The sequence below is a fragment of the Urtica dioica genome, chromosome 5, assembly GCF_054948205.1.
Source record: "Urtica dioica subsp. dioica isolate 48M chromosome 5, U.dioica_male_clone48M_v1_H2, whole genome shotgun sequence".
Taxonomy (NCBI): Eukaryota; Viridiplantae; Streptophyta; class Magnoliopsida; order Rosales; family Urticaceae; genus Urtica; species Urtica dioica.
In genome coordinates this window covers 4,075,895-4,147,983 of record NC_142760.1, presented here as the reverse complement: position 1 = coordinate 4,147,983, position 72,089 = coordinate 4,075,895, and the positions used below count along the sequence as shown (strand labels likewise).

Here is a 72,089-nt window from a genome sequence, read left to right as displayed (position 1 = left end):
ATTTGGGATGAATTATTTTCCACATATAATTTATACACTCTTTTTTTCTTTTTCATATCAACCCACTTAAGCGTTCGAGTAGCGCGCGGCAACTTTATTTATTTATTTATTCACTGGATTATTGAGGTTCTGTATTGCAGGTTAGGTACGTGAAGGAATTGGATCAATTGTTTGTTTTATGTTGGCATGGATTTCGTATTACATGTCGTTTTTTATGCAACTATATGGTGCACTCAATAATGAGTTACTTCAGTTTTTATATACAGGACGGAGCTGAAACAAAAATTAGGGGAGCTAATAAAAAAAAAAAAAAAAAAAAAAAAAAAAAAAAAAAAAAAAAAAACACTAGAGAAGATTAATTTATAAATTTTTTGGGTAAAAATTATAAAGACCTGACAAAAAAAAAAAATTGGTTGATAAAGAACGAGAATGAAGAACAATATAATTCATAACTGTATAAAACCTAAACCTAAATCCTAAAATTAAGTTGGTATGCTATTTAAATAGCGTGATATATAATCTGATATACTTATAATTTATGGAAGAGGCAACACTGCAGCAAAACGAGAGTTCAAAGTCAATTTTGTAAAATAAAAAAAAAATAAAAAATTAAAGGTGTAGCTCGATCTAGAGTTCAGAAGGGATTCATGTAATTTCTCCAATAATTTATTTTGATTCTGTTGCTTAATCTTCTTTATTCAATTATGACAATCAGATAATGTTTTTGGTTGAAATAAAAAAGAATTCAGAAGGAAATACATGACAACACAAATAAAGTTCTATATATCGACCGTTTCTTAAGTCAGGAGAAAACCACATACTTACGGCCAGCAGGACAAGAATAGTGCCTCGGTGCGATCCCAGACGAGCATATTATCATAGCTTGTTAGGAATATTGTCCACTAAAGATAGTTACTGAATTTAATAGAAAGTTGACTTTATTAGCATCATTGATAAGTGTATTGACATCTAGTTAGAATCAGTAACAACTATTATTCATAGCATTCGTATTAAACTTAGGCCATGGAAAAAATGGCCCAACTTTCGGCAGCCCCTCCCCTTGTGTTGTAGACGTTTTTCCTCTCTCCCGGAGTTGAAAAATTTGTTCATACCACCGAGGAGAAAATAGTGGGCCCACACCCTTGTGTCCGATACCTCGACCCATATTTTCCAACGATTGGTATCAGAGCGATTGTTTGTATTTGATACCAATTTGTATTTCGCCAATAGTCATATGTATAATGTAGGTTTTAAAATGGATCTAAACATGAATTTAAAAATAATTAAAAGGTTATCAAATTGCAATAATCTAATAGCCAAATTTTTATGGTACTAGGTCTTTGGAGTATTATTCTAATATTTAATAAAAAAACTTAAAAGTTGTTGAGCTGTGGAGCCCGATCGATCGGTTTGATGACTAAAGACCTTGCGATGATTCACATATCAACTTGCGTTCAGGTCAACATGAGATTTAGAAAGGGGTGGTAAACCCTCATACTCGGGGTAGTAGGGGACAGGGTAAATATTATATTTTAATTAGGGATAATAACTTTACTCTCATACCCACGTACTCGTAAGACCTTACCCATCATGGGTAAGTTTTTACTAGAATAAATGAGTAATTGGTAGGATACATGTAATACCTATTAAAATTTATACTCCAGTTCCTACTCATACCCTATATGTTTAAAATTATAAATGAGTAGGGTGATTTTTAAGCACCTTATTTTAAATTATGATTATATATATGAATTCTAAAGAAATTTGGTGTATGCTTTTGTTGAATTTTTTTTAAAAGATTTGTTCATTTTTTTTTCTTCTTAAAAATACAATACTAAATGGGGAAAAGCTACTAGTGGGTTACCATGAGCCCAATAAGATTTTACTCAGACCCATTAAAAATAAATTAAAATGGGTATGGTACGGTTTTTTTTCGTGGGTAAAGTCTGGTTTTTTACAAGATCTTATCCATTGACATCCCTAATTGTAAATGTTTTTAGTCGACAGTATTTTGAAAGTTTTAGGTCTGTCCCTAGCGTTTTCCTTTAAATATTTTGTGCACCGATTTTGATTGGAGAGCGCATAAGTGTTGTAAAGACATTTTTCTCCCAGTTTTGACTATTAGTGAGATACCAGAATTTCAGGCATGTGTATTAGCCCTAGCGTTTCCCTTTTAAATACTCAATGCGTCAACTTTGATTGTGGAGCGCAAAAGAGTTCTAAACATTTTTTTCTCCCAATTTTAGCTATTAGTGAGAATCTGTAGCAACAAAATAGACGTAGTTTTTTTGTATTGAAATTAGTGAATCACTATAAATTTGTGTGTGCGTTATTGTTTTTCATATTTTGCGTGATTCGTTTTCTTGTTTTAGCTTAAATTTAGAGCTTAAATCCTAACATAAGTAGGCTTTATTAAATACCTTCCCAACTTAACATTTTATTGATCTTTTAACAATATCCACTGTTCCGTTTAACATTATTATTATTAGAAGATAAATATTCATAAACAGTAAGATAACGCCCATAATCTACTTAAGCCCACAAAATAAATTTCAAAGCAAATAAACATTGGCATATCAAAACATATCAGCAAGCATAAAACGCAACTAATAGTTTGTTTTAATTTCGGTCTTCTTTGGTGGAATCTGATTATAGAAGAGAAAGAATATATTTTAAACAACCAAAAATATATGATATATATAAACATGGCCTAAAGGTAGCGGGACGGGACGGAATCCCCGCTACCGTTAGGAACAATAACGGGAGTGAGACTCCCGTCCCCGCTCCCGTTACTACTATTGGGACGGGACGGGAGTCCCGTTAATGGGACTAACGGGATACGGTGATCACGTTAGTCCCGGACGTTAAATTTTTTTTTTTAATTAAAAAAATAGCCGTTGAAAATTGTTACCGTTGTATTATAGCTGTTGCAATTTTCGGCCTTTTTGTTTTTTACCCATTAATTTCTAAAATCTATGAATACCCCCACCCCCTCATTTCATTCATTTTCTTCACACCTTTCTCTCAAACTCTCTCAAACTCTCTCAAATTCTCTCAATCTCAAATACTCTAAAACTCTCTCGATTTTAATCTCTAATACTCTTTACCGCTTTCAATTTTCCATGGCATCCTCATCCCACAACCGAGGAGGTAAAAGGGGAATAGCTTCCCGAGGTGAACGAATGCACCGTTTTGAAGAAAATTGGTTGCACTTGTCTCAAAACGCCCCCGACCTAAACACCCAATACTCTTTCGATCCAAATTATGTTGCTCCTACTTTCGGCCATTCAGAATTCACCGAAATTCCTAACACCCAAGTGCCATACTACCCTTAAATGGATCCCGAGCAAGACTATCAAGCTCAAATTCCGCCATCCGAAGTGGCTTTTGAAGCATTTCAAGAATTCGAGCAACATTATCGTGAATCCCAAAATCCAAATGAAGAAGAAGATGACGATGAAACCCAAAATCCAAATGAAGAAGAGGAGGATGAGGAAGAAGAAGACCTAGCACCACCACCACCTCAACGTCGAAGTCAAGTTCCACGACCTTGACAACGTGAACAACAAGAGGAGACACAACAACGACGACAACGACGAGCACAACAACAACAACAACATGAAGGTGCTCAACAACAACAACAACCACCTCAACAACAACAACCACCACGACGTCGTGCTAGGTCCGTTGTGTGGACTTTCTTTGAAGAGGTGATTGCGAACGGCGAAAAAGCCGGAAAATGTCACAGTTGTGGCAAAATCTTCAGCGCTCACAACACAAGAGTCGAGACATCACTATTGTGGAGTCATCACAGGCACTGCCAGGGGAATCAGTCTGGAGCCTCGTCAAGCCAGGTAAGTCACATCGATCCTGTAAGCTTTAGACGTGATTTAGTAGAATATTTTGTTTTCACCTATCAATCTTGTAGTCATATCGAATCTCAAGGCTTCCTTAGATTCATGAGTTCTATAATTCCAAACGTTCAAATAATGTATAGGAAAGCCTTGAGATCCGATATCCTAAAATAGTTTTTAGGAGAAAAGGAACAAATGAAACACACAATATCATCTGGTAGGTATAGCGTAGCCTTAACCTCGGATATCTGGACTGGTCAATCAAAGATGGATTTCATGTGTGTTGTAGTGCATAATACAGACGACGATTGGAACCTCAACAAACGTATCATAGCCTTTAGAAGGATAGAAGGTTCTCACACTGGTGAAAACATCTTAGACATCATAGTTAGTGTTATAGCTGAGTGGGGTTTGACTGATAGGATTATATCTGTTACATTAGATAATGCCACAAGCAACAACGCCATGATTAGAGAGTTAAAAGAGAAACTTCATTGTGACGATACCCTTTTGCATCAACGATGTGCTACCCATATCATAAACCTCATAGTTCAAGCTGGAGCCGCTAGTTATGACCATTCGATCAACAAGATTAGGAATTACATGAGTTGGATAAATAGTTCAACCTCTAGAGTATATGAGCTTAAGAGACGCCTTAGACTAAACGGTCTCCAAGAGCGCACCTTTCACCTAGATAACAAAATTAGGTGGAATTCTACCTTTCTCATGTTGACCAACTTTTTATCTGAGCATTATGTCAATGTTATTGTTTCTTACATTAACAGCGAATCATTTGTTTCTTTTCTCGATATTTTTTACAAAGAAACTTGTTATCACTCTGCTGTTTACACTCATACTTCTTTTCTCGGTCTTCATACTATTGACCGCAATTGCTGTGCATCTTGATAAATATAAAAAACCAAACAATTTTTGAAGATTGTATTCAAGCAATGACAGCAAAGTTTTTTAAATATTGGGGGCTGGAAAGGTTCCATTATTATACGGTTTTGAAGCCATTCTAGACTGCCAATGTAAAATTGGTGGTTTAAAAAAATTTCTTAAGTACATTAGAAACCATTTCGAGGACCAAGATTACATTGCACTTGATCTCGCGAGGATCGTGCAAGTTTTTTATGATCTTTTCAAGGTATACGAGGCGAAACTCCTACCGCAATATCAAGCACACGCATCTCAATCACAGACGCAGTATCCAAGAAGACACTAATACACGAATGTCTTCGTCAACGCGCCCGCTTACAGCCCATCACCTCAACAACAAGAAGCTGGGACAAGTCAGACGAGGTCGAGCCCAGCCGACGCACGGTCCCATCCGGAGATCCAAGAGTACGATTGGAACGAGTGGGTCAAACCGGATGACGAAGCCATCGACCTATTGGTTTGGTGGAGACAGAATGCGAGGAGGTTTCCGGTCTTGTCATCTATGGCACAAGACATCCTCACCATCCATGTTTCAACCGTGTCATCTGAGGCGGCTTTTAGTAGTGCGGACCGCATCATCGACGATAAAAGATGTACCTTGAAACCGGAGATGGTCGAAGCATTGACGTGTGGTAAAGATTGGATTCAACATAGAAATCGAGCACAAGAAACATTCATGTGCTTCGATATTCTTGACGATTTTGAAGTTGATTTCGCAAATGTAAACATAAATGGTTAGACTAACTTGTATAACTAAGGGATATACCGACCCTTGTCCGGGATAAATTTTCAAATAATTAACGAGGAAAGGGGTGCTCTTTTTTCTCTCCGTCGCACTTTTTTAGGGGTCGGTGGGGTTTTTTAGGAGGCCCATTTTTAAATTTACATTCTTCTTTATTCTATTTTTCTACCCACTTAGTTTAAAATCGTTTCAATTACATTCTTCTAAATAATTATTTATAATCTTTTTAAACATTTTTTTTATTTTTTTTTATTTTTTTTAATGCCTAACGGGGTCCGAATCCCGTTAGGCGGGGTTCCCGCTCCCGTCCCGTTACTTAACAGGACGGGACTCCCATTTGACCAAATAAAAGGAGTCCGTTGTTGGCGGGAGCGGGAGGGACGGGATATACCGCCAAGCCACGTTTAGATATATGTATGTCATCAACGAATCCAAATTATGTAAATATAATTCAAATACTACATATACATATTCATGACAAGAATATCCAAAAGTATATCGATTTTCATATAAAATGATAATATATATATATATATATATATATATATATATATATATATATATATATATATATATATAACATGAAAAATATATCTAGGTTTTAAAAAGTCCAAACTCCACATCACAAATAAAAAACAAGGAATTTATATAAATATATTTTTAGTAGTAAAATAATAAATAAATAAATCATTAATAAGAAGAAGTAGAGAAGAATCAACAAAGGAAAACAGCTAAAAAGAAATTTATTTATAATATTTGTTTGCATTATAAAACCCATTTTTTTAATTATAATATATGAATAAAATTAAATTTAATAATATTTAATTGCTAGTGTAGAATAGATATAATTGCGTGTGGTTTATTAAAATTGTACGGATAGTGATGTTGCATTGTTGTTTTTGTATTATTATATATATATATATATATATATATATATATATATATATATATATATATTATGAAAATGCACTATTGCTTATTTGCATGGATATTGGTGTATTAAGAGTTAAGAGTATTAAATTGCATTAAAAAAAATGCTGCTTAAAAGTAATAGTGTGGTGTTGGGAAAAGATTGTCCCACATCGTTTATGAAAAAAAAAACATTTAATAAAGAAAACTCTATATAAACCTAAAAAAACATAATTTATGCTTAAAGCTACTGCTCCACTTGTGAAATCCCAAATTTTTAAGTTTAATTAAAAGTCTAAAATATTTTTGTTCGAGTGACGTTAGTATTTTTTAGTAATGTAGTAGTGAATGATTTATTTATATGGTAGTTTTTGAAGTTTTAGTTTTAATGTGTGCTTTAGTATGTTTTTGAATTTTAATATACTCTTTAAAATACAAATTATAGATACATATATATATATTGTATATAAGTTATATATTATAACTAAGTTATATATATATATACTTAATGTTAATTTGTTAAGTTATTATATGTATTATGTACGTATTTATATATAATTATGTTATATATTATATAATATAATATTATACTATACATAGTAGTCAATTATTAAGTAGCATAAGTGTTAGGAATACATATACGCATATATTTATATAATAATAATAATAATAATAATTTATATATTAAGAATAAAAGTAAGATTAGATTTAAGTTTTTAGGGTTTGGGCTTTTAGGGTTTAATCAAGCCATATATATATATATATATGTATATATATATATATATATATATATATGTCCAATCTTTTTTTTTTATGTTTTCTCTCACCTATCTCTCTTCCGTTTCTCTTTTTCTCTGAAAATTCGTAGCTCTAATTAGGCAACTCAATCATTGAAAAAAAGGGTATGTATTTCTTCTATCTTATTCGGATTCAATAAAAATCGTTTCTTAAAACGCTTGCTGTGACGACCCGACTTTTCAGACCGTCTTACTTATCTTACTTTTTAAACTTTAGAAAATTATTTAGAAGACTTTGAGGAATTTTTTTTTTTTTTAAAACACATCGAATTAAGGCGAACTAAAATTTTGAAGATCTTAAAAAGAAACAAAAGCATTTAAGAAAAATATGAAGATTGCATATTGAACACTTCATGAGAAGTACTTAACCGAAATTGAAAATACGAATTTAAAACAAAACATAACAGCAAACATACTAAAACATAATCCATAATCTAAATCTCAACCAAAATATAAAACTTTTTGAAACTTCGAAGTAAATGAAAATAAAAACCTTTAAAAATTATTTCTTAAAAACACGTAGTGGAAGACTTATTTCTTAATAACGAAAACAAAACTTTAAACTTTATTTCTTAATAACTTGTAGCCGAAGACTTATTTCGTGAATGGAAACCATGACCCAACCCTCTCGCTATTGACGCCGCTAGTCCGCCCTGCTCAGTTCCTTGTAATATGTTTACCTATAACACAGACGTATATTTTTTTTCCGAAGAGATGAGCTTACGCTCAGCGAGAATAATATAAAGCTCACAAAATAAAAAGAGTAATGCAATGCATGAACCGGTTATTAGTATTTTATAACTAAACGGTGACTTGATCTTTCTTTTCTTGATTCTATCAACTTTTAATTCGGGGTGCCCTTAGGGTAGTCGTACTTATTTCAGTGCACACTTTAGAGACGAAGATATGGGGTTGCAATGTCCCACACTTCGCTCTATCTTATAAACTTATTAGGGCCTCGGCCCGAGAAACACTAGTACAAGAAAGACCTTTGGGTGCGAATTTTTTCGCACCCAAAAGTCAATTTTCGCATCTAAAGATATATTTAGGTGCGACTTTTCCGCACCCGAAAGTCCGCACCTAAAAGTCTTGGGTACGAAAAGTCGCACCCAAAAGTCTTGACTTTCGGGTGCGACATTTAGGTGCGACTTTCCGAACCTAAAGTCGCACCTAAAATGTGACGACCCGACTTTTCGGACCGTCTTACTTATCGTACTTTTTAAAACTTAAGAAAATTTGAGGTAAATTTTTTTTAAACATAACTTAAAATATAAGTTTGGAAACTCATAACCTAAAAATAAATTTTCATTTAAAACTTGATGAATGAAAACAACTAAAAATGTCGAAGTTGCATAATCGGAAATTAAAACCCAAAAAAATACCATTGTGAAATAAATACCATAAATAAAGTCGTAACCTTTAACGAAATTGAAAAACATAACTTTAACCATGAACAATAAAACCTTGGGTTTGGATTATTGAAAAACTGAAAGCAAAGCGGAAGTCTTTTATTTTCGAAAACGACAACCATAACCCAACCCTCTCGCTATCGCCGTCGCTGATCCACCCTCGTCACTTGTTCATATGTTGTTTACCTACAACACGGACGTATATACATAGAGTGAGCTAACGCTCAGCGAGAAATAACTATAACTCACAAAACATAAGTGATAATATAAAAATGCATGAATCGGTTATTAGTACTTTAAATTTTAACCGTGACATGAGATACCCTATTAAAAGTCTATCGTATTTTAGTTCGGGGGTCCCCTAGAGTAGCCGTACCGATTTCAGTGTACACTTTGGTAACGAACCATGGGGCTGCGACCTCCCATAGTACGCCCCGTCACATACATAAACATATGAGGAACTCTCTATGTGAGCCCGTAGTTCGGCTCGAGAAATTCCTCTAGGTACCTCCGTAATTCGAGGCGGTACGACTCTCTTGCTTACTTAACTTATTAATCGTGTTTATTACGTTAAAAGCATGAGCGACATAAGATAAAAACATACATGATAACATAGCTAGAAACATAAGACGTGTTATAGATATTCTAACACACAGCATAAGATAATAACATAAACTCACATATCGTCATATCATATCATAACAAGCACATTCCGAACAAACACGCACACACAATAATTCACACAATACATAAATACTTCATATCACATAATACGTATTATATATTTTTTTTAACTAATCCGTGTTGCAGTGAGATTATTCTCACCTGGATATCGGAATTACGATCGAAGACCGTCGAAGGAAAATGATGCTCTTAATGACTCGGAACCTAAACGGAAAAGGTTGAATATTACTTATCAGGTAAGAAAAGGATTTAATACATGACTTAGTTTTTGGAAATTTTCAGAAACGAGATCCGACGTGAAATTACTAAAATACCATTGGCTATTAGGGTTTCGGAGAAAACTGAAAGTCTGGAAAAACTTTTGTAAAAAATCAAGTAAGTATAAAATATAATTTTGAGCACTTTTTGTAAAGGCATCACGGCCAAAATAATATTTTAACTATTTATTAAAAATAAAAGAAGTGCTAAGATCTAACTTTAAAGTTTTTGTCAAAAACTGTCTGCGCACCGTTTTGAAAATAATCAGAAAATATTCAGTATTTGATAAAAAAAAAATTTCGATTAAAGGTTTAGATAGAAGACATTTAAACCTAAAGTTTCCAAAAAGAATCAACGCAAAACCAAATTTTTTGAATCCAAAGTAAGCGTTTAAAGTCTGAAAATCGGCAATAGGTCTCAGGTCTGTGCGCTGATTTAAAAATAATCGAAACATATTGTGTATTTTATAAAAATATTTTTCGATTGCAGCTTTAGATAGAAGACACTTAAAACTAACTTTTCCAAAAAGAATCAACGCAAAAACAATTGTTTTGAAACCAGCACAAGCGTTTTAAGAAACCGTTTTCAGGGAATCCGAACCACAGAGAAAAGAAAGCATACCTAATTGGAGCTACGAATTTTTCAAACCAAGAGAGGGATGGGGGAGAGAGAGCAGAGAAGAAGCATTAAAAGAAGAGGAGGGGATGTTTAAATAAGGTTTAAATAATCCCTAAAAGCCCAAACCCTAATCCTACTTTTAATATTAATATATTAATTATTATTATTATTATTATTATTATTATTATTATTAAAACCTACACTATGCACACGCTGATTTAAGTAAGAACTTATATTTATATATAAACATATATATATATATATATATATATATATAAACATTAATTGATATTGTGTTATATAATATAAAATAATATATATATATATATATATATATATATATATACTATTACGTTAACTTTAATTTCATATAATATATATATATATAAATTATGTATAATAATTTATTTATAATATATAACTTATAAATATTATATAACTTATATATTATATCCATATTTTGTAATCTAAAAAAGTATATTAAATTCAAAGACACTCTAAAGAACACATAAAAATAAAACTTCAAAAACTACCACATAAATAAATCATTTACTACTACTTTATTAAAAAAAAACTAACGTAACTTGAACACAAAAATTTTAGCTTTTTAATTCAGCTAAAAAAAATTGGGATTTCACAATCTCCCCTACTTATTAGAATTTTCGTCCCGAAAATTAACAAAAGTCGAGAAGACATAAGAATTCTTACTTGGCATACTAAAAATCTCTGAAGAGATCGAGATATCGTGTTTTCATGTCTTCTTCCCGTTCCCAAGTAGCTTCTTCTATCTTATGATTCCGCCATAGCACTTTTACCAAAGGAATCACCTTGCTCCTCAAAACTTTCTCTTCGCGATCGAGAATCTGGACAGGTTTCTCTTCATACGTCAAGTCTTCGTGAACTTCGATGGGCTCTTGGATTAAGTCGTGCGTTGGGTCAGGTAGGTACTTCTTGAGCATCGAGACATGAAACACATTGTGCACTAATGCTAACTCGGGATTCAGGGCTAGACGGTAGGCTACCTTTCCGATTCTTTCTATAATCTCGAAAGGACCAATGTACCGCGGGTTCAACTTTCCCTTCTTGCCGAACCTCATCACACCCTTGAGAGGTGCTACCTTCAAGAACACCAAATCTCCTACTTGAAATTCCAGTGGTCGCCTTCTTTTATCGGCGTAACTTTTCTGTCGGCTTTGGGCAGTTCCCATTCGATCACGAATTTTCTTGATAGCCTCTGTTGTGTCTCGGATAAAATTTGTTTTCTCGAGATTATTTTCTCCCGCTTCAAACCAGTGAATTGGAGATCGACACTTTCTCCCATAGAGAGCTTCATACGGTGCAACGTTGATTGAGGCTTGGTAGCTGTTGTTGTATGAGAATTCAATAAGTGGCAACCTCTTACTCCAACTTCCACCAAAATCCATGACACATGACCTTAGCATATCCTCTAGGGTCTGAATCGTCCTCTCGGATTGGCCATCCGTTTGGGGGTGAAAAGCGGTGCTAAACTTCAGTTGCGATCCCAGCGACTTTTGCACGCACCTCCAGAAGTTAGAAGTGAAACGACCATCGCGATCTGAGATGATGGATAGAGGAACGCCATGCAGTCTCACCACGTTATTCACGTATAGCTCAGCCAACTTCTCCACGGAGTACGTGACCTTCATCGGAATAAACCTAGCAGACTTGGTCAAACGGTCCACCACTACCCAGATAGCATCATAACCCTCAACCGTCTTAGGTAATCCAACCACAAAATCCATTGTGATTTGTTCCCACTTCCATTTAGGAACTTCGATTGGCTGTAATTCTCCAGCTGGTCGTTGATGTTCGGCTTTCACTTTCTGGGAGGTAAGACATTTACTGACAAACTTTGCAACGTCACCCTTCATTCCGTTCCACCAAAAGTGTTCTCGGAGGTCTTGATACATCTTCGTGGAACCTGGGTGGACTGAATACGGTGTCTCATGTGCTTCGGTAAGAATTTGTCTTCGTAACTCATCTTCGTTGGGTACACAAATCCTTCCATCGACAAAGAGTCATCATTCTCCGAAATGGAAAATTTTGACTCTTGGCTTTCCAACGCATCGTCTTTCAACTTTGCCATCTCCGGATCACGCATTTGCGCTTCCTTGATCCTCTCAAAAAGATCTGACTGTAAGGTCATATTGGCTAATCCTTGTGTGACAATTTCAACTCCCAAATTGTTGATTTCATCAGTGAGTTGAGGTGATAATGCTCGCATCATCGATAGCCTAGCCTCATTCTTCCTACTTAAGGCATCTGCTACCACGTTTGCCTTTCCAGGGTGGTAATGGATACCACAGTTGTAGTCCTTAACCAATTCTAGCCACCTTCTTTGCCTCATGTTCAACTCCTTTTGAGTGAAAATATACTTTAAGCTCTTATGATCGGTAAATATCTCACACCGAACACCATACAGGTAGTGTCTCCAAATCTTAAGGGCAAAAACCACTGCGGCTAACTCTAAATCATGAGTAGGATAATTCCTCTCGTGATTTTTGAGTTGTCGTGACGCATAAGCCACTACTTTGCCGTTTTGCATTAACACAGCACCAAGACCTGTCTTTGGCACATCGCTGTAAATAGACAAAGGTTCTCCACTTTCAGGAACTATTAGGATTGGCGCGGTGGTGAGTCTTCTCTTTAACTCGCGAAAACTCTCTTCACATTTCGCGGTCCACTCATACTTCTTATCTTTCTTCGTGAGGGCGGTGAGTGGAGCGGCTAATGTAGAAAACCCTTCAACAAATCTTCTATAGTAGCCCGCTAAACCGAGAAAACTCCTGATCTCTGTCACACTTCGAGGCGGTTTCCAATCATTGACGGATTCTATCTTGGAAGGATCGACGGAGATCTCATCCTTAGAAACCACGTGACCAAGGAAATGCACCTTATCCAGCCAAAATTCGCACGTCGAGAATTTGGCATATAGTTGATGTTGTCTCAACGTCTGTAGTGCAACTCGCAGGTGCTCTTCGTGATCTTCGGCACTCTTAGAGTAAATCAGAATGTCATCAATGAAGACAATTACAAATTTATCCAAGACGTTGCTAAAGATCCTATTCATCATGTCCATGAATGCCGCAGGTGCATTAGTAAGTCCAAACGACATGACCGTGAATTCGTAATGACCATAGCGGGTGCGAAAAGCAGTCTTTGGAATGTCATCCTCTTTGACTCGTAGTTGATGATAGCCGGATCGCAAGTCAATCTTTGAGAATACCTTCGCTCTTTTGAGTTGGTCAAACAAGTCATCAATCCTAGGAAGCGGATACTTGTTCTTGACGGTGACCTTGTTAAGCTCTCTGTAGTCGATGCACATACAGAAAGATCCATCATTCTTCTTCACGAATAAAACTGGTGCTCCACATGGTGAATGACTTGGGCGGATGAATCCTTTATCCAACAACTCTTGAAGTTGTGTTTGTAGCTCCTTGAGTTCAGCTGGCGCCATGGAGATAGGTCCCGTACCAGGTAGTAATTCAATCCCAAAAGAAATCTCACGCTCTGGAGCTAAGCCTAGTAATTCTTCGGGAAAAACATCTACATAATCCCTCACTACCGGCACGTCGTTAGGAATTGCTTCTACATCCTTCGTCTTGTCCACTACTGACGCTAGGAATCCATAACACCCTTTACTCATCAATCTTCTAGCTTGTAATGCTGACACCAACATCTTTGATTTCTTGAGTGGCCTTCCTTCAAAGGTAAACCCTCTTCCTGTTACCGGCTTGAAGATTACTCTTTTACGGCGACAATCGATCATTGCATTATTCTCGCCTAAGAAGTCCATACCCAATATGGCATCAAAGTCTTTCATTTCTAAGACAATGAAATCACTCTTTAATTCTTGTCCACCTATAGTTATCGATACTCCTTCCAGACAGTACTCCGATAACAACTCATCACCAGACGGTAATGCTGTCCTGAAAACCTTCCTAGTTTTCACTACACTATCGCCTAATTTCCTAGCCAGTTCTAACGAAATAAAACAATGTGTAGCACCAGAGTCAAACAATACCAATGCGTCAAAATGAGCTATAGGAAGCTGACCTGCTACCACATTCGAAGAGCTGGCTAGAGCATCAGCGTTGGTGTAGGCGTAGATGCGGGCTTCTTGTGGTGGTGGAACTTGGGTGGTTGGAGGTGCTTCTAAACGACCTTGGGAAAACTGTGGCCCTTCGATGGCAGCTTGCATGAAGTTAAGTCGTCCATTTGGGTTGTGCTGCGGATATTGTCCATTCTGAGAGGAATTTGATTTCGGACAATCCTTGAGAAAGTGACCAGGCTGACCACACTTGAAACAGGTCATGGTTCCCTTCCGGCACTCTCCACGATGCATCTTCCCACAAGTCTTGCATACTGGAAAGGTCGTTCCCTCTACCTTGACCTTGTTGTTGGCGTTGCCACCGTTTCCAGGATGACTTCTCTTCTTTCCATTCCCATTCCATTGGGGTTGTGCCTTGAAACCTTGATGGTTATGGTTAGGCTGGGGATTTCCTGATTGGTTTGGTTTCCTGTTGTCAGGTCCTCGGTTTTGGCCTTTCTCCTCTTTTCGAGCCTTGTAAAACTGGGCTCGTTCCTCCTTTACTTGGATCAAGTGATACTCGGCTCACATGGCACGTTCGAGGTAGTCGGCTACTGTGGTATGTGGCTGACTTCCACTATCAATGGCTAAGGCTAATTCCGGTCGGAAAATTCCCATCATCCGTCGAACTCTTTCTGTCTCTGTCGGAACCAAATGAGGGCACAGTCTGGCCAATTGATTGAACTTACTAACAGCTTCAGTCACAGTCATCGTCCCTTGCTTCAGCTCCGTAAATTCCTTCTGCTGAGTATTCATCGCTCGCATGTTGAAATACTTACTGTTGAACTCCTCGATGAAGTCTTCCCAAGACATAGCGCGTGTGTCTCTTCTAGCAGCAACTGTCTCCCACCAGTATCGTGCATCCTTCTTCAGAACAACATATGACTTTCTCAATTTCCGAGATATTCATGAAGTTGAAGATCTTCTTCATCTCTGACATCCACTCATCAGCCACTAAAGGATCAGTCGATCCTTCAAAATCCGGAGCTTTCATCCTCCTGAACCTTTCGAACAGATCATCAGCCACAACAACTTAGCCCATCTGAGGTACATTCTGGGGAGGTGCTGGTGTTGCTTGTTGATCCTCTTCCACATTTCCATTCACTTGGGGGATGTGGTTCCTCAACTCTTGTATCTCCACTTCTTGGGCTTCGATACGTTGTAGCAATGCAGTAACGAGTACCGCAAGCTCTGGCTGGACCGCTGGCTGAGGTGCGGGGGCTAGACCGTCGGGATTCACTGCTGCTCCTTGTTGTGCGGGAAACGGAGCGGCATGACGATTATCTTGCATTGGGACATCAGCGGCAATTCTGCCTCTTCCCCTACCTCGACCTCGTGGCCTTCCTCTACCTCGTCCACGAGCAGCTTGAACGTTTTCCATCTAAGAAAAAAAAATTACGACTAAGATATAAACAAAAAAAAGTACTAACTTACTTGAGTAAGGGGAAGCCGTGCGATCGATAGCGAAGGGGGGTCGTAGGTTCGTTGCTCTGATACCAACTGTGACGACCCGACTTTTCGGACCGTCTTACTTATCGTACTTTTTAAAACTTAAGAAAATTTGAGGTAAATTTTTTTTTAAACATAACTTAAAATATAAGTTTGGAAACTCATAACCTAAAAATAAATTTTCATTTAAAACTTGATGAACGAAAACAACCAAAAATTTCGAAGTTGCATAATCGGAAATTAAAACCCAAAAAAATACCATTGTGAAATAAATACCATAAATAAAGTCGTAACCTTTAACGAAATTGAAAAACATAACTTTAACCATGAACAATAAAACCTTGGGTTTGGATTATTGAAAAACTGAAAGCAAAGCGGAAGTCTTTTATTTTCGAAAACGGCAACCATAACCCAACCATCTCGCTATCGCCGCCGCTGATCCACCCTCCTCACTTGTTCATATGTTGTTTACCTACAACACAGACGTATATACATAGAGTGAGCTAACGCTCAGCGAGAAATAACTATAACTCACAAAACATAAGTGATAATATAAAAATGCATGACTCGGTTATTAGTACTTTAAATTTTAACCGTGACATGAGATACCCTATTAAAAGTCTATCGTATTTTAGTTCGGGGGTCCCCTAGAGTAGCCGTACCGATTTCAGTGTACACTTTGGTAACGAACCATGGGGCTGCGACCTCCCATAGTACGCCCCGTCACATACATAAACATATGAGGAACTCTCTATGTGAGCCCGTAGTTCGGCTCGAGAAATTCCTCTAGGTACCTCCGTAATTCGAGGCGGTACGACTCTCTTGCTTACTTAACTTATTAATCGTGTTTATTACGTTAAAAGCATGAGCGACATAAGATAAAAACATACATGATAACATAGCTAGAAACATAAGACGTGTTATAGATATTCTAACACACAGCATAAGATAATAACATAAACTCACATATCGTCATATCATATCATTACAAGCACATTCCGAACAAACACGCACACACAAAACTTCACACAATACATAAATACTTCATATCACATAATACGTATTATATATTTTTTTTAACTAATCCGTGTTGCAGTGAGATTATTCTCACCTGGATATCGGAATTACGATCGAAGACCGTCGAAGGAAAAAGATGCTCTTAATGACTCGGAACCTAAACGGAAAAGGTTGACTATTACTTATCAGGTAAGAAAAGGATTTAATACATGACTTAGTTTCTGGAAATTTTCAGAAACGAGATCCGACATGAAATTACTAAAATACCCTTGGCTATTAGGGTTTCGGAGAAAACTGAAACTCTGGAAAAACTTTTGTAAAAAATCAAGTACGTATAAAATATAATTTTGAGCACTTTTTGTAAAGGCATCACGGCCAAAATAATATTTTAACTATTTATTAAAAATAAAAGAAGTGCTAAGATCTAACTTTAAAGTTTTTGTCAAAAACTGTCTGCGCACCGTTTTGAAAATAATCTGAAAATATTCAGTATTTGATAAAAAAAAAATTCGATTAAAGGTTTAGATAGAAGACATTTAAACCTAAAGTTTCCAAAAAGAATCAACGCAAAACGAAATTTGTTGAATCCAAAGTAAGCGTTTAAAGTCTGAAAATCGGGAATAGGTCTCAGGTCTGTGCGCTGATTTGAAAATAATTGAAAAATATTTTGTATTTTATAAAAATATTTTTCGATTGCAGCTTTAGATATAAGACACTTAAAACTAACTTTTCCAAAAAGAATCAACATAAAAACAATTTTTTTGAAACCAGCACAAGCGCTTTAAGAAATCGTTTTCAGGGAATCCGAACCAGAGAGAAAAGAAAGCATACCTAATTGGAGTTACGATTTTTTCAAACCAAGAGATGGATGGGGGAGAGAGAGCAGAGAAGAAGCGTTAAAAGAAGATGAGGGGATGTTTAAATAGGGTTTAAATAAACCCTAAAAGCCCAAACCCTAATCCTACTTTTAATATTAATATATTAATTATTATTATTATTATTATTATTATTAAAACCTACACTATGCACACGCTGATTTAAGTAAGAACTTATATTTATATATAAACATATATATATATATATATATATATATATATTATTTTATATTATATATCAATTAATTAACACAATATCAATTAATGTTTATATATATATATATATACTATTATGTTAACTTTAATTTCATATAATATATATATATATAAATTATGTATAATAATTTATTTATAATATATAACTTATAAATATTATATAACTTATATATTATATCCATATTTTGTAATCTAAAAAAAGTATATTAAATTCAAAGACACTCTAAAGAACACATAAAAATAAAACTTCAAAAACTACCACATAAATAAATCATTTACTACTACTTTATTAAAAAAAAACTAACGTAACTTGAACACACAAATTTTAGCTTTTTAATTCAGTTAAAAAAAATTGGGATTTCACAAAAGTCGCACCTAAAAACTCACAAAAAAAAATGGCGACCAAATCCCTCGGCCAAATACACTACAACAAATACTGGCAACAGCCACAAATTTTTTTCTCGGTAATAGCCGCGACAAGTCGTGGCTATTTAGCCACGACATTTGAGGCTACAGCCGCGACTAGTCGCGGCTGTTTGTGGCTGTTTAAATTTTTTGCTAAAAAAAAAAAGCGGTCTTTCCTTGGCTCAAATTTTCGGCAAAAAAAAGAGCGTTCGCTGTGAAGTTATTTTTCGCGAAATGAGGTATATGTTAAGTCTTTTTCTCATTAGCCCTCTCTCTCTCTCTCTCTCTCCAAATTTCTTCGCCCAACCGCCGCAGCGACCCCCCTCTCTCCCTCGGCCCTTGGCCCCGTCGACAGCCCACTTTTCCGCCAGCCACCATGTCTCACCTCCTCTGCTCTTCCCTCGGATCCATCGCCGAGCAAGGTAAACTTCTAATTTATCTTCTTTGGGTCGGATTTCAAGAAACAAGTTAGGGTTTTTTTAATTGAGTTATGAAATTGAGGGTTATTCGATCATAGTTTGTGTTTATTGTTGGATGTCCAAGTCAAATTCATTTCTGTATGTGTGTGTATGTGTATGTACGTGTGAGTCCATGAGTGAGTGAGTGAGTGTTTGTGTTTGTGTGTGTGCTTGAAGGAATTCATTTTCGAAACCGTTGCGATTTCAATACTCTATATGAAATGAATGAATGGATTATGTATTGATTTGGAAAAAGGTTAAGCCATTGATTCAGTTTGTTGCAAATATGATTTGGGTATGTATCCTTTTTTTCTTCTTGCTGTAAGTAATCCCTGAACTGACCCATTTTTTTATTTTATTTTAATTTTATTTTTATTTTTTATCTCTGGGTAGAAGAGGTTTTACTGTGAAATTCATTTATACTGTGTATTGGACTGGAAAGTATTTGGAAATTGAGACTTTATTTGGTCTTGTGGTTCAAATGGAGGGGCAATCTTGATGATGGTTATTACGCTGCAATAATGGAATCATAGTTCTAATTATTCTCTCAGGTCCAGAAAACATTTCTTCAAGCTGGCCAAGTTTTCATCATCGTTTCTTTGAAGGTGAAAGGACATTTTATTTCTATTTTCCTTTTTCTGAGTATTATTACTACTATTGATTTTACTATAGTGATATGGTCCCTGTCTCACCGTGTCCTTTTTATTCATTGCTGTGATCTCTTCTCAACTGAAGTAGAAGGAAAAAAGCCGTCGAGATTGAGATCTTCATGCCCGGTGTTGCTTCCGAGGCACCGAGATGATTGTGTTTGTCTTAATTCTGATCGATCGAGTATGCCATGTGGCAGAAGCTGGAGCGCTGAACACAGAGAATGACATCGCTGCCCTCGTGAGTGTTTTTGTATCCACGCTGATATAGTTAATTAGCTTACGAATAATGTCACATTAAGCTTACATTTTTCTCTTCTCTTTAATTCTATACACTCTTATATATCAGTGACATCATTTGGTTAGAGCCAAAAAAAGTGCATCAGAACGGAACTTACGCTGTCGAGACTCAAGTTCACATCTAAAAAAGATTTGGTCTTGTCTTGAGAATTGAATCTCTGATCAACGAGCCTATCCAAGCAGCCGCGAAGCCACCTCCGAACGCCCACCTCATGTAAGTCTATCGTGTGATGTGTTTGTATTATGTGATGTGTGTGTGTGTTCTCATCTCAGCCTTATGTATTGTGTGGTATATTTGAGTGTGTATGTGTTATGTGGTGTGATCTGTGGTGTAAGTATTATGTGCGTGTGTATATTTTTGTTTGTGTGTGCTGTGTGTGAGAGAGTATTATGTGTGTGTTATGTGTGTGTGATGTGTGTGAGAGAGTATTATATGTGTGTGTTCTGTGTGTATGTGTGCTTATGTGTGGTGTGTGAGTTTGTGTGTGTTTTTGTTTATGTGTGGTGTGGTGTGTGTTTTTTGTTTATATGTATTTCTGTGTGGTGTGTGAGTGTGAGTGAGTATGAATTGTTCTGTTTTTGTATCCAGAAAACATGTGACCACAATCAAGACAAGCTGATGCGTGCTCAAATTTTAGCTGTTTTAGTGTGTTTGTTTCTTTCTTTTATAATAGACTAGTTTTAGTTGTAATATATTGTGTTTATTATATGTACAGTATATATATACATATAAATGCAGATAAAAAAAAATCCAGCTTTAAAGTTGCAGTCTCCTGCCATTTTTTTTTTTTTGTTATATATCAACAACAGCCGCGACAAGTCGTGGCTGTTGCTAAACAGCAACGGGGCAACGGCCACGACATTTGTCGTGGCTGTTGTCGCGGCTGATCTGGCAACAGCCACGACTTTTGTGGCAACAGCCACGACTTTTGTCGCGGCTGTTTCCGATATTTGTTGTAGTGATAACCAAATCCCTCGGCCGAAACACAACCCAATCCAAATATCCAGAATTCACAAAAAAAAAAAAAATCATTACAGCCTCAACACATCATCAAGCAGAATTCCTCAATTCATAAAACACATCCAAAACTTCATACGGCCAAGTCCACATATTACTCAAAATTCGTCCTAAAAATCTAACAAAATTCAAACCATGCCTTTCAACCCAAACATTAAACAATTTCATAATCACATCACAACATCAAACTCAACACACGGCCAGCGTAAAAAAGACACGGCCAACACCAGAAACACACGGCCAACGTCAACTGATTTCCATAGAAGCCCTAAATTCAAGTTTCAAACCCTAGAAAATTTGGGGCTGAGGTCGAGGGTTCTCGAGAGGCCTCTCGCCGCGGGAGCAGAGGCCGAGAGGGAGGTTTCCGGTGAAGGCGTTGGAGCTGAGGTCGAGGGTGCGAAGGGCGGCACCCGAATGTCTTCCACACCGGAAAATTGTATTTGTAGTAATGAAATTTCTTCATTTGGGCCCGTAAGTCGGCTCGAGAAATTCTTCTTAAGACCTCCGTAGCTCGAGGCGGTACGACTCCTTTGCTTATCTCTATCTTTTCCCTTTTTATTTTTGTTACATGCACGAATGACGTGTGACATAAAAAATACATGATAACATGACTAGAAAAAGAACCTGATATAAGTATTCTAATTTATAACATATCATCACATAACATATCATACCATATCATATCATCACATAACATATCATATCATATCATATCATCACATAGCATACCATACCATATCATATCATAAACTCAGCATATCATAACATATCGTTCATAATTTATCATACCATACCATATCATATCATAAACTCAGCATATCATAACATATCGTTCATAATTTATCATACCATACCATATCATATCATATCATTACATAACATACTTTACCATATCATATCATAAACTCCGTATACATAACATATCATTCATAATTTATCATATCATACCATACCACACATATGTCAACAATCAAACAATTACAATTTCAAAAATATTATAAACTCATTCAGATCATATAATACTTAATATATTTTTGAACTAATATGTGTTGCAGTGAGATTATTCTCACCTTGACAAAACGGGAATAAAGCTCGATCTCTGGGTCGAAGACGGATTGGAAGCTCTACTTGACTCGAAACCTAATCGGGGTAAAATACTATCGGGGATCAGCTAAGAAAAGGATTCAAGACATACTTTAGATTCTGGATGTTTTCAGAAACGACATTCAACGTGAAATTACCAAAATACCCTTGGCTATTAGGGTTTCGGTGAAAAACTAAAACTCTGAGACAACTACTGTAAACATTCCAGTACGTATAAAACATAATTTTGATCACTTTTTGTAAAGGCACCACGGCCAAAATAATTTTTTAACTATTTATTAAAAATAAAAGAAGTGCTAAAATCTAACTTTAAAACTTTTGTCAAAAACTGTCCGCGCACTGTTTTTAAAATAATTAAAAAATATTTTGTATTTGATAAAAATATTTTTCGATTAAACGTTTAGATAGAAGATATTTAAACCTAACGTTTTCAAAAAGAATCAACGCAAAACCAAAATATTTGAATCCACAGCAAGCGTTTAAAGTCTGAAAATCGGAAATAGGTCTCAGGTCTGCGCACTGATTTGAAAATAATCGGAAAATATGTTATATTTCATAAAACTATTTTTCGATTACAGATTTAGATAGAAAACACTTAAAACTAACTTTTCCAAAAAGAATCAACGCAAAAACATACTTTTTGAAACCAGGACAAGCGTTTTAAGAAACCGTTTTCAAGGAATCCGAACCAGATAGAAAAGAAAGCATACCTAATTAGAGCTACGAATTTCCAAACAAAAAGATGAATAGGGGAGGGAGAGCAGAGAAGAACCGTTAAAAGAAAAGGATGAGATGCTTATATATAGTTTAATTAAATCTTAAAAGCCCAAACCCTAAAAACCGAAACCCTAATCCTACTTCTAATATTAATATATTAATTATTATAATTATAAAGCATACACACATGCGCTGCTAATACACACATGCGCTGCTGATGGTATATCAAGTTATATTACATTATATAAAACCACATATATATATATATATATATATATATATATATATATATATATTACTTACTGCTATAATATATATATAGATATTATTATAATATATATATGTGTATATATATATTACTCACGTACATATATTATATATGACCTTTAATTTATAACAATACATGTAAAAATATGTATCTTTATACACACATGATTTATTTATAACATAAATAATTTTGAGCAGTGTAGCAAAATAGCCAAAATGAAACTATGAAATTTGTTTTTAGCTTATGTTTCACAACTTTTAGGGAAATAGCCAACAGATTTATGTGGCAATAATTAAGGTCTGATTTGCCCTTATTTATAAACAAATTCGTCATTTTATGTCTCCTATTTGTTTCCTCCATTTTTTTTACATAAAAACTTCAAAAAATCATATCTATCTCATATGAACTCGAAATTGAGTGATTCCAAATCCTACGGATTCGTGACGCCGAGATCTTTAAAAATAGATCCATTGTGTTTGATGAAAAATCATGTTTAATACCATAGATGTAAAAAATCACGTTACTACCTTAAATATGGAAATAACTGATTTTTTTTGAAATTATCGACATAAATATAATTTTTCATCAATCACAATGGGTCTATTTATGAAGATCTCGACGCCACGATTTTGTAGGATCTGAAATCACTCAATTTCGAGTTCGTATGAGAAAAATACGAACTTTTGAAGTTTTAATGCAAAAAAATTATTTGAAAAAAATATGAGAGAGAAAACGACGAATTTGTTAATAGATAATGGTAAATAAGACCTTAATTATTGACACATAAGTCATTTTTGTTATATTCCTAAAAATTGTCAAACATAGACTAGATCCAAAATCACATATTTAAAGTGGCCTTGTTAGTTACAAATCTCAATAACTTATATATATATATATATATATATAAATATATATATATATATATATATAAATAATATCCGTATACGAAATTCAAACAAAAATACCCTAAAGCATACATACCACATCACTAGTACAAAAAAGACATTTGGGTGCGACTTTTTTCGCACCCAAAAGTCAATTTCCGCACCCAAAGATACCTTTGGGTGCGACTTTGGGTGCGACTTTTCCGCACCTGAAAGTCCGCACCTAAAGGCCTTGGGTGCGAGAAGTCGCACCCAAAAGTCATGACTTTCGGATGCGACATTTAGGTGCGACTTTTCGCACCTAAAGTCGCACCTAAAATGTCATAAAAATCCATTAAAAAGGCGGGTAAAAGAGCATTGGGTGCGACAAAGTCGCACCCGATAGTCAAAAGTCGCACCCGATAGTCAGTTTTGGGGAAAAAAACAGTACTTTAGACGTCGCTCTATTATAAAGTGACTTTAAATCTTTGAAAAATGTAATTGTTAACTGTGATTTAGTTGTCATCTGATTTGAAAGTGACTTTGATTCTTAATTTATTTATAAAATAAAAAGCAATTAAATGACATTACTTGATTTAATTTAATGAAACCTGTTATAAGCAATTAAAAATAAAAGGCTGAATGAAACTTGTTATATTGAATTGCTTAATTGAAAAATAAAAATTATACCTAAATGGTCCATAACACATAATACACAGTATAAAAAAATTGTTATAGCAATTCACAAGTTCAAGCGATTGGTCTCAATAAACGGATTTTGACAATTGGCTCCTCAATCCCTTCCAGCTCCAGAGACCCTCCTGCCGTCGCCACCAGGTACGGCCTTATTTCTTCTAGTACCTGAAATCATTATCACCGCCACCAACAAAACTTATCAACTTATTACCGTGTCTTTTTTTTATATATACAATTATTTGATCTGGGCTTCGCAATTCTGATCCCACGTGCCTGTCTTTGCAGAAGCTAAATTCCAAATAAATTAAGCTGTGCTTGCATTGTTGTATTGGTTAGAAACGGAAGAAACAAACAACGAATTCGGCTGAATGATAATCAAGTACAGTTTTATGCCATATTAACACGAGTGTATAGGTGTCCAAAGTTTGTCATATCAAAACTATCAAGACTTGGATTTCATAGCAAATGAATAAGCCTCTGCCTAGGAGAATTACAGCGAATGACTTCACACTGAATCCTATATTCCCTAGATCCTAACTACCTCACACCACCAAATAGCCCAGTCATATTTTTCGTTTCAGTTACAATCCTAAACAAGCAATCAGGATAAAGAAGTTGCGAGTGTGAAACGTTACCTTCTCTATGTTCTCTTCGTTAAGCTCCAATCCCATCTCTTCGTCTGCGATGGGCTCCACGGCAACTATTTCTGGGATTTTTTCCATCAGTCGACGCTCGATGCCCATTTTCATGGTCATCGTGGAGCTTGGACAAGACCCACAAGCTCCAATCCCGTCTCTTCGTCTGCGATGGGCACCAGTTACAACTGCGTTATTTGGCATATCCATTTATTAGCAATCAACCCTGGGATTTGCTATAACAATACAAGGTGACTGATATGATCAGAATGTTGAAAAGAGCAACTGTTATCCAAGGCATTGCAGTGACAAAATGCCTGATCAAAAGAAGCCAAATCACCGCCAAAAATAGCGGCAACATTCCTCCGCACACGATCAGCACCAGCCATTTGCTGCCACATCCTCATAGACATGTTCGACGCACGAGCGATGAACTGGCAGCTCCAATAAACTGAAGGAAAAGAAAGAAAGAAAAAACTCAAAAACAATTCGGTCAATTATGATACCATATAACGATAGCGAGCTCTTTTTTTTTTTCTTTTCAAATACCATATAACGCCGGGCCATCGGTTTCTAATTAGCAAAGCAAAGTAGATATCCCAGTAAATGCAAAAGCACTAAAATTGTCAATATAGTTTCTCAACAGAAGGGCAATTAAAAGAGTTCAGACCTCAAAATCAGCTCCAACGCTCTTAATGTTCACTGTTTGTATCTCATTGTGCTTGGCCCAAATTATTTTTCCGCTGTTGTCCATACTAGCAATGGGCACTTCACAACCAAATTTTACCATCATAGACCCTTCGTCATAACCGATCACCACCCTGTACAAGAGAACAAGAAAAATAAAAGAATAAGCACGCTATTTTCAAGAGAGGAAAAAAAGTTTGAAAATGCAAGGGAATCGCATGAATAATCATTTTACTCTTTCTAATCTCTGAGCGAGCTTCCTCTGAGATAACACAAGACATTAACACCACAATTGTTCCAATTAATATTCATAAAAAAAAATCGAGATCTGCAAAAGACCAGAGAAAGTGTAGTATTGGAAATTGGACAAAGTACCTTAATTTCGAGTCTGAGAGGCTGTTTAAACCATTGCAAAGTCAAAAGAGAAGTTAGTCAGAGCCAAAGAAAAATATACAAAGAACAAAACATAATCAATTCACATTTACTATATAAACACCATTAGGCATTCAAAGAAAAATCTAAAAAAAGGCCTTTAGCGTAATCTGAATTAGCCACGACGAAAACGCCAGATCTTGTAGAAACTTGCTAACAATATGCATACAAATTCAAGAGCGCTAAAAAAGTTGAATTGAAATTCGAATGGGTGAATAGGGTACATACAGAGCTTGCTCAAAATCATAAACCAATCATCTCAACTATCAGAATCATCACTGAATCAACCTCAGAATCATTACATCCGAAAATCCCAATTCCAGGATAATTTCAATCTGAGAATCATCAAAGCACGTCCAAAAATAAAAACCCCCAATTCATGAACCCTAACACCTAATTTTCGGCCAAACAAATCAAGAGAAAAATCCAACCAATGATTTCAATCTACAAACTCAAGTACTAATCGTCACAAACAAGCTCAAGCAATCATCCACAGCCAACAATTTCACGAAATCAAACAAGAAAATCAAAAATCCCAAATTTGAATTCCAATCCCTAGATCTCAAAATCCATTTCGGGTAAGAGAAATTCTCACCTTTGTGGCTGTGAAATCAACCACCGGTTCTCTCAGCCTCGTTTTCCGGCGTCTCCTCTCGGTCCGGCGTCCTCGGCGGCTCACGGCGTCCTCGTCTTCTCGGCTTAGACGCGCGCGCTCGAGATGGTATCGGGTCTCGGTGGCTTGCTGTTGGTCGAGCTTCCTCCTCCTCCGTGAGCTCACCCCCGTCGCTCACTCCCTCGCTCTCTTCCTCTCTCTCCTTCTCTCGGCTCTATCTCTCCTTGTCTCGGTCTCTCTCTTTCCCTTCCTCTCTTCTTTCTTTTCTTTCTTTGTTTCTTTTATTTTCGCAAGAAGATAATTTTTTGGAAGTGAAATTTGAGAAGTGAAATAAGAGGGAACAAAATCCCGCTAATTTTTTTGACGAAATTTGGACTTTTGGGTGCGACTTTGTCGCACCCAAAGGTATTAATGAACTTTTGGGTGCGACTTTTCGCACCTAAATTTAAAAAAATCAGCGAAAATTTTTAATTGCTTCAATATCTTTTGGATGCGACTTTTCGCACCCAAAAGTCTTTTTTGGTGCGACTTTTAGGTGCGAAAAGTCGCACCCAAAAGTCATCCGCACCGAAAGACTGTATTTGTAGTAGTGCATAAACAAATCATTCACTACTATTTTACTAACAAAAAAAAAAAATACTAACGTCACTCAAACACAAAAAATTTAGTCTTTTAATTAAACTTAAAATTTGGGATTTCACACTTGCTGTGGTTTCAAAAATCGTTATTTTGCATCGATTCTTTTAGGAAAAAGCTAGATTTAAATGTCTTCTATCAATCGAAAAAATATTTTTATGAAATACAGAATATTTTCCGATTATTTACAAATCAGTGCGTAAATCTGATTCGTTGGTCTAGCCTATTTCCGATTTTCAGACTTTAAAACGTTTACTGTTAATTAAAAAATTATTATTTTGCATTGATTCTTTTTGGAAACGCTAGTTTTATATGTCTTATTTTTTAAAAAGTAATCGAAAAATATTTTCATGATATACGTAATATTTTCTGATTATTTTATTATCTGTCCGCAGACTAGTTTTTCATAAGTTTTTAAAGTAAGATGTTATACTTGTTTTATTATTAATAAATAGTTCCGATTTTCTTTTGGCTGTGGTGCCTTCACAAAAAGTTCTCAAAATCATGTTTTATAGTTACTGGATGTTTTACAAAAGTTTTATCAGAGTTTAGTTTTTCCCCGAAACCCTAATAGCCAAGGGTATTTTCGTATTTTCATGTCAAATCTCGTTCGGAAAATTTCCAGAACCTAAAGTATGTCTTGAATCCTTTCCTTAGCTGATCCCCGATAGCATTTTATCCCACTTAGGTTTCGAGTCGTTTTGAGCGTCCAATTCCTTCGACGATCTACAATCGTAACCTCCGATATTAGTTCAACACAGATTAGTTCAAAAATAAATTTGATGAACATATTATTTATGACATGTCTTATATGTAGTTTAATATACTTAAGTATGCGTTTTACTATCTGATTTCGTGTTTGTTCTTTTGTGGTTTGATATTTGAGTAAGCTATGATTTGTAAGTTATCACTAGGACAATATGGAGCTTTAGACGCGACAAAAGTCGTGTCTAAAGCTCCCAGAGTCGCGTCTATTTACCTAATAGACGCGACATCAGACGCGACAATGGTCGTGTCTGTATGTTCGTGTTTGTTGGTAAACAGACGCGAGAAGTCGCGTCTAATGCTAGACACGACTTTCAGACGCGACAACTCGTGTCTAAATGTCGATTTTGTTGTTGGCTAAACAGACGCGGGAAGTCGCGTCTAATGCTAGACACGACTTTCAGACGCGATAACTCGTGTCTAAATGTATTCCCGCCTTTTGGCGGGAGAGAAACAGACGCGACTTCTTGCGTCTGAATAGTTTTGTGAAATTTCTACAGACGCGATAAGTCGCGTCTAAATATGTTCCCGCCAAAAAGCGGGAAATACTTTAGACGCGAGAACTCGTGCGGGGCAGAGATGATTTGGATTTTTGGGAATCGCTGGACCTGAGAGAGTGACAGTGAAGGAATCCAGAGTCTCAATCCAAAACCCACAGGAAAATAGAGATTTTAGCAACCAAAATTCATCAAGAAAGGGGTTTCAAACCCTAGAAAACCTTGAAGGAATTTCAGAGACCAATTGAGGAAATTGAACGCAATTCTTACCTCTTAAAGCTTCACCGATGTCGACTCTTTCTTTTCCGGTGACTTTCCTCGGTCCACCGTCCTCGTCTAGCTCGCCGCGATTTTCTTGTTCTCAGCTGGAGCGCGCGCAAGCTTGAGACGGGTCTTGGGGGTTTTTGGCCGCGCGCAGGGGGGAAGAAGAAGATGGTAGGAGAAGAAGATTATGAGTCGGTGATGTTGTTGTGGTCTGTGGTTATGTATGGTAGAGAGAAGGGTCGAGAGAACCAAGGAGGGATATATAGAGACGGCCATCAATTTCTAGGAAACTGGCTCGCGCGCGGATCGATCGGAAGGAGTTGATCGAGGGAGTGGAAATCGTGGGAGAGAAGTCTGGTTAATTTAAAACTGGGTATCGAAATCTTTTTATATATTTCTTCTTTACCCTACAGACGCGACTTCTCGCGTCTCTATCTTTAGCGGAATAAATATAGTCGCAAAATTTTCTCAATATTTATACCAAAGTTTAGGTATTCAGTTGAGTTATCCTACAGACGCGACATATCGCGTCTATTGCCTTTGCGACAAAAAATATAGAGACAAAAATTCCAAAATTATTTCACCCGATTTTTACATATTAAATCGTCTCTATTTATTTATTTTTTGTTTACCTATAGACGCGACTTCTCGCGTCTCTTACTCAGATTTTAAGCCTGCCGCGACATGTCGCGTCTGTAACCAAAATGAAATTAATAAAAATCGGGATAAACATCGCGCTAAATTTTTTAGTGAAATTAGTTATCAGACGCGACAAATCGCGTCTGTAGTACCAAAAGTAGCGTCTATTTAGATGCGACAAGTCGCGTCTGAAACTTTTCGTGTCTAAAGCTTCACTTTGTACTAGTGTATGTGTTGATGCTATATATTAGATATAATTTAAAGTAGTGATTTATGTCTGGTAAGCTATGTGGTGTTAAGTTAAAGTAGATTCGAGAATGTACATGTTTTATTATTTAGTCATGTTTTTGTATGAGCATATGCATGAAAGTTTTTATTTGCATGTCATATCTGTACGTAACGTAATTCTCAAAGTGAAAAGATAAAGATAAGTAAGGGAGTCATACCGCCTCGAGAGGTATCAAGGAGAAGTTTCCCGGGCCGAGGCTCAAATGGGAAAATTTCTCGAGCTGAGTCCCTAATATGTTTATTAGATAGAGCGAAGTGTGGGACCTTGCAACCTCATATTTTCGTCTCTAAAGTGCGCACCGAAATAGGTACGACTACCGTAGGGGCACCCCGAACTAAAAGTTAATAGAATCAAGAAAAGGAAGATCAGGTCATCAATTAGTTTTAAAATACTAATAACCGGTTCATGCATTGCATTACTCTTTTTTGTGAGCTTTATATTATTCTAGCTTAGCGTAAGCTCATCTCTTCGGAAAAAAAATATACGTCTGTATTGTAGGTAAACAACTTGCAAGGAACTAAGCAGGGCGGACTAGCGGCGTCGATAGCGAGAGGCTTGAGTTATGGTGTTCATTTACAGAATAAGTCTTCCGCTACAAGTCTTTAAGAAATAAGTTTTAAAGTTTTTATTTTCAATTATTTCAAAGTTATGAAGTTTCAAAGAGTTTTCTAATTTAGTTGAGATTTAGAATATGGATTATGTTTTAATATATTTTTTAACGCTATGTTTAGTTTCAAATTCGTATTTTCAATTTTGGTTAAGTACTTCTCATGAAATGTTCGATATGCAATCTTCATATTTCTTTTATTTTTGTTTCCTTTTCTAAATTCTTAAAACTTAAGCTTTCTTTTTATTCGATGTGTTTCTTTAAAAAAAAACAAATCCTTCAAGTTTTCTAAAGAATTTTCTAAAATTTAAAAAGTAAGATAAGTAAGGCGGTTTGAAAAGTCGGGTCGTCACACCGCTGGTCTTTAATAGGCTTTGGGCTGGTATTATATTGGACCATTTAGGCCCGATACAAGTTAAAAATTAAACTACAATATTTTGACTGATATTTTGAGTAGCGATATTTTGGCTGTTACAACATATCAGCGATATTTTAAACTTTGGACAGGATTTACAAAATTATCTAACAAAAAAAAATTAATGAATTCAATGCAACCAATTATTAAATCTAAATTACTAATTGCATGTTTCATTTAAACATAATTTAATATAAATTTTTTGTAATATTGTAGAATAATCTAATACTCTAATACCAATTGTTGGGATTGCTAAAATTCATAAAACAAAGAATGTGATATATGTTGAAATAGATGAACTAGTTACAATTCACGAAAACGCGTTTTATTTAGGATTTAGATCTTCTAGCTTTGAATTGATTACGACTAATAACAAGTTATATATATATATATATATATATATATATATATATATATATATTTTGACCGATATTTTGAGTAGCGATATTTTGGCTGCTACAGCATATCAACGATATTTTAAACTTTGGATGGAATCTACAAAATTATCTAATAAAAAAATTAATGAATTCAATGCGATCAATTATTGAATCTAAATTACTAATCGCATGTTTCATTTAAACATAATTTGATAAAAAAAATTGTAATATTGTAGAATAACCTAATACTCTAATACCAATTGTTGGGATTGCTTCTTTATTCGTCAAAAATTCATAAAACAAAGAATGTGATATATGTTGAATTAGATGAACTAGTTACAATTTAAGAAAAAGCGTTTTATTTAGGATTTAGATCTTCTAGTTTTGAATTGATTACGACTAATAATATCACTGAACATAAGAATACAAATTTGAGACTTTGAGATAATCACACAATTTGAATTTCAACGTGTCTGTCACATATTTGGTGAGCGTTCTTTGTATTCTTAAGGATGGATCGACACCAAATTTTCTAAGTTGTTCCGGAATACATTAGAACAAAAGTATATGAAATTTTTTTTGCTCACAAATTACTCTAAAACCAACGAATCATAATAATTTTCTCATTTCGGAAAGAGTGTAAATCTCAAGGGAAGAGATAGAGGAAAAAAAAAGAACTCTAGCACAAGGAGAAACAAATATTCACTTCATTAGAGAGAGAGAGAGAGAGAGAGAGAGAGAGAGAGAGAGAGAGAGAGAGAGAGAGAGAGAGAGAGAGAGAGAGAGAGAGAATCTTTCACACGTTGAATGAATTAAGTGAATAAAAAGGTTATGTTATATCTAATTAATAGCGATTAACAAACTCAACCAATTCCTAACCGACTAGTCATGTGGTTCAATACAATTGGTTCAATTATACAATTATATGTGGCTTGATGACCTGGACTCATACACGTGACTATCACGTGATTCATTTAACTACATTAGAGAGAGTGTAACAAAGTCATATGATGAAAAAAAAAAACTTAAAAGGCACATTATGGTCCGTTTTACTATCAAGGTCAAATATCTTGATCAAATTTGTATGGGTCTTACACGCACATTATGCAATCCGGGCACGTCAGGCCAACGCTGCACATAAACAACGAGTGGCTGCTTCAGAGTTTATTACAATTCGCAAGGCGATTAAGTCTTCGCAGAAAGAAAAAAAAAAAAAGCACAATAAATAAATAAATCCGCTTTCTTATTTTAATAAACATAGACACAACACGTTAACTAAAGCTTAATTCCCAAGCCGGACATAGTTAAGTATATAAAATGTAATAAAGTCTGAGTTACAAAGCGGTAAATAAGTATATTGGACTGTACAATAATAATACAAACTTAATTAAAAGTTACATATAACTTCTATAAAAATTAACTTGTCTCTGAATTTATTTGTCCACCTTTCTCCCAAGCCTCACAAAAACGTGGCTCAGACTCCACGGGCTACAACTTATAACGGCTTCTCTATTATTCGGAGGATCCCAAGCCGGACTTTGCTCTCTCGAAATGATGTCCGAAAAAGACAGCAGAGACGAAGAATATAAAGACGAAGAAGAAGAACGAGAAGAACACGGAGATTTGCACTCAGATCTCTCATCTTTATTATGATTACGTTGATCGGACGATACTCTCATACGCGACGCGGTTTTCTTGCATCTCTTGATCCAAACCTTGGCAAGCCTGAGTTTATGATAGAGAGGCTTGTGAGCCGTTGGATCTTCGTTGATGGACGGCTTTGGGAGCCCTAAGCTGAGAATAGCCGGTGGAGGACTAAGTGGAGGGATCGCTTCTTCTCTTGGCGGGTCTTTGGCCATCCCGGGCTGCATTTCCCATTGAAAAGGAATCCCCTCGGTGGCGTTTCTGTAATAATAGACACGGGACGAACAAGCCCCAGCCGAGGAGTACCTCGAGAGAGTGTTCTCGTTGAAGCGAAACCCTTCATTTAACTTCTTAGGAGCCTCACAACCCATGATTTCAAATTTTCAAATAGTATGTGATATGATTGAGGTTATTGTGTTTTGTGTTTTGTGTTTTGTGTTTTGTGCTTTCTTTTGGTTTTAAGAAGTCAAAATGTTTGTGTGTATTTATATATATATAGAGGGTTGGTTTTTAAAGCTTGTGCCGGTTTTGAAGGGATTTAGGTTAGAGTTTTTGGGACGCATGATCTCTCTTTTTTTTTTTTTTGTAAATGTTAAAATAATGTTTCTTTTGAGTGACGAAAAAAAAAAGTGGTTTTTAATATTAAATAGCTAAGCCGAAGAGAGAAGATAAACTAAGTAAAGGTCAGAAGAGCTAATTATTTATATATTTGCTAAGATCAAGGGTACGTTAAGACATTTGGGAGGGTCATATATATATTATCAACATGTGCACTAACTAAAATTTACGACAATGGCTTGGTACGTAGCATTTGAGATTTATATTGATTCACTTTTATCGTATGCTTTATGTTTGTTTGTTGTAATGAAGTTTCTTTTTCTTATTTTATGAAGTAACTTAAGGTTTATTGCAACTCATCATAGAAACATTAAAGCATTTACAAATAAATTAACCAAATCGAAAAGAAAAATCCCGTTTTAGTCAATTAATATCAATCTAAGTAAAAAAAAAGAAATGGTTAAGCAGTTTTCTTTTTTCAGTTAGCTACTGTAAGTTTTCGATGATATTATTATTTAATTTTTTTTTATAGTATTTACTACCGCCCTAGACAAATTCACGTTTTATTGTAAAAAAAATTTCATAATCAATAAGATCCTACAAATCTTATAGTATGAAACCTTGATTAAAATAGTTAAATCATTGTATAAAAAGTTCACAACACCACATTTAACTTCATTATTATGACTTTTTTTTTTCCAGCGAAGACCTCTTCCAAAATGTATAATTGTGGGTATAAGAGGTTTTTTTCTTAATTGTGTGGCAATTTTAAAAAATATATCTTAAAATATAATAAAATACGGAAGCTAAAATACAAATATCCGCATGGAAGATCTACTCTCTTTTTTTTTTTCCTAAAAAAGCTTTTGGAGATTCTGTAATGCTTACTCTAAAACTATTTGTTTACACAGTAGTGATATTCTTTGTCTCTTTATTCAACTTCGGATTCCTATCTAATGATCCGGGACGTAATTCTGGACGTGAATAACAAAAAAGAAATAAGGTTTGATTTTTCTTGCTCGATTTTAAAATGTTATTTAGAAGGATTTTATAACTTTCACATTTTTAATTTAACTAATAAAAAAAGGAAATAAAAAGTTATCAATGTAAATGGAAAGAGAGAGGTTCGAAGTTTCGAACCCTCGGTACAAAAAACTTGTACAACGGATTAGAAATCCGACGCTTTAGTCCACTCAACCATCTCTCCCTAATGCACAAAAGAAAGTATAATAAATTAAATAAAAGTCAATATAGGGCTTCAAAAAATACTTTTATTTAATTTATCTGTAGAAAATGTATAAATTAATAATAATAAATAAATAAATCAAAAAGAACTTTTTTATTTTGTACAAAAAACAGGTATTTCCCCGGCCTGACCAGTACCTGCTGGGCCAGGTCTTTTTTGTTCCAATGACTAAATTAAAAAAGCGTTCTTCTTCAATTTTTTTTTTAAAAAAACTTCTTATTGATATTGAAACAATCATAAGAGGAACTTGTTAGATTCCTTTGATATTTGATATATCATCAAAGTTTCGTTTGTTTTCTTATTTTCTTTACTTTTTTATTTAGTAATAAAAAAATATCAAAATATAAGATAGGAACATAAGAGAATTGTGAATTCTTGTTCACTGCATTTTTATGTTACGACTTAAATAGTTTTGTCAAGCCATATCCGATAAAAACTTCTAATAAAAAAAAACTTGGGATAAAATTTGGTCCTAATCTCATTACGTCTTCTCTTTTACCAATAAATATCTTGTTCGACAAAAAGCAGATTTATACATATTAAACGGATTGTAGCAGGTATAGTTTAGTGGTAAAAGTGTGATTCGTTCTCTTAACCCCTTAATGGTTAAGGGGTCTCCCGGGGTTGCGTTATATGCCATTTCGATAAAAAAAAACTTATCTCGTAAAAAGGATTTACTCGTTTACCTCTCAATGAAAAAGTAGAGGAAGAATTTATATTCTCGTGATTTATATCCAAGAGTTAATTATAAATTTAAAAAATTGGATTATGAAATTACGAAACATCATTTTTTATTGGATGAATACTTCCATTTAAATGAATATGAGTAAGGAATCCATGGAAAAAATAGTGAATTTATTTCTAATCATAACTAAATCTTCGATTTTAGCTTTTTTTTAAAAAAAATTTATTAGGGAAAGATGAATCAAAATAGCTATTAAACAATGTCTTTGATTTATTAAAGCCATGAACAATTCTTTTAGCTCGATGGAAACAAAAAAGTTTTTCCTAAGGATTCTACTAAATAGAAATAGAGAACAAAGTATGTGATACATAGAAGACGATCGAACAACACAATAAGGGAATGAAGACGGAGAAGATCGAACAACACAATAAGGGAATGAAGACGGGGAAGATCACACATAAGTTAAAATATGAAATTTTTGTTTATTTAAGTATACGTAGGATGCAATCAAACAAAAACGACTAAAATACGAAGAGCAATGAAAAAAAAATATTGCCATTCAATTACAAGAATATTGTTTTAATCAAATTAATTTCAAGAATGCCATTTTTTTATTTTACAATATTACTCATTTTGTTAGTTGGACATTTTCATGTTATCTAAAACCTTCCCCAATTTTATACTTTGTGTTGCTAGGACTTGTCATTGACAAACAAGTTGTTCTATGGCTTAACGAGTACGTCAATTAATTTTGAATCACAAAACCTTTAAAGACAAAAATTGATTAAAATTTAATTGAAACCGGCGATTTTTTAGATCTCAAGAATTTACTGGTATATTTAGAATTCCTCACACGTTAATTTTATCATCCCCTTTTCTTTAATTTATAGTTTTTTTCAATCAATTAGAATTTCAGGTTAGTAATTTGCTGGCCATGATTTGGTGCAAAATTGGAGGCTTTACCATGTTGAAGTAACCAACTAATGCTTCTATTGTGAAGGGACCGATTCATTGTATACTTATTGTATCTTGTACACGGATGACTTGACTCGTGAGGTTATATTTCTCTTACGCAATTATTTAATTTGTAATGACTAACGTAGAGATGACCAAATAATTGAAACATGACCCCAGCAAAAATAATATATTACATTATATGCATATTCACACCGACTCTTCAAACAGAAATCACTAAGAATTTAGTCGGCACACTTCTTAGATTTAAAATAATCACATTGATGATCTAGTTTATTGATAAATGTAGAGTGGAAATAACTAAATGTACGCTTGTGAATAAGTTGACTATATAAGGTTTTATATACTTTTAAGAGATAAGCAACGTTCCGGCCGCGTAAGTATTTAAGAAACAATAGTTTATAATTTTATTTTGATATTTATTCAATTAATTAAGAAGATGTGATAACCAGTCTTTTCCTTAAAACGAATAAAACTAGTCATTATTGATGAAAAACGTTCACATATATTTATATGTAATTGTGCATTGATAGTTTACATGTATTATTTTTTTTCTCTACGCTAGCTCACATGTATTAGGTCAATGCATAATACAGTCTACGTTGATGGAAATTATTTTTCTTATCTCAAAATTAAAATGCACGCATATAAAGCTCTCGTTGATACAAATCATATAAACAGCGGTCACTATGAATCCAGTTGGAATTCGAAAAATAGATTCGAAATTTTTTTAAGAAAAATAATATAAATAATACGTTGGAAAATCAACTTTTTTTTATTATGTTTAAAAGTAGTGGAAAATACAATAAATAAATAAAACATTTTCTCAATTTTTTTTTCTTTGAAAGGCATTTTGTGTACGTGGGATTGAACTCATGATCTTCACTTTAGAGGTGGTGTATAATTATCACTAAATCATGCTAGATATCACATTTACTTATTCTTGTTTGGATGTGCTAAACATATTGTTATTGGTCATTCTTGAAAAACTCAAAATATTATTCGACGCGACTTGCATTGAATTTCGAGTCTGAAAGTCCAACGGACCGAGTCATCAAAAAGTCCATCAAAGCCCAAAAAGACCAAAGACCCATCCAAAACGGGCTCAGTCCATCAAGGCCCAAATTTTCTTAAGCTTGAGAAAAAGATGAGCAATCAACAACCCACATGTTCTGAGTGAGGTAGAAACCCTAATAACGCAATGTGAAGCTTGAAATATTTCTTGCGCTAACAAGCGCATGGTGAAGAAGGTTGTTCTCCGTGGAAAGCTCGACTAGCTCACCATCTCCTACTCAAAGCCTACGAGACGCTCGTGCAAACGAGATGGATGAGAATATTCGCAAGCTGACCGAAGCAAGTCCAGGCTTCGTAACCGACTGGCTGCGAATGGGCCTATGCAAGTCCAGGGGATTCTCAACAAGGGCTCCGAAAACATCAACAACGAAGACGGAGAGGATGATCCTAATTACGAGGGTCATGAGAATTACAAAGACATAGAGACTTCTCTCGTAAAGGACGGGGCACTCCCCGCTGCGAATGAAGCCGGACCTTCAAATATTCGACCTAAAGTAAGGAACACACATGTCGCTTCCCATGACAGACTTGGTCAAAGAGAAGACGTTGAGGAAATCAAGGATGCACGAAGAGCAAGATGTCCTAGACGAAGCTCATACCTTCGAGCCACGAACCAAGATCTTAGAGATCATATAACCGCCCAACGCAACCCGCGTGGCGAGGATTTGCAGGAACGATTAAGTTCTTGACCTAATGCGCACTATGTGGCTGCGACAAACGGGAACCGCCACACAAATTAAGTGTCGAATGAAATGCAAAAAATAACTACTCCAAATCATGGGGTTACTCCAACCACCAGTATATATGTTGTCAATATGATCCACAACCTCCGAAACAAAATTTGTGACATCCGAGAATCCGCCTAGGCAGTGGTAGAGCTTACTAGGTCATAGAGGAAACTTTCTCGCCTTTCACGACTCAAATATTGGCCGAGACCTGCAAGGGAAATTTCAAAATCCCGAAATCTCGCTTCCTACGATGGGAAGGCGGATCTCGCCTATCACGTCCAGCATTACAAAACATTAATGGCGATGCAAGGGGTTAACTCTGGAGAAGATATCTCGCCCGACTAACCGACAAACATGACACAGTGGTTAGTGATTGCATGCCCACAGACCACCCCAACACATCCAAGAGGGATATTATAGCCCATCCACAACTATAAATACCACTATCCGTGAGAGGAAATTAAAACGTTTACACTCAAAGCTCTACCAAATTTACCTCTCATTGAGATCACTCTCTGTATAGTTCTGTTGGAAAAATATGTTGATATCAGACACGAACAATCGCTCTGACACCAATTGTTGGGAAATAAGGGTGTGGATATCGGACACGAACGATCGCTGCATCACTCAATTGATTGGGTAAATTACTTCCATAAGATCAATTACGGTTTCCATGTATTAAAAATGAACAATCATTCCAATACTTCTTATTTGGTAACCAATTTCTTAACCATACACTATGTTTACAAATGCAGAATAGAAGAAAACACGAACAATTGCTGATCTTTAATGTAAACAATAATTAACAGGATACTCAAAATCATTCAACAACAACAGATCTAATATTTAAGACAAGCACAATCAACACAAACCATAAAAGAATTTAGGATTATATACATTTTGGCTCAGCCACTGATCCTCCATGCTCCTTGCTTTTTGATCTCCTTGCTTCTCGGAATCCTCAGTGGCTCCTTGCTCTTTTAATCGTTGGATCTTCAAGCTTCGGATTCCTGGTTGCTCGTTGTTTGATCAATACAGAATCTTCCAATATGTATTCTCCGGAAAGATAGAGACCAAGGTGTGGGCCAACTCTTTTCTCACTGGTTATTCTAACATGGTATCAGAATAATTCTTTCTTTATTTGGAAAGTGGTATGAACAAATTTCTAACTACGGGAGAGAGGAAAAACGTCCACAACACACGGGGATGGGCTTCCGAAGAATTCCAAGTGAGGAACAAGGCTGTTGGGCTAAAATCTAGAGTGAATTGCACTAAGTTAGACAATTTTTCCAATTCTCTCTATTTATAGCTTTCCAGCTTACACAAAATAGGATATGCACTTTCATGATTTCCTTTTATCTTATTCTAATTAATGCGGGATATTTATTCTATGAATAGAACAAATTAAATATCTTCTAGATACTTCTATAAATATAATATTTTATATCCAGATCATAACTGATATTTATTTACTTCTCGCATTATAACGTATTAATCAGGTAATCAATTAATTTAAAATATCTCCATGATATTCTTAATAAATAACATCATTAATATATTATTTATTTCTTAGAATAAGATACACTAATCTATAAGTAGAACAATAGAGATTATCTTCATAATACTCTCATAAATAATTACTATACTAAATACTAACCAAATCGGATCATATTTAATATATAATATTTATTTTCTATTTGAGAAAAGTCTCGATCCTATTGGATTTTGATCAAACAAATCTAAGACCCATGTACCATATTGTACATGCCTATCACAAGCTCATTTAAATTTAAATGATATTATGAAGTTACTTAAATAATTAATAACTTATTCGTAAAAAACTTTAATTACAAATGCGAAAGATATTGCTACCAAGTTGCAGTGGTGAATGTGTAATCAATTGATTAAGTATTACGAGTATCTCTATCCATCTTTATTTGAGCCACCTTGGGGACGATGGACTTAGTAGCTGAAACTCCCACGAATCCGAATAATCAGTCAAAATCTCTATTTTCTCCAATTCATTCGATTCGTCAATCCCGGCGTCACACCACAAGATTAGCCGAGAATGCACTCTTCTTGTTTCTAGAATTATATTTTACTCAATGTTTATGAGTATCCATTGATATAGTTAGTTCCTGAGCTTACTGCTCCAAGTTCAGCTCGTATCGAGAAAGGTCAATTATTTTGTTATACCTTTCTTGATGTATATGAACCCTAAGCGTCGTTGCTTCTCCAGCGAAAGATTCTTTCGTACATACTTACTAAGAAAGTTCGCGCAATCGATTTTGCAATCAACCCTTAAGTGAGTAAATATTGACCTTCTTTTAGGAAGGCTGGATTCTGTAGCCATTAACGAATGAGTCAAAGAATTAACCCGGTAATACAACCTAGAAGTCCGTGACTACTTCAAGATTGAAATCAAGTCTCACTGTGACCATCATAGCGACCCTGGTTAGTATGTCATAACCGCACTTGAACGACACATCAACAACCAAAGTATGTACGGGTTGTGCACATGCCTAATATGTAGAATGCTCGTCCTAAGTGATCAACCTTTCACTTGTGTTCCACATATATGATTTTTGATTCGGCTATCCAGGCATGGATCAATCACCAACCATGTTTTAGCTCTCCGCCCGAACTTAGATGCCTATCATATAATTAAATTTAATACGGAGATTATTGACGCTAGTAGTTATTGATTCTAACTAGAAAACGACCAACTACTCAATAATGCTAATAAAGTAAATTTTATATTATATTCAGTAACTATCTTCAGTGGGCAATATTCTTATCAAGTACATGCGCCGCCAACGCACTAATGTTGAGTGTCGGAGAGTGCATCAAGCCCAATAACTTAAGTGTTCGTTTTTCTTTCTAGGAAACACCGCGGACAATTGGAGAAATATCGATAGATGGCTGCAATAACCCTTTGCAAGGAGTTTAGAATTGGAGATTCTCGTGTCATTTCGGTCTAAAAGCGATCACAGAGTTCGACCCTAGATTGAATCATTAAGGTTCCAAGTGTTGATCGGAAATAAATCATTAACATTTTGGCGGTAGAAGAAGTTGGAGTAACAATCAGGACATTCCCACGACATTCATCTTTTTTCTTCTTTAAATTCAAATAAAAAGAGGTTGACAAGCATCTGACCAAATAAATCTGGAGAGGCTAACAATCAAAGCCAAAGAACCGCTAAAAATAGTCAAAACCCTCGGGCCACAAATGTACAATTTTCATCCTTGTGAGCATAGAGATACGAACTTACGACCTCAAGAGAATGCAAGCCAGCCCATAGAGCAGTGCTTGCATCTTTTTTATTTATTTATTTCTTTTACTTAATTCAAAAGATTATAGCTTGATTACATGAGATTTTTTTTTATATACTTAAACTTTCGTATGTTTATTTTGTATTTTTCAAGTACTTTCTTCAATTTAATTAAATGTAAAGGAACTATAATTATGTAATCCTATTCCTAATAAATCTGTCATGTGCAATGTGACTTCAGACCTTCGATAGAATTATTTTTTTGTCATGATGATTAAATTTCTTTCTCGACGGAGACTATTAAGTCGTGAATGCCCATGCAATATTAATCTAGTACATGGCGATGAAATTTTTTCCCGCTGTGACGACAAATATTCATCCACGGCCAAGACTATTTCGTCGTACAATGTTCATGTAATATGAGTTTAGTACATCGCGACTCTTTTTGTTGCAACAAAACTCATTCAATGACAGATCTGTGACTGTCATTTTTTTTTTTGCCGTGACAAAATTGGTTTCAATATCGTCGTGACAAAAAGATCATTTTTGTTTATTTTTCACCATAGATAGTATTAAGTTTTTACGTTTTTGTCGTAAATTCTACGTTTTTATGACGGAAAAAGACAAACATGGAAACAACTTTCCACTGAATTTTTTCTGTCGTGAAAACTTACCACGATGTGAGATTCGACAACATAAAAAGGTTGTCGCGGAAGCTGTTTACGATGGTTTTAACCGTCGTGGAGTTCCAAATTTATACTAGTGTATTCAAGTAACTTGCCAACAACATAATTTATTAGAAAATGAATGAATAATATTAATATTACAAAACAAAATTAGCCAAAATACAACGCGTGGGAGTGTTGTATATCTGAAAATAATATGCATTAGAGATTCAATGGATCTGATAAGATAATCATGAACGTAAAATAATAAGTCAGACCTATATTAAACAATACCAAAATTGGTTTAGTCTCTAATTTACTTTTATTGTTTAACCATATGGATATTTACTCATGCGTTTGCAAAAATGAATAAATAATATTATAAAACTAAATTCCCCAGCACTTAAACATGATCATGGGAATGTTGTCTGTCTTAAACAAAATGAATTAATAATATTACAAAACAAAATTAGCCAAGAAATAAACGTGTGTGGAAATGTTGCCTATACGAAAATATTATGCATGAGGGACTCAATGGATCTGATTAGACAATTATAAGTATGCCATAATATATCAGTCCTATATTGAATATGACCTATATTCAGAGCCGGCCCAAACTCACCCGATTTCATTAGGGGCCCTAGGCGAATTAATATTTTGGGACCCCTTCGATGATAGTAAAAATTTAAATATAAAAGAAAAAATTTAAAAATATAAAATTTTGGGGGCTAGCTCAATCGAAAGCCTTAGGCATCAGTCTTGCTCGCCTATGGTCAGGGCTGGCCCTGCCTATATTTGTATATATAGTTTCTACGTTGCGTTTATTGTTTACCCATACGGGTAGCTAAATTTTGCGTAGGTTTGCAAAACTGAATGAATAACATCACAAAAAAGTAATTTTCCAACATGGAAAACCTGAATGAATAACATCACAAAAAAGTAATTTTCCAACATTTAAACATTGATAGATTAAATGTTTGTTGGAAATTAAGTAAATAAAAAATATTTATTTACATGTGTATGGCTGATTTGTGGCAACAATTTGAGTGGGGTCCACTCATCGGAATTGAATAATTCTAAGTGATACGGATTCCTCGTAACGAGGGGTATAAAATTGAATATTTGTTTGCAAAAATCGGACCTAAGATGAATGAGTAATTAATGCTCAAAGTAGGCTAAAGAAAACACATTTATGTTGTGTTGTGGAAGCGGAATGCCAAGAGTCCCACATTGGTTGGGGATGTGTGTTATGGTGGTGTTTAAATACTATCATCTTTAATTAATGGATATCCAAGTGCAAGAGAGGAGAGTGTGTATGGGTTAACCCTTAACCCCTCACGCGCGCGCACCGCCGCCGAGCCGGGCTCGGGCTTTCTTTTTATTGCAAAGTTCACTTCCAAAAATGTTTTAATTCCATAAATAACTCTTTTGTTACAACGTTTACTCGGTACTCGTGAAGGGTTAATGTGTCACCTTTACTCGTGGGGTTAATGCCATAAAGGCTGAAAACGTTGCACGGTTTTGAAAAGAAAACGGTGCGTTAATGGCCGGTTGTAATAGCCTCATTAGGAGCGTTAAATACTTTAAGGCTGGGCGGTTTTTGGATGTTTCAAAATCGTAGCCTTGGCCTATATAAAGAGGCTTCAGCTCTCATTCAGAAAAAAAAAAAAAACACAAGCAATCCATCTCTCTCACTGTTCCGAACTCTCTCCTCTTCCAGACATTTTTGTTTTCTTTTCTTTTGTCTTGGTGATAGTTTTCGCACAGGTCCTAGTTCGCAGAGAGTCAAGCCTATTGGTGCTAAGCTTGCCTCTGTAGTCGTTGTATCCTGGGAGGCTTTCGCACACGTATTCTAGCATCCGTGGGAGGGCGATAAAAAGCTTCAAGGAAACCGTTCAACGGACCTCGACTGTTTCTTTCCATCCTCTCCGTTTTGGTTTTCCGGTTCTAAGGTTTAGTCGGTTTTTATTTGTAATTTGTTATTTCCGTTTAATTTTCTTTCCATGCAATTTGTCTTGTATTTACGTCAATATTAATTTAATATTGCTAACATTGTTGTCTATTTTAAAATATTATACATGAGAAATTCAGTGAATTTGTTAAGATTACTATTATTAACGTGATCATTCCTATATAATTGTACAATACAAAAATTGGTATTGTTTATAGTTTACGTTTATTGTTTAACCATATGGGTTATTTAGTCATGTGTAATTTTTCAAAACTGAATGAATAATATTACAAAACTAAATTAGCCAAGAAATAAAGGGCAATGTAGCAAAATAGCCAAAATGAAACTATGAAATTTGTTTTTAGCCTACGTTTCACAACTTTTAGGGAAATAGTCAATAGGTTTATGTGACGATAATTAAAGTCTGATTTGACTTTATTTATTAACAAATTCGTAATTTTCTCTCTCCTACTTTTTTCCTACACTTTTTTTTACATAAAAACTTCAAAAAATCATATCTATCTCATATGAACTCGAAATTGAGTGATTCCAAATTCTATGGATTCGTGACACCGAGATCTTCAAAAATAGATCCATTGTGTTTGATGAAAAATCATATTTAATACCATAGATGTAGAAAAATCACGTTACTACCTTAAATATGGAAATAACTGGAAATTTTTGAAATTATCAAAAAAATAAATGGAAATGTAACTATGATGCATTAAACATAATTTTTCATCAAACACAATGAGTCTATTTATGAAGATATCGATGCCACGAATTTGTAGGATCTGAAATCACTCAATTTCGAGTTCGTATGAGAAAAATACGAATTTTCGAAGTTTTGATGCAAAAAAAAATTATTTGAAAAAAAAATAGGAGAGAGAAAGTGACGAATTCGTTAATAAATAAGGTTAAATCAGACCTTAATTATTGCCACATAAGTCATTTGGCTATATCCTTAAAAATTGTCAAACATAAGTTAAAGTCAAAATCACATATTTAGAGTGGCCTAGTTACTTACAAATATCAGAAATAAACGCATCGAAATGTTGTCTATACAAATATATTATGCATGATGGGCTCAATGGATCCGATAAAACAGTTATCAGCATGACATAATATATCAGTCCTATTTAGGCCTGACTAAATCATGAGGGTACTAAAACAAAGGCTTTAGGCCCATCAGCGAAGAAGGCCCAAATTTTGTTACACCTTTATAAATGACTATTTGAACCATCTAAAATTATATTTTTAAAAATTAAAGTCATTTTAAAAGGTTTATCATCGTTATTGTTTGTATATGGTACTTTGTATATCTTTATGAAAAGCCCAAATATCCAAGTAGATTAAAGATGTTCAACCTAGAAACCATCATTGGTCTTTGAAATAAATACATCTGATAAAAAAAATCTTGTCAAATTAAGCCGGGATTTGACAATCTTAGGCCTGATTTGAATTTTCATTATTAGGAAAAACATAGTACTTTATTGCTCTCACATTTATTAAATTTTATTTCTTTTTTATTCTAGCAGTATATCATCACAAGTACAACCGTGCCATCATATTAGGGTCTTTAAAAAAAAACTATAGTCTATTTTAAAAATCTTCTTTAGGCCATCAAATAGGTTAAGCCAGGCCTTGTCCTATATTGAATAATACCTATATCTATATCTATATAAGTCAGAATGAGTATGTGACGACCCGACTTTTCGGACCGTCTTACTTATCTTACTTTTTAAAACTTAAGAAAATTTGGGGTAAATTTTTTTTTTAAAACATAACTTAAAATATCAAGTTTGAAAACTCATAACTAAAAAAAATAAATTTTCATTTAAAACTTGATGAACGAAAACAACCAAAAAGTCGAAGTTGCATAATCACGAATTAAAACCCAAAAAAATACTATTGTGAAATAAATACCATAAATAAAGTCGTAACCTTTAACGAAATTGAAAAAAACATAACTTTAACCATGAAAAATAAAACCTCGGGTTTGGATTATTGAAAACTGAAAGCAAAGCGGAAGTCTTTTATTTTCGAAAACGGCAACCATAACCCAACCCTCTCGCTATCGCCGCCGCTGATCCACCCTCCTCACTTGCTCATATGTTGTTTACCTACAACACGGACGTATAAACATAGAGTGAGCTAACGCTCAGCGAGAATAACTATAACTCACAAAACAGAAGTAATAAAATAAAATGCATGAACCGGTTATTAGTATTTTAAATTTAACCGTGACATGAGATACCCTATTTAAACGTCTATCGTATTTTAGTTCGGGGGTCCCCTAGAGTAGCCGTACCGATTTCAGTGTACACTTTGGTAACGACCCATGGGGCTGCGACCTCCCATAGAACGCCCCGTCACATACATAAACATATGAGGAACTCTCTATGTGAGCCCGTAGTTCGGCTCGAGAAATTCCTCTAGTTACCTCCGTAGTTCGAGGCGGTACGACTCTCTTGCTTACTTAACTTATTAACTGTGTTTATTACGTTAAAAGCATGAGCGACATAAGATAAAAAAAAAACATACATGATAACATAGCTAGTAAAATAAGATGTGTTATAGATATTCTAATACACACAGCATAAGATAACATAACTCACATATCGTCATACCAAAACATACCAAGCACATTCCGAACAAACACACACACACACACACACACACAAATTCACACAATGCATAAATACTTCATATCACATAATACTTAGTATATTTTGAACTAATCCGTGTTGCAGTGAGATTATTCTCACCTGGATATCGGAATTACGATCGAAGACCGTCGAAGGAAAGGGATGCTCTTAATGACTCGGAACCTAAACGGAAAAGGTTGACTATTACTTATCAGGTAAGAAAAGGATTTAATACAAGACTTAGTTTCTGGAAATTTTCAGAAACGAGATCCGACGTGAAATTACTAAAATACCCTTGGCTATTAGGGTTTCGGGGAAAACTAAAACTCTGGAAAAACTTTTGTAAAAAATCCAGTATGTATAAAATATAATTTTGAGCACTTTTTGTAAAGGCATCACGGTCAAAATAAATTTTTAACTATTTATTAAAAATAAAATAAGATGCAACAATTTGGCTAAAAAAAAAAAAACTTGTAAAAACCAATCTGCGCATCGTTTCCAAAATTCTTATACCGTAAAACTTTTTTATTGAAACTTAAAATAATTTACATATTTAGAAAAACGACACATAGTACTAACCATTGCAAAAACTTTCGAATAAAAATAATTAACGGGCAATTCACACTAAGCGTCTGAAAAACGTTTTCTAAAATTTGATCAAAACTGTAAAACTGGTACGCGCACTGATCGGAATAAATTCATGAAATATTATGTACAACCTGAAAATATTTTTCGATTGCAGATTTAAAAAGAAGACATCTTAAACTAGTGTTTCCAAAAAGAATCAACGCAAAATAATCAATATCAAAACCGTAGTAAGCGTATTAAAATCGGTTTTCTCTGAATCTGAACCAGAAACCACTTTAAAAAAAAGTTTGCTTATAAAAAGAGAGAAGAATAATAATATTCTAGTATAATCTAGTGATGGAACACGAAATACCTTAATAGAGAGGATGAAAAAGTGCTTCCTAAGAGTTTTAGACTCCAAAAAGATAGATCTAAAAGTGCTTGGTGGCTAGGGTTTTAAGAAAAGGAAAAGTGAGGGAGAGGGAGAGAAAGATCGGTGGAGTGGGAGTGTGAGGAAAAAAAAAAAAACAAAGTCTATCACGTTTCTCTTTATATAGGGACTTATTCTAACCCTAAAAAAAAACCGTGTGATTTGATTTTTTTTTTATACTAATTAATGAATATAAGATAACGCTAAAAAACAAAATCTACAAAAAATCACAGATTCTTTTCTTTTCGGTTACATCCACTAGCACTAGCTTTCCTATATATACTAATTATATAAAAAGAATATAAATATGTATTATATTATATAGGCGTAACTCAATATAACCAAAAGACTTTCTATATATAAATAAAACCATTATATATGTTTCCATCCTGATTGTGAGTAGATAAAACAAAAAAATTATTATTATTATTATTATTATTATTATTTTACGATGTATATTATAAATATATACACATGGTTTTACATATATATATATATACGTGTACATACTTTGCACTCATTCATATATATATATATATATATATATATGTATATATAACTCTATTCACATAACACATATATGCACACTAATTATTTCCAAGTCTAAATTACGTAATATCTATTTATATGTATAAATACCAAAAAAAATAAATATATATCATATAAAAAAAATCCTACTCTTAGGATCTAAAAATTCATAACATAAATTAGGAATCTTTTAATAAGGTAAAAACATTCTTTTTTTTCTGGGGTTTCACAATCTCCCCTACTTATTTGAATTTTCGTCCCGAAAATTAGAAAAGTCAAGAAGAACGTAAGAATTCTTACTTGGACACACTAAAATTCTCTGAAAAGATCGGGATATCGTGTTTTCATGTCTTCTTCCCGTTCCCAAGTAGCTTCTTCTATCTTGTGATTTCGCCATAGCACTTTTACCAAAGGAATCACCTTGTTCCTCAAAACTTTCTCTTCGCGATCGAGGATCTGGACAGGTTTCTCTTCATACGTCAAGTCTTCGTGAACTTCGATGGGCTCTTGGATTAAATCGTGTGTTGGATCAGGTAGGTACTTCTTTAGCATCGAGACATGAAACACATTGTGCACCAATGCTAACTCGGGATTCAGGGCTAGACGGTAGGCTACTTTTCCGATTCTTTCTACGATCCCGAAAGGACCAATGTACCTCGGGCTCAATTTTCCCTTCTTGCCGAACCTCATCACACCCTTAAGAGGTGCTACCTTCAAGAACACAAAATCTCCTACTTGAAATTCCAGTGGCCGCCTTCTCTTATCGGCGTAGCTTTTCTGTCGACTTTGGGCAGTCCCCATTCGATCACGAATTTTCTTGATAGCTTCTGTTGTGTCTCGGATAAAATCTGTTTTCTCGAGATTATTTTCTCCCGCTTCAAACCAGTGAATTGGAGATCGGCACTTTCTCCCGTAGAGAGCTTCATACGGTGCAACGCCGATTGAGGCTTGGTAGCTGTTGTTGTATGAGAATTCAATAAGTGGCAGCCTCTTACTCCAACTCCCACCAAAATCCATGACACATGCCCTGAGCATATCCTCTAGGGTCTGGATCGTCCTCTCGGATTGGCCATCCGTTTGGGGGTGAAAAGCGGTGCTAAACTTCAGTTGCGATCCCAGCGACTTTTGCACGCACCTCCAGAAGTTAGAAGTGAAACGACCATCGCGATCTGAAATGATGGATAGAGGAACGCCATGCAGTCTCACCACGTTATTCACGTATAACTCAGCCAACTTCTCCACGGAGTATGTGACTTTCATCGGGATGAACCTAGCAGACTTGGTCAAACGGTCCACCACTACCCAGATAGCATCATAACCCTCAACCGTCTTAGGTAATCCAACCACAAAATCCATTGTGATTTGTTCCCACTTCCATTCAGGAACTTCGATTGGCTGTAATTCTCCAGCTGGTCGTTGATGTTCGGCTTTCACTTTCTGGCAGGTAAGACATTTACTGACAAACTTTGCAACGTCGCCCTTCATTCCGTTCCACCAAAAATGTTCTCGGAGGTCTTGATACATCTTCGTGGAACCTGGGTGGACTGAATACGGTGCCCCATGTGCCTCGGTAAGAATTTGCCTTCGTAACTCATCTTCGTTGGGTACACAAATCCTTCCATCGAAAAAGAGTACATCATTCTCCGAAATGGAAAATTTTGACTCTTGGCTTTCCAACGCATCGTCTTTCAACTTTGACATCTCCGGGTCACGCATTTGCGCTTCCTTGATCCTCTCAAAAAGATCTGACTGTAAGGTCATATTGGCTAATCCTTGTGTGATAATTTCAACTCCCAAATTGTTGATTTCATCAGTGAGTTGAGGTGAAAATGCTCGCATCATCGATAGCCTAGCCTCATTCTTCCTACTTAAGGCATCTGCTACCACGTTTGCCTTTCCGGGGTGATAATGGATACCACAGTCGTAGTCCTTAACCAATTCTAGCCACCTTCTTTGCCTCATGTTCAACTCCTTTTGAGTGAAAATATACTTTAAGCTCTTATGATCGGTAAATATCTCACACCGAACACCATACAGGTAGTGTCTCCAAATCTTGAGGGCAAAAACCACTGCGGCTAACTCCAAATCATGAGTAGGATAATTCCTCTCGTGATTTTTGAGTTGTCGTGATGCGTAGGCCACTACTTTTCCATTTTGCATTAACACAGCACCAAGACCTGTCTTTGACGCGTCGCTGTAAATAGACAAAGGTTCTCCACTTTCAGGGACTATAAGTATTGGCGCGCTGGTGAGTCTTCTCTTCAACTCGCGAAAACTCTCTTCACACTTCTCGGTCCACTCATACTTCTTATCTTTCTTCGTGAGGGCGGTGAGTGGAGCAGCTAATGTAGAAAACCCTTCAACAAATCTTCTATAGTAGCCTGCTAAACCGAGAAAACTCCTGATCTCTGTCACACTTCGAGGCGGTTTCCAATCATTGACGGATTCTATCTTGGAAGGATCAACAGAGATCCCATCCTTAGAAACCACATGACCAAGGAAATGCACCTTATCTAGCCAAAATTCACACTTCGAGAACTTGGCATATAGTTGATGTTGTCTCAACGTCTGTAGTGCAACTCGCAGGTGCTCTTCGTGATCTTCGGCACTCTTAGAGTAAATCAGAATGTCATCAATGAAGACAATTACAAATTTATCCAAGACGTTGCTAAAGATCCTATTCATCATGTCCATGAATGCCGCAGGTGCATTAGTAAGTCCAAACGGCATGACCGTGAATTCGTAATGACCATAGCGGGTGCGAAAAGCAGTCTTTGGAATGTCGTCCTCTTTGACTCGTAGTTGATGATAGCCGGATCGCAAGTCAATCTTTGAGAATACCTTCGCTCCCTTGAGTTGGTCAAACAAGTCATCAATCCTAGGAAGCGGATACTTGTTCTTGACGGTGACCTTGTTAAGCTCTCTGTAGTCGATGCACATACGGAAAGATCCATCCTTCTTCTTCACGAACAAAACCGGTGCTCCCCATGGTGAATGACTTGGGCGGATGAATCCTTTATCCAACAACTCTTGAAGTTGTGTTTGTAGCTCCTTGAGTTCAGCTGGCGCCATTCGATATGGTGACTTAGAGATCGGTCCCGTACCAGGTAGTAATTCAATCCCAAAAGAAATCTCACGCTCTGGAGCTAAGCCTGGTAATTCTTCGGGAAAAACATCAACAAAATCTCCCACCACGGGCACGTCATTTGGAGTTGCTTCTACATCCTTAGTCTTGTCCACCACCGATGCTAGGAATCCATAACACCCTTTACTCATCAATCTTCTAGCTTGTAATGCTGACACCAACATCTTTGATTTCTTGAGTGGTCTTCCTTCAAAGGTGAACCCTCTTCCCGTCACCGGTTTGAAGATTACTCTTTTACGGCGACAATCGATCATTGCATTATTCTCGCCTAAGAAGTCCATACCCAAGATGGCATCAAAGTCTTTCATTTCTAAGACAATGAAATCACTCTTTAATTCTTGTCCACCTATAGTTATCGATACTCCTTCCAGACAGTACTCCGATAACAACTCATCACCAGATGGTAATGCTGTCCTGAAAACCTTCCTAGTTTTCACTACACTATCGCCTAATTTCCTAGCCAGTTCTAACGAAATAAAACAATGTGTAGCACCAGAGTCAAACAATACTAAAGCGTCAAAATGAGCTATAGGAAGCTGACCTGCTACCACATTCGAAGAGCTGGCTAGAGCATCAGCGTTGGTGTAGGCGTAGATGCGGGCTTGTTGTGGTGGTGGAACTTGGGTGGTTGGAGGTGCTTCTAAACGACCTTGGGAAATCTGTGGCCCTTCGATGGCAGCTTGCATGAAGTTAAGTCGTCCATTCGGGTTGTGCTGCGGATATTGTCCATTTTGAGAGGAATTTGATTTCGGACAATCCTTGAGAAAGTGACCAGGCTGACCACACTTGAAACATGTCATGGTTCCCTTCCGGCACTCTCCAGGATGCATCTTCCCACAACTCTTGCATACTGGAAAGGTCGTTCCCTCTACCTTGACCTTGTTGTTGGCGTTGCCACCATTTCCAGGATGACTTCTCTTCTTTCCATTCCCATTCCATTGGGGTTGTGCCTTGAAGCCCTGACGGTTATGGTTAGGCAGGGGATTTCCTGATTGGCTTGGCTTCCTGATGTCGGGTCCTCTGCTTTGACCTTTCTCCTCTTTTCGAGCCTTGTAAAACTGAGCTCGTTCTTCCCTTACTTGGATCAAGTGGTATTCAGCTCGCATGGCACGTTCGAGGCAGTCAGCGACGGTGGTAGGTGGCTGACTTCCACTATCAATGGCTAAGGCCAATTCCGGTCGGAACATTCCCATCATCCTCCTAACTCTTTCTGTCTCTGTTGGAACCAAGTGAGGACACAGTCTGGCCAATTGATTGAACTTACTAACAGCTTCAGTCACAGTCATCGTCCCTTGCTTCAGCTCCGCAAACTCCTTCTGCTGAGTGTTCATCGCTCGCATGTTGAAATACTTACTGTTGAACTCCTCAATGAAGTCTTCCCAAGACATAGCGCGTGTGTCTCTTCTAGCAGCAACTGTCTCCCACCAGTATCGTGCATCCTTCTTCAGAACAAAAGACGCGCATATGACCTTCTCAATTTCCGAGATATTCATGAAGTTGAAGATCTTCTTCATCTCTGTCATCCACTCGTCAGCCACTAAAGGATCGGTGGAACCTTCAAAATCTGGAGCTCTCATCCTCCTGAACCTTTCGAAAAGATCATCAGCCACGACAACTTGGCCCATCTGAGGTACACCCTGAGGAGGTACTGGTGTTGCTTCTTGATCCTCTCCCATATTTCCATTCACTTGGGGGAGGTGGTTTCTCAACTCTTGTATCTCCACTTCTTGGGCTTCGATACGTTGTAGCAATGCAGTGACGAGTACCGCAAGCTCGGGCTGGGCCGCTGGCTGAGGTGCGGGGGCTGGACCGTCGGGATTCACTGCTGCTCCTTGTTGTGCGGGAAACGGAGCGGCATGATGAGCATCTTGCATTGGGACATCAGCGGCAACTCTGCCTCTTCCCCTACCTCGGCCTCGTGGCCTACCTCTGCCTTGTCCACGAGCAGCTTGAACGTTTTCCATCTAAGATTTCGAAGACATATTCGCGATTAGGGTTTTTGGCTTCTAAAACTATTAGGATCGATTATAGAAAAGACTTAACATGCCAAAACACCCTCATATAAGGAACTCTATAAAACCATTAAGATAAGAGTGTTTTCCATATTAAAAAAAATTTAAACATATAATCCAAATCCGAAAGTGATACTCAAAACCAAAGAAAACAAAACCAAAACCTCAAACAAAAATAAATAAATAAATAAACAAATAACGAGTGGTTTAGACTTTGGGGAGGAGAAGAGGAAAGAAAGAGTGATGGTCTAAAATAATACGAAGACTTAGTCTTCTTCTGGATCATCTTCACTAGGATCTTCTTCTGATTCAGACTCGACAGGGTCCATACTAGTATCGTTCCCTAGTGGCAAATCATCATCGTCGGCCAGCTCCATGTAGTGCTTCATGTGCCTCAAGAAATCTTCGTAGGTTAATCCAGGCGCAGGTTCGTAGGTGCGATACTTCCCTCGTTGCTTTTCAAACTCGGAGAGCCCGTCCCAGTAAATACTAATAGCCTCATCATCATCGAGATGAAAAGGACAGCGATGGAACATGTCGGAGGAACGGTTGTAGTACTCCCTTGCCGTCTCCCCGTCCTTCATCTTCCATGAACTCAAGATTTGCCGGTAACGTTTTCTCTCCAATTTTTTCTTCCATCCTTGGGCGGTGAAGTTTCGTATGACTCCGTCCTTCATGTATTCCCAAACGATTTGGGGGTGATCCTCAACCTTCTTTTTCCAGTACTCCAATACTCTCCCTTGTACTTGTAGTTGTGCAAAGGATAACTGTAGAGGTTCCCGAACTTGCAACACTTTAAAACGAATGTCCATGTTGTTGCACCATTCCCGCGTGCCAATGATATCTGTCATCTCGCTACTAAGAACTGGAGGTTTCGTCTCTAGGAATTTGATCATGAGGTCACCATCAGCAATGCGGCTCTGGCTTTCCGCGATCACGTGTTTTGTTACTTCAACGTCCATCTAACAAAGAAGAAAGAGAAAAGCTAAACATACAACATAATAAAACAAAATTAACTTACTTGAGTAGGGGGAAGCCGTGCGATCGATAGCGAAGAGAGGTCGTAGGTTCGTTGCTCTGATACCAACTGTGACGACCCGACTTTTCGGACCGTCTTACTTATCTTACTTTTTAAAACTTAAGAAAATTTGGGGTAAATTTTTTTTTTAAAACATAACTTAAAATATCAAGTTTGAAAACTCATAACTAAAAAAAATAAATTTTCATTTAAAACTTGATGAACGAAAACAACCAAAAAGTCGAAGTTGCATAATCACGAATTAAAACCCAAAAAAATACTATTGTGAAATAAATACCATAAATAAAGTCGTAACCTTTAACGAAATTGAAAAAAACATAACTTTAACCATGAAAAATAAAACCTCGGGTTTGGATTATTGAAAACTGAAAGCAAAGCGGAAGTCTTTTATTTTCGAAAACGGCAACCATAACCCAACCCTCTCGCTATCGCCGCCGCTGATCCACCCTCCTCACTTGCTCATATGTTGTTTACCTACAACACGGACGTATAAACATAGAGTGAGCTAACGCTCAGCGAGAATAACTATAACTCACAAAACAGAAGTAATAAAATAAAATGCATGAACCGGTTATTAGTATTTTAAATTTAACCGTGACATGAGATACCCTATTTAAACGTCTATCGTATTTTAGTTCGGGGGTCCCCTAGAGTAGCCGTACCGATTTCAGTGTACACTTTGGTAACGACCCATGGGGCTGCGACCTCCCATAGAACGCCCCGTCACATACATAAACATATGAGGAACTCTCTATGTGAGCCCGTAGTTCGGCTCGAGAAATTCCTCTAGTTACCTCCGTAGTTCGAGGCGGTACGACTCTCTTGCTTACTTAACTTATTAACTGTGTTTATTACGTTAAAAGCATGAGCGACATAAGATAAAAAAAAAAACATACATGATAACATAGCTAGTAAAATAAGATGTGTTATAGATATTCTAATACACACAGCATAAGATAACATAACTCACATATCGTCATACCAAAACATACCAAGCACATTCCGAACAAACACACACACACACACACACACAAATTCACACAATGCATAAATACTTCATATCACATAATACTTAGTATATTTTGAACTAATCCGTGTTGCAGTGAGATTATTCTCACCTGGATATCGGAATTACGATCGAAGACCGTCGAAGGAAAGGGATGCTCTTAATGACTCGGAACCTAAACGGAAAAGGTTGACTATTACTTATCAGGTAAGAAAAGGATTTAATACAAGACTTAGTTTCTGGAAATTTTCAGAAACGAGATCCGACGTGAAATTACTAAAATACCCTTGGCTATTAGGGTTTCGGGGAAAACTAAAACTCTGGAAAAACTTTTGTAAAAAATCCAGTATGTATAAAATATAATTTTGAGCACTTTTTGTAAAGGCATCACGGTCAAAATAAATTTTTAACTATTTATTAAAAATAAAATAAGATGCAACAATTTGGCTAAAAAAAAAAAAACTTGTAAAAACCAATCTGCGCATCGTTTCCAAAATTCTTATACCGTAAAACTTTTTTATTGAAACTTAAAATAATTTACATATTTAGAAAAACGACACATAGTACTAACCATTGCAAAAACTTTCGAATAAAAATAATTAACGGGCAATTCACACTAAGCGTCTGAAAAACGTTTTCTAAAATTTGATCAAAACTGTAAAACTGGTACGCGCACTGATCGGAATAAATTCATGAAATATTATGTACAACCTGAAAATATTTTTCGATTGCAGATTTAAAAAGAAGACATCTTAAACTAGTGTTTCCAAAAAGAATCAACGCAAAATAATCAATATCAAAACCGTAGTAAGCGTATTAAAATCGGTTTTCTCTGAATCTGAACCAGAAACCACTTTAAAAAAAAGTTTGCTTATAAAAAGAGAGAAGAATAATAATATTCTAGTATAATCTAGTGATGGAACACGAAATACCTTAATAGAGAGGATGAAAAAGTGCTTCCTAAGAGTTTTAGACTCCAAAAAGATAGATCTAAAAGTGCTTGGTGGCTAGGGTTTTAAGAAAAGGAAAAGTGAGGGAGAGGGAGAGGGAGAGAAAGATCGGTGGAGTGGGAGTGTGAGGAAAAAAAAAAAACAAAGTCTATCACGTTTCTCTTTATATAGGGACTTATTCTAACCCTAAAAAAAAAACCGTGTGATTTGATTTTTTTTTTTATACTAATTAATGAATATAAGATAACGCTAAAAAACAAAATCTACAAAAAATCACAGATTCTTTTCTTTTCGGTTACATCCACTAGCACTAGCTTTCCTATATATACTAATTATATAAAAAGAATATAAATATGTATTATATTATATAGGCGTAACTCAATATAACCAAAAGACTTTCTATATATAAATAAAACCATTATATATGTTTCCATCCTGATTGTGAGTAGATAAAACAAAAAAATTATTATTATTATTATTATTATTATTATTTTACGATGTATATTATAAATATATACACATGGTTTTACATATATATATATATACGTGTACATACTTTGCACTCATTCATATATATATATATATATATATATATATATATATATATATGTATATGTATATATAACTCTATTCACATAACACATATATGCACACTAATTATTTCCAAGTCTAAATTACGTAATATCTATTTATATGTATAAATACCAAAAAAAAAAAATATATATCATATAAAAAAAATCCTACTCTTAGGATCTAAAAATTCATAACATAAATTAGGAATCTTTTAATAAGGTAAAAACATTCTTTTTTTTCTGGGGTTTCACAGAGTAGTTACTATTCATAGACTATTCATAATCGTTTTAACCAGTCGTAATGTGACACGTCATTGGGATCGACAGGTGGCTCTCTTATTAGTCGCCACGCGGAAGATAGCTAAAAAAAAATAATCCTTCTTGCCGATCTACATTGCGTGACTGCTTCACTTCCAAATCGATTCATCTTCTATCGATTCGTCTTCTTCTAAAAAAACGAAAAGAAATCAAACTCATTTATCTTTCCACTCTTATTCAAGACTTCTTTTCTCTTCCTCTTCCTTCTTCATATTCATTCGATGCCCACGCCCAAAAACACCCAAAGAAGAAAGAGAGAGAGAGAGAGAGAAGCGAGAGAGAAATGGTGAGAGAGAGAGAGGTGAATCTCGCCTGAAAAAAGTAGAAGATGATCGGAATTCCTCTGTCTCTTCCAAGGTAAGGGCTCACTCTTTTTTTCTCCTTACTCGCTCGGATTTCAAAGATGAAATTCTAGGGATTTGAGTTTATTGCTTGGGTTTGTTGATTCTTGATGATTTCAGCGTGAATCCGAGAAGATGAAGTGGAGAGGAAGTCTCATTAGTGTATTCTTGTTGAGGTAGTGGAAACATCTATTTGTTTCTATTTCTCGCCGAAATATTTAAGGGGTTCTGACCCTTTTTATTTTTGTTTCTGGATTGATGAAACTGAGTGGGGTTCTTTTCTATAGTCGACGATTGTGATGTGCTTAGGGTCTCGAATCTGATAAGTCTTGATTTTTAAACCCTTCTAATTCGTGATGTTGCTCGTGTGTGTTGAATCTGAGATTGGCTCGGGTATTGTTTCTGAAGTTGAATCCGAGATTTGTTGTTAATTCTTGTATTGTTGATTCTTGTATAGGGCTGAAATAGAGTATTATCTTGATATTTAGACGTTTTTTTTGTTTAGCTGAAATTAAATTGTTTTGTCTCAGCTTAACTTTTGTATACGGTTTGTGAGTTATGATTGACATTGGTGTGTGGTGGCAGAGAGGTTACCATACTCGTTTAGAATTCTTCTTGAATAAGGCATTCGCAACTGTGACGAGTTTTCAAGTGAAGAGCAAGGATGTTGAAAAGATCATTGACTGGGAAAACACCAGCCCCACATTCAAACTTGCCATGGTTCTTCTTCAGATGAGCTTACTTGTAGATGTCCATGGTGACTACACATTCGAACTTTTCTATGGATTATTGATGCGTGTATGATGTATTCTCAGGATTTCATTGGAGTCCATGATGTTGTTGATCTTGCTTGCATGAGGGATGCCATGAACAAGTTGGGCGGTGATTCCAACAAGATTAACCCATTGGTGAGCTGAATTCATATGTTCGCAGAGTTGGTATTGCTTTTTTTTTATGAAGGTGTCAAACACATGTTTTTAGATTTTTTACTATGAATCTTTTCAATCCAATCCAAACCAAAGTAAAATTTTCTTATAGAAAAAATTTGTATGAAAACACGATCCAAACCCCACACACAGTTTCTTCATATATTTATCGTATCCTTTTTCACCTCAAAGGGAATAATCTTAACGTTTGACTCCATAATGCAGGTTCCGGTAGATCTTGTCATTGATCACTCCGTTTAACTGGATGTGGCAAAGGTCAGAGAATGCTGGCAGAAAAATATGGAACTCGAGTTCAGCCGAAACAAAGAGCGATTTGGTTTCCTCAAGTGGGGGTCAAATGCATTCGATAACATGCTTGTTGTTCCTCCTGGATCTGGGATTGTCCACCAGGTAATTGCACTGTGACAAGTCTCCCTTTTTCATTAAGGGAGAAAATTATCACTCACCCCTTCTATTACTATGTGAATCCAGCACATGAGCATGGTGTTGCGTGGTGTTTTCAGATTTAAATTATTAGGAAAGTTGTGAAGTGGAGTGATGGCTATTGACTTTGTTCTGATAGTAACTCAAATGCTAAGGAAGCACGGAGTTGTTGGCAAGCTTGTGGAGTTTTATGGTAAATCTATGACTACAATCATATATGTTTAATGGTGTTAGCACTGTTTTTCAATTGGTTCAGTTACTACTTCCCCTCAGCTATTCATCTCCATTGTAATTATTTTATACATTTTTCAGGGACGGCATGAGTGAATTGTCTTTAGCGGATTGTGCGACAATTGTTAACATGTCTCCCGAGTATGGTGCAACTATGGGCTTTCCAATGGATCATGTTACTTTGCAATATCTGAAACTCACTGGCAGAAGTGATGAGACCGTATGCATTTTTTTAAATGTATAAGATGTCTGTGAACTACAACAAAGTAAGAAATTGTGCCGTCTTTTATTCTAAAGAAACCCCTCATTACTATTCAAAATATTTAGTTATAGATCTACGACTGAGTGTTTTTTTTGGATTCAGCCCCAGGTTGAGAGAGTGTATTCCTCTTTTCTAGAGTTAACTCTCGGAGATGTTGAACCCTGTATTTCGGGGCCCAAGCGTAGGGGTGTCGCGGGCTCAGACATGACATGATTACTGTTCTGTCTCTTTTGGATCTTGTGAATGTCGTACTGCAATTGCTAATATATGTGCTCTCCCTGAAATAATTGATTCTCGTGCCTTGACTTCGTTTACCATAGGGTGTGCATTAGATTTAGAAATTGGTTGTTAAATAAAAAAAAGACCAAGTGTATTTTCCATACTTTTTTTTTTTTTATATATAAAAAACTTCTGCAGCCCTCCTTGACGAATTTAGAGATTTCCCTTCGAGTCTTTTTACAAATTCTCAGAGTGGTACTAATCATTTACTAATATTTTTTCAGAGTATATAATTTTACAAATTCTTTTATGTGTATATATATATATATATATATATATATATATATATATATATATATATATATATTATGATTAAAACTTGTCTTGCCATATTGCTGCTAACAAACTATTTAGCTTACCCTTGAGTTGCCTTCTTTTTCTTGCTATATGTCTTCATCTTATGTTGTAGATAAATCAATGATGATACCGATAGCGGAGTTGTCGCTTATGGGTTGATGAAGATTCACCTAATGGAAACAATGTTCATGATGTTCTTGTTTCGATTCGTACCAGGAAAAATTATAGAATAGATTATTTTTTTAGATGGTGTGATCCTCTGCAATATACTTTAATGTTTGTGTAGAGATGCTGGCTAGAACCGAGGCATGAGTTAAGCTCAACGAAGGAGGAAGCGAACCAACGACGCTCATTCTCCTCTCACTCGTGTGAATGAATGGATTCAATTGACGAGCTAATAATGAATGAGACGACAACATGTATAATTTATAATTATATATATTTTTTCATATTCAACTTGCTCAACAATATTTTTAACAAATTTTTTAATCGACTCATTTCCAATTTTCCTTCGGCTTATTTATACAAGCAACACTAGAGCTTTAGTTTCTTCTTGTGATTACTACTGTTATAGATTGCGAATAAGTCCTTTTAAGAAGTCTTTGCTGCTGCACCGCTGCATTTGGTGCGTATGAGGTTAGATTACTTCCGGCATAAACAAAACAAAATTTAAGATGATAAATACTAGGGTATCATAGAGACGGTTGGAATGAGTAGATTGAAAGAACATGGATCCTGATAAAACAGTTATCTTACATGCTACAGATGGTCCATGAGATATATGATATATTGATGCTATGACATTGGTTCAGAAATTTGGAAAGTAGGATGTCTTAACCATGACATACAATCTGAAATGGTGAGAGAGCAAGCAACAATTAGGCAATGTAGAAGGAAAAACTGCAGTACATATTGGATTCATATAGAATCATAAAAGCATTTTTTTACACAAGTAATTTTGTTACGCATTACTTATCTTTAAATAGTTTTATATTTTCTTTATTAAATCGACTTTCTTTTTCTTTTTGATATTTATTTCCCTTCATCATTAATGTGTCTCCATATTTCATTGAAAACTAACATAATAAGTTTTATTTGACCATGAAAGTCTAACCCATGCACAAGCAATTTTTTTTTGCATTTTCTTTATTATTCATGATTTTTAAGGGATTTTTCTTAATTGCTGGTTTCTTTAGTGCCCATTGTTTAAGGAGTTTAATAACACAATTTAACCTCTACAAATTTTACTTGCTGTTCTATTTAATAATATCGTAAAGACACCAAACTTTTTGGCTTTTTATTTAATTATGTCAATTTTTCTTTTTTCTTTTTTAAGTATGTCATTGACTATATAATTCCTTGAAATGTTTGCAATTATTATGAGTCTCTCAAAAATTAAACTGCCTAAGTATTATGCATGGTTGAAATATTTGATATCTTAATATTCATTTATAACTTCATGCTTTGAAGAAAAACTTGGTAAATTAAATCATACATATTTTAATTATTTACTGATTACAACTACAAACACCACGTGCGAAGCACGTGTTTTAGACTAGTGTATATATATATATATATATATATATATATATATATATATATATATATATATGTAGCTAAATTTTACATAGGTTTGCAAAAATAAATAAATAACATCACAACAAAGTTGCGTTTTCTTGCTTTGGATTATGCAAGCTAGTGCACAATCAGTATGACTCTTATCTATTTGCGCAACAGGTTATATTCTATCTTTTCTTTCCTTGTCATTTAGAGTGAAAACACTATTTTAAAAATATAAAAAGTATGCGTTTAAATGTTGATTTCTCATGCACAAGTCAATAAGTTATTATTTTTTTCTCTATAAAAGAGAGGAGTGAGTGATGAACATATAATATATATACTCCCATGTACTTTTCAAATAGCTCATCGTATTTTATTTCAAATTTAAATAGCTCTGTTGTGAGGGATTTTTCGTCGTCCGAAAAGCATTAAGGTCCAACCCAAAAACGAAGAAGTATGGCGAGCCCAGCAAAAAAAAAGGTGGAAAGCTCGAAGACTTAACCGAAGGGCATGGAGCGATCCGCCCCTATCTCAAAAAGTGGGGCTTGCCCGAACCCTTCGTCTCAATCTCAAAAAGTCGGGCTTGCCCGAACCCTTTGTCTAAATCTATAAAAGTCGGGCTCGCCCGAACCCTTCATTTCAATCTCAGAAAGGGGACCTCGCCCGAACCCTTCGTTTCCATCTCAAAAATGGAGGCCTCGCCCGAACCCTTCGTTTCCATCTCAAACAGGAGGCCTCGCCCGAACCCTTCGTTTCAATCTCAGAAAGGGGGCCTCACCTAAACCCTTCATTTCTATCTCAAAAAGTCCGGCTCACCCGAACCTTTCATTTCTATCTCAAAAAGTCGGGCTCGCCCGAACTCTTCGTTTCTATCTCAGAAAACCGGACTCGCCCGAACTCTTCGTTTCTATCTCAGAAAGCCGGGCTCGCCTGAACCCTTCGTTTCTATCTCAGAAAGGGGGCGTCACCCAAAACCTTCGTCTCCATCTCAAACAGGGGGCCTCGCCCAAACCCTTCGTTTCTATCTTAGAAAGGGGGCCTCGTCCGAACCCTTCGTTTCAATCTCAAAAGCCGGACTTGCCCGAACCCCTCGTTTCTATCTCATAATGGAGGCCTCGCTCGAAGCCCCTTACTCCCATCTCAACAAGCGACTCACTTGGAGCGACCTCGTCTCCAAACAAGGCAGGACCGACCTTAACCCCCGACCTGGAAGGAGAACCCGGAAAAATGACCAAATCTACCCCAACTATCCCCACCTCACTATAAATACATGAGACAAACACATGTCAAAGGCTGACTTTTGCTCTCTCTAATTAGACTGTATCAAAAGCTCTACTATGTTATTTCTCACTCTGAAAACACATTTGAGACCGAAATCAAGAACAAAGAGAAATCAAAGTGCCACTTCACACACATAATTTCACAAAAAAAAAAAGACGAACAATATATTTCCATTCTCTCTAGAGTGGGAGAAGAAAAGCTCACTCTCTCTCAAAACCCAAGGTTCAAAGCCAAATTATATTCCCTCTACTAGAGTGTCCAAGAACTTGAGAAATCAATTCTCATGTTCTTCACTTGATAAGAAGAATATTCCATCATTAATCTCACATATTCGAAAACACGTGGCCAGGTCCGCTCACGTCACGTGTCCGTAAGTGTTAATCCAAAAAACGGCTTAACAAGCTCGTTGTATTTTATTTCAAATTTAAATAATTTTAAAACTAATTTTATAAATTCGATTTATAAATTAAATCATCAATAAGGAATTAGTTACCTTGAATATATCTTGTCCCCAAAGCTGATGATAGTTGATCCAAGGTCAATACGATGCTCATCTCAAACCGCTTTGTCTGAAATTTATATGTGCATTGATTCAACTGCAACTAAGGCTATCAAATGTTCTGGCTATACACTAGTACAAAATATAGCATAAGGTGCGACTTTTTTCGCACCTGAAAGTGCAAAAGTCGCACCTGATGACACTTTCATGTGCGACTTTAGATGCGACAAAGTCGCATCTGAAAGTCCGCACCTGATGATTTTAGGTGCGACTTGTCGCACCTGAAAGCAAGGAAAAAAATGCCGTTTTCGTTGCCGTTTCGAGCCTCCTGGTTTACGGAAATTCGTCATGCCGATGGAATTTCCAACGGAAAAATTGTGGAAATGGGCAAGTAAAATGCCGTTTTTAAATGCCGATTTCCATGGAAATTCGACGTGCCGACGGAAAACCGAACGGAAATAATGTGGTAAAATATATTATAAATATATACATACATATATTTTTCAATTTTTAAACATATATAAAGAAAATACATTATGTATATAATCTTTTTTAATAGAAAATTGTATATATATAATATTTTATAAATGTGTGTTATTAATAATATTTAATATATATAATTTATAAATGTGTGATATTATCTATTACACTATGTGTGATATTATCCATTTAATTGTGGACTTGAATAAGGAATTATTAAATGGATATGACCCATTTGCAACAAAAATTAAGGACCCAGTTGCAACAAAAAAGTTAATTTTGGGTCAGAAGTGAAGCTTAGGGAAAAAGCTGAGGACTTAAAAGAGCAATTAACCAACTCTTGGTTATTACGTTTGTTTTCTTCTTCTTCTTCCTTTCTTCTTCTTCTTCTTCGTGCGTCATCTGCAGAAACTAAAAAAAACCAGAGTTTCGTTTTTTTTTTCTTTTCCTGGGAATGTCGGCGAATTTCCACGACACGTTGATGGTTTTATACATGGAGATGAACGACATTGACCGGCAGAGACCAAGCGAAAACGACATGCCGTTTCTTGAAAAACCGAACGACAAATTAGAAGGAAACGACACAATTGCTTGTCGCCGGCCGTTAACCCTCCGAAATGGAATTTCCAGCCGAAATTCCGGGAAATTCGCCGGCATTTAGTTCCTTGCCTGAAAGTCATCACTATCAGGTGCGACATTTTAGGTGCGACTTCTCGCACCAAAAGTCGCACCTAAATATACTCCAAAATAATATATTAAAGCGGGATATATATTATCAGATGCGACTAGTCGCATCTGATACTCATTCCCGCCTAATATTTTGGCGGGTTACAGTATAATCAGATGCGACTAGTCGCATCTGATTATCTGTAGTTTTTTTTTAATGCTGATTCTAATAGAATCAGCATATAAAAAATTCTATTTGAATCAAATTTTTTTTGTTAAATTAATTAAATAATTTTAATAATAATAATTATATAATATTAATTAGAATAATTATATAAATAATTTAATAGAAATTCTAATATTAAATTCATAACATTTGATAATTTACGTTCAATAAATTAAAAAAATTACAATCTATTCCTTTTGTTTCCCTTTTTCACTCGAAGTGTTCCAATTCTTGAATGCACGGCCTCTTCTTCTGCCAGATCTTTCTCGTGCGCCTTGGCGTCTTGGGGCGCTGCCGCTCGAACGATGTCGCTGAAATTCTACCGAATCTGGCGTCTGAGCATTCGGCATTGAAGCTGGTGGCGGCGTCTGAGCATTCGGCATTGAAGCAGATGGCGGCGTCTGAACATTCGGCATTGAAGCTGATGGCGGCGTCGTCCCAGGGTGCAGCATCGCGGGGGATGTCTACATGGGAGACGGATGCCGCTGTGTGTAGGCAAAGAACTGTCGCTGAAAGGCCTCCATCTGAGCTCGTTGCTCACACCTCATCTCTTCCATTGCGACCTGTTGTGCGGCCAACGCTGCTTGTAGCTCGCTAACCACTGGATCTAGAACGCGCCTCGATGAAGAACCTGATGACGAGCTGTCGTCCTGAGCCTGAGCCAAGAGATACGAGGATCTCGGGATCGAGGGACCTATCCCGACATACCAATCTCGACGTTGCCCGAGAACAGTATCCATCGCGTACTGCTCCACCTAGTCTATGTCAAACGTTTGGTCTGACTCCGCTGCTTGTCGCTGAATATCCTCGACTTGAGTCCTAATTCGCGCCTTCAAACATATGTTAAAAAAATTATTAAGATTATCGAATATTGATTATTAAGTAATTAACAAAAGTAACTTACAAATGCTTGTTTCGCCCAATTTGTCGTCCAGTTGCCTTGATCATCTTGATGTTTTTTCTACCACGTGTTTAACGCCGAGGCCAAAGTCCCATCTTCCCTACTCTGCAGTTCTTATGAAAATATGAGTAATGTATTTATTGCAAAAAAAATATTACAAAATTAGAATAAACTTACGTTCAAATGTCGATGAGCCAAGAAAGAAATCGACCCTTGTGTGGACTTCGTTTTCTTGTTCTTTGAATTGTCCCTGTTGCGATTAGACTTTTCTGCACATATTAAATTGCGTTATAATTCGATTTTATAGAAGATAACATAGTTTTTTTGAATTATACATTACCTTCCAATCGTCAGTTGCGAACTCCTCTATCACCTTTTCCCAATCGTCTTTTTGATATCCTTTTGGGATTTCTTTCTTGGCGACATTTATTTGCCCGCAACATTTGCCTAAGAAAGTCCCCGATAATCTAGACTTTTGGTTGCGCCTCATTCGCTTTGCATCGCGAATGATAGTCTGGTCAATCTGATGACGAAAGCAATCCGCCGGAAGCAGCTCCTCGGTCTCATCATCCTTGTACACGAAAGTGTACTCGGAATGAAGTGCGCTCAGAATATTGCCCAACATCTGGGGCGTCACTTCGTTCCAATCACGAACTGTGACCGGGATATAGACTTTCACCAAAGCGCCGACACGGTTGTTGAATACTCCTACCTTTTTTTATTGTTTTCCTTACATCCTGGTAGAAGGTTTGGTTGATTGGGTCCCACCTATCAACTTTCGCATCAGGTACCTCAAGCGCTGCTTTTGCCGAAGTAGAGCCGGTTGTTGGTCCCCTTGTTTTCTTAGGACCTTGGGAACCCGGTGTCTCTAGCGGAGACTCATCTCCACCTGCTCCTGAACGGTGTAGCGGAGACTCATCTCCACCTGATCCACCTGCATCTGACATCCTGTAAGATGTGAACAATATTAGTAAATAAATATTAGTTTTCTGTTTAAAAAAAACGTGGACGGCACCACGGATTTTATTATTAACAAACCTCACATATGGTGGAGGAAAACCGTGGTTACATACTATAGTAAATAAACATACAAAAAAGATATTACTCATTCATCGTCATCTATGCCTATAACGTTAATATCATCTTCTATATCGACATCAACATCTTCTCCCTAAAAAACGACCCGTCTCTCATTTTCCTCATCGTCTTCTTCATCATCGTCAACGACAGTCATTAACTCAGCTTCATCGGTTTCGTGTCGATGATTCAAACGCTCGATGTTTGACAACTCTATAGTCAATGGGATCGAGGCTGTGTTGGAGGGGTCAACTTCAGGAATGTCCCATATCCCTCAATGATTGCATTCCTGGACGATTTCTCAATCGCCGTCTTTAACAAGATCTTCGATGTAAAAAACTTGTTTGACTTGAGTCGCGAGTACGTACGGCTCCTCTTTAAACCACTGTTTCGCAGTATAAGCACTCGTTTCTCCAGTAGTCTTATCGGTGTGCACTAGTCGGTTTGCATGATACTTGTCACCGTACCAAATGCATTTGAACAATACAATACTACAATTATGCCTATAGTTCACGACGATGACGTCTTCCATTCGACCATAGTAAGTGAAATCATCCACAAGCACACATACACCGCTATTTTGAGTGACTCGTTGATTATCGCGACGACGAGTGATGAACTTCACGCCATTTACAAAGCAGCTCGGATATTGATACGCGACTTGAAGGGAACCGATAGAAAGCAAATAGAGCTCGTCAGACACGTCAGAACCACTAGCTTTCATATAAAAAATCTGATTACGAAAGAAAGCATTGATTAGCACTTGTGCGTTTATCAAAAAATTGCATTGATATTGTGTTATTACCTTATTCTCAAACCAAATTTTGAACCTCTTTCTATGCTCCGCTTCAATATCGCGAACTCCAGATTCGCTCAAGAGATCCAAATGCTCACTGTTGTTAAAAACATTACTCCAATAGCAATATATACAATAATGAATTGAAACACATTCTCAACGATAACTTACGTCAAATATGGATCCACTTCAGGACAGTTGGTATAGATGTACCATTTTGCATTATCTTTCTGTTCATCGTCTAATACTATCGGCTTCATCATCCCATAAGGCACACACATCTCGGATAAAAAAAAAAAAGAGAGCTCTCGCACTTGAACTTCATTGACACTTTTTTTTATCTTCAAGATACCTTGCAACGAACGTTAGGGCTTCTTCTACAACATAAGCTTCCGCAATAGAGCCTTCTGGTCTAGCTCTATTTTTGAAAAAATGTTTTAACGTCCCAAGGTATCTCTCAAATGGGTACATCCACCGCATATGCACCGAGCCGCCATACAACGCTTCCTCAGGTAGATGAATCGCCACGTGAATCATGATCATGAAAAAAGCTGGTGGAAATATCAACAGCCAACAACCTCTGCAAGATCACGTGGCAATCGTGCGACTTCAAACCTGTGAGCTTTCCTTCAGCAGTCACATTTTTCTTCAAATTCCCAGCGACCCCATCTGGGAATTTGACAGATTGGAGGAACTCGGTAAATCGCTGCCTCTGATCAAGGGTTAAGGTATACAATGCTCGCGGTTTGTACCACGAATCCCCTTGTTTTTTCAGGTGGAGAGCGGTCTTGATGCTCAAGTCCATCAAATCAAACCTCGCCTTATCCGTGTCGTAGTTCTTCTTTTCTAAGCTGAGCGTGGTTCCGAGAAGATTCTCGCACAAGTTCTTCTCTATGTGCATGAAGTCCATGTTATGCTTCAACTCCAAATATGACCAGTACGGCAACTTGTAAAAGATGCTTTTCTTGGCCCAATTTAGTTCGCACTCGGCTCGCTTTCGTTTTCTGCCCACGGAGCCAGCATGTTTGCCAGTTGTCGTACAAGACACACTAGCCAACTGAGCGAGTATATCTTGCGGAGTCAACTTCTCGGGTTTACTGCGTTTCTCATGGTGATCCTTGTAGTGATCGGTGCTTTTTCTCAATCGGTGACGCGTACGCAAGAATCGACGATGGTCGTAGTAGACGATCCTATTTCTGACTTTCAAAGACGGCGTGTCAAGGTTGCACGTCAGGCAAGCGAGATACCCTTGGCCACTCCATCCTGATAAATAAGATCGAGCCGGAAAATCGTTTATCGTCCAGAGTAGCGCGGCACGCAATCGAAACACTTCATCGTTGGCGCCATCTCGAACGCGGAATCCGGTCTCCCACAGTTCTTTCAACTCTTCGACAACTGGCTGCAAGAACACGTCCATGTCCTTTCCAGGTGAGTGAGGCCCCGGGATCAAAAGCGTCAGCACCAAGTACTCTTTCTTCATGCACAACCAAGGCGAAAAGTTATACGTAGTTAGTATCACAGGCCACATGCTGTACGATAGACTCATTTCTCCGAACGGATTGAATCCATCCGCAACTAGTCCAAGCCGCACGTTTCGAGGCTCTGCAACAAAGCCTGGGTATCTCTCGTCCAGGTTTTTCCACGTCGTACCATCCCCAGGATGTCGTAGAACACCAACTTCCCTGACGCGATCTCTTTCGTGCCACTGCATCAGAAGTGACGTGTGTCGAGACGCGTACAACCGCTTCAATCGATCTTTCAGGGGAAAATATCGCAAAATCTTTTGCGGTATCATTTTCCCAGTTGGCTTCCATCTGCTCTCGTTGCATACTGGGCACACGTCGGCTTCCGCGAGATCTTTTCGAAATAGAACACAGTCGTTAATACACGCATCGATCATCTCGTATCCCATGCCAAAACGCTTCAGCTTCGCCTTTGCCTCGTAATGCTTCTCCGAAATTCGATTACCAGCTGGATGAGACTTCTTCAAGAGCTGCAAGAGTTCTATGAACGACTTGTTCGTCCAATGCTTTGTGACTTTGAGGTGCATCAACGAAACCAAGAAGGACAAAGAAGAAAACTCTTTGCATCCAGGGTACAATTCCGCTTCCAACTCGGCGAAGAGGTCTTCCACTTGCTCCTCTGCACGCACCTCGCTCTGGGTCGGCTCCGTAGCATCGTCGAAATCCTCGTGATCCCTGATATCCTCCACAGCACCGTGCAATCCTCCTATTCCTCTCTGATTTGTTCCTCCGATGGAATCTTCTTCATGAGGAAGGACGACACGCTCGAGCTCGCCGTGATGATACCATTTTGTGTAGCCTAGGGTAAACCCCTTGCTCAGCAAATGATTCCTGACAGCCCCGATGTCATGCCATTTCACGTTGATGCAAGGTTTGCAAGGACACCGATATTTGTCATTTTCGTTAGGGAATCTTCTTGCAACGCGAATAAACTCGTTAACACCGGTTTTGTACTGCAATGTCACCCGATTATTCTCCGTGATCCAATCTCTACTTGGATTGGACATTTCACGGAATGAAAGCGAAAAATGAAAGTTGTGAAGAGTTATTGATAAAGGACGACGGAGAACAAAATGAAAGAGAGATTATGAATTGTATGTGAAGTCGGATTGAATAAGTTAAGAGTTTTTAGACTAATTGATTCGAAACTCTACCGAAATTTCGGCAGAGTTTCCCCTATTATACTGACAAACCAAAAGCCTGCAAAATTATTTAAAAACATATACAAACCATCCAGAACTATCCTACAAATTAGCTCAGCCCTAAACCGAACCTGCGTGGTTCGGTCACAACATTTTATAAATGAAAAAGCCAAATAAACAAAATATCACAAACTATCAAAACATTTCACAAACTATTTTTCTTATTTAAACTTATAATTTCATTTCATGTTAAATCAACTAAAACTAATCACAAATTCATTAACTTAATTTTAACCTAAACTTCATTTTATACTAAACATATCATAAAACATCAAAACATGTCACAAAACACAAATAAAACTTAGTTTTAACCTAAACTAATCAAATTATTAAACATGTGACATTATCAATTACAATTACTAATCAATTTCAAAGTAGCATGTTAAAATTACAATTTTAATTTCATTAAATAATTTTAAACTAAACAACCTATTCATGTAATTATTCGACTAATTACAATTCCTAATTGATAAATTACAATAAATCAAAACTAATTAAAACAAAACAAATTTAAACTAAACACTAACCTAAACACATTACTAAACATTAACATAGTATTGTAATTAATTACAATTTCCTTACAATTACAATTAACATACTAATCAAAATTAAATTAAAGAACCTAAACATATTACTAACTATGTAATTAAAATTTACAATGATTAACTACAATTATATTAACTAACATTTACATTTACATACTAACACTTAATATTCTAAATAATTAGTTACTAACATATCTATTTAATTAACTAACATTTACATACTAATTAACTAACTAACATTTTATATCAACTAGCCTAATTAACTAAACTAACAGCCATCTTATATAACAAACAATTTTTTTTTTAAAAGCTTGACTTACTTGGACAGCTCGGGACAACAGGGGACGGCTCGGTGAAACGGCGGAGGAGGGATCGAGGTAGCGACGGTTCGGTGCAGCGGGGAGAGAGACTCGTCGAGGACAGGGGACGAGGCAGGGACTCGTCGAGGACAGGGGACGATAGCATGGCCGAGGATGACAGCAGACTCGTCGAGGACAGCTCGGGACAGCAGCAGTCCTGCTCTCGGTTCTCGGTTCAGTCAAAAGGAAAATAAGAGAGAGAGAGTGAGAGAGAGAGGCGGTGAGAGAGAGCTTACCAGGATTGCAGCGACACCGAGGCTGAGCACGCGTTGAGGCAGCAGGGCTGTCGGGGCAGAGACGCCGAGGCTGAGCGGCGGTCGGAAGCTCGGCCGGAAGAGCTAACGATGACCTGACGGAGAGAGTGAGAGTGAGGCAGAGAGAGAGCCGGAGAGTGAGCGGGAACAAGGCTCGGCACCGGTTCGGAGGAGCAGCGCCGGAGCTGTGGTCGGAGGGGCTCGAGGCCAAGGGGCTGACGGAGAGAGTGAGAGTGAGGCAGAGAGAGAGCCGGAGAGTGAGAGTGAGCCGGAGAGTGAGCAGGAACAAGGCTCGGCAGAGGTTCGAAGGGGCTGAGCCGGAGCTGTGGTTGAAGGGGCTCGAGGCCAAGAGAGAGAGAGAGAAATACCGGTGGCGGTCGCAGTAGGGCCGACGGCGGAGAAAATCCGGTGGAGAAGCGCGCGGAGGTCGTGGCTCAGTGAGGCAGAGAAAGAGAGAGAGAGAGAGAGCTTTTTTTAAAAAAAACTGTCGGCGAAGTGGGGAAGACGAAGTGCAGAAGAGTCGGGTTTATACAAAAACCTAAATTACAGGTGCGACTTTGTCGCATCTGATGGCTCTTTCCGGTGCGACTCGCACCTGATAAGTTATCGGGTGCGACTAGTCGCACCAAATAATATTAAAAAAATTAATTAATTTCGGAAGCCATGTCATAACTGAATGAAAAAAGAAGGGGGAGAATTGGCCCCTTAAAATTTAAA

At 36.4% G+C, this 72,089-nt stretch overlaps 3 protein-coding genes and 2 long non-coding RNA genes across 9 annotated transcripts; 2 read left to right on the top strand and 3 right to left on the bottom strand.

Moving 5' to 3' along the window:
* The first annotated feature begins 18,353 nt into the window (after positions 1–18,353).
* On the top strand, positions 18,354–20,419 carry LOC149394908 (uncharacterized). 3 transcript variants are annotated; one of them, XR_016297214.1, is made up of 4 exons: positions 18,354–18,705; positions 19,293–19,346; positions 19,480–19,629; positions 19,738–20,419. It is a non-coding gene; the product is annotated as an uncharacterized LOC149394908 (long non-coding RNA). The 3 variants fall into 3 exon arrangements; XR_016297212.1 differs by having other exon boundaries at positions 19,477–19,629; XR_016297213.1 differs by having other exon boundaries at positions 19,275–19,346; positions 19,477–19,629.
* A 3,947-nt stretch (positions 20,420–24,366) lies between these two features.
* On the bottom strand, positions 24,367–25,417 carry LOC149394907 (nifU-like protein 2, chloroplastic). 3 transcript variants are annotated; one of them, XM_089615676.1, is made up of 3 exons: positions 25,330–25,417; positions 24,990–25,177; positions 24,367–24,519 (listed from the first exon to the last, which is right to left on the bottom strand). In XM_089615676.1, the coding sequence occupies exons 1-3, from the start codon at positions 25,400–25,402 to the stop codon at positions 24,409–24,411; spliced, it is 372 nt and encodes a 123-aa protein (XP_089471802.1). In that variant the 5' UTR covers positions 25,403–25,417; the 3' UTR covers positions 24,367–24,408. The 3 variants fall into 3 exon arrangements, 1 of the variants encoding a protein (XP_089471802.1); XR_016297189.1 differs by having other exon boundaries at positions 24,373–24,519; positions 25,307–25,382; XR_016297190.1 differs by having other exon boundaries at positions 24,373–24,519; positions 24,990–25,155; positions 25,330–25,355.
* A 7,098-nt stretch (positions 25,418–32,515) lies between these two features.
* On the bottom strand, positions 32,516–33,286 carry LOC149394906 (uncharacterized). Its single transcript, XM_089616077.1, has one exon. It carries the CDS (start codon positions 33,223–33,225, stop codon positions 32,644–32,646), a length of 582 nt encoding a protein of 193 aa, XP_089472203.1. The 5' UTR covers positions 33,226–33,286; the 3' UTR covers positions 32,516–32,643.
* Positions 33,287–48,490: 15,204 nt separating this feature from the next.
* Positions 48,491–48,982, bottom strand: LOC149394905 (uncharacterized). The gene has a single exon (XM_089614146.1). The coding sequence runs from the start codon at positions 48,980–48,982 to the stop codon at positions 48,491–48,493; it is 492 nt and encodes a 163-aa protein (XP_089470272.1).
* A 9,704-nt stretch (positions 48,983–58,686) lies between these two features.
* LOC149394904 (uncharacterized) lies at positions 58,687–59,384 on the top strand. The gene is made up of 3 exons (XR_016296920.1): positions 58,687–58,901; positions 59,074–59,127; positions 59,247–59,384. It is a non-coding gene; the product is annotated as an uncharacterized LOC149394904 (long non-coding RNA).
* The last annotated feature ends 12,705 nt before the right edge of the window (positions 59,385–72,089 follow it).

Excerpts from the sequence above, each read along its gene's own strand:
- LOC149394907 (XM_089615676.1), bottom strand. The coding sequence starts at position 25,402 with ATGTCTATGAGGATGTGGCAGCAAATGGCTGGTGCTGATCGTGTGCGG. Across the intron at positions 25,178-25,329 it reads TGTTGCCGCTATTTTTGGCG|TTGTAACTGGTGCCCATCGC; the intron begins GTGATTTGGCTT and ends CAAATAACGCAG. Across the intron at positions 24,520-24,989 it reads ACGAAGAGAACATAGAGAAG|GTACTAGAAGAAATAAGGCC; the intron begins GTAACGTTTCAC and ends TAATGATTTCAG.
- LOC149394906 (XM_089616077.1), bottom strand. The coding sequence starts at position 33,225 with ATGGGTTGTGAGGCTCCTAAGAAGTTAAATGAAGGGTTTCGCTTCAAC.
- LOC149394905 (XM_089614146.1), bottom strand. The coding sequence starts at position 48,982 with ATGGGGACTGCCCAAAGTCGACAGAAAAGCTACGCCGATAAGAGAAGG.